We start from the raw sequence: 71,795 nt of genomic DNA, 5'->3' as shown, positions 1-71,795 counted from the left end.
TCTGCTTCAGACCATACCCAAGTATGGGCCTGTCAGAAGAGCATATATGAGGCCATACTGCTACTGTATCCACCTCTCCCTGATGTGACGGCGGGAGCTTCCATCGTGCAATCTCGGGTACGACCTTATCATCAGACGTGCCTTCTCTGACATCCCATATCTCGAGACAAGCGCATAGGCCGCTCGGCTACCTTTGTACCCTCGCCCTTATCTTGGCCGAGCGGACCACCTACTCGGCCCTTAGGTCCCAGCCGAGCGGACTCCTGCTCGGCCCTTAGGTCCCAGCCGATCGGACTCCTGCTCGGCCCTTAGATCCTCCTGCCTTGGCGTCAGAAACCCAAGCCCATGGATGGGTTATCTATAGCTCCGCTCGGACCATTATCCGCTGGGCCAGCCCTCCCTCCGTCCTTAGGCTGGGACCCTTCAGAGGGCGGGCCCCCCATTCTTACCGCTGGATCAGAAATAATGGAAGAGCAGAGGGGTCAGAGGAATGTCGTGCAGGCGGAATAGGACCACGACCCCACAAAACAGTTGAAAGGAGTTCAACACTAATTGATGGAGAGAAATGTAAACATATTTACAAACAACAGAAAAAAGGGGTGGATTGGGAACCACAGACCGGCGGTGAACTGGTTCTTAAAGAAACATAGAGAACCCGGCAGTGGTTCATGCGACCGGTCGAAAGCGGAAGGAAGAACGATTTGGTAATTAGGGAGAAACTCATAAGCGGATTGCAAGCTCTCAGTGTCACCCGCGTCAAACTTGGACTCGATTGTAGTGTACCAGAGCCCAGGGACAGAGGCAGGAGGTTGTGAGGAGCTTGCCATCAAAAATGAGGGGTACGATGAAGAACAACGAAAAGATTCGAGCGAAAAGATGAAGAGGCCTATAGAAAGGATCGCTGGAGAAGAAGCAGCTGCGAAGTGTCGTCAGGAAGCTTGAAGACGAAGGCACACGAAGTGAAGAAGATGGTGATGCACGCGGGTTTATAAACCTCGTGGCCGATCTTACTAAGCCTTCCGATACAGGGTTGTGAAAAACTAGGAGAAGATTCGATCGTTGAATTCGAAAAGGCGCCTGTCACGTCACCAGCGGGTATCCACCTGTTACGTCAAACATGCGGTGGCAGAAAGTGGAACACGTGGTGCTCAGTCACCAGACGACATTAATGAGGTTTAATTAAAAGGTATAACTGTGCGCTTTAATGGCAGAGATTTGCATGGTCTTCAAGAAATTTGGATGACATTAGGGCGTTCGGCCGAGGAGCACAAGGAAAAGATTTTTCGCCAAGTGTTGTCGCCCATTGTTTGGGCGGCACTAATATGCGATTATTATACAGCCGAATGATCGAGGCACGGTTGGCTTTGAGAGGCTTGGGCTGAACGACATTTACATGACCAGTCGGGTGATGCGAAGCTGAACAGCGAAGGCGTGGGAGCCACCGAAGACTCTACTGGTCCAGTCAGTCGGACTTGCAGCCTCTTTCGACTAGACTTGAGGGGGAGGCTTGTGATGCAGCTATGGAGGGAGGCCTACTTGGCACTGGGTGAACTGCCAAGGTGGAGGTTAAAGTCAAGGTGGTCAACGCCAGAGTGTCAAAGGGCCGAACGGAGGATCATTGCAATGGTCGGTCAGACGGTTAAGCCCCGACCGACAGGAGAGGGGTCCGAGCAGACCCCCAGTCCGGATCTGGATGATACGCAAGACAGCCGATGCTCAATACAGAGTAGCAAGAGGGCGAGGGAGACTGCATAGCTGGTCTGAACGGGGAAGAAATGTTAATACACGGTCACCGCATAGAAGAACCACGAAGTCTGATAGAGTGGAGGAGTCCCGGCCGAGCGGCTACCCCGCTCGACCAAGCAACAGGACTTGGCCATAGATGGAGCGGAGTCCCAGTCGAGCGGCTACCCTGCTCGACCAAGCAGCGGGACTACTATAGTATCGCTTGACATCCTTTTGGAAGATAATGCCGCTGACACGAGGCATGATCTACAGGTGGATTGTACGACAGAAGCTTCTACTGTCGCGTCAGGGATATGCATGCCCTGTTAAGGTATGGTGTTAGAGGTACTTTCCTGACAAAGCTCTTTTATGGGGCACATGGGAGAGTGTGTCCATACCTCAAGAAGCGCGTATGCTATCCGCCAGGACTCTATATAAAGGGGAGTCCTTCACTGGTGAAGGTACGCATTATTCTTGAGTTCTACTATTGCTACTGTTGCTCCGCTTTTCTCCACATTCTGGTGACTTACTTGAGCGTCGGAGGGCCAATGTCGGGGACCCCTTCCCTGGCCCGGCACTGACGTCGTTTGTTTTGCAGAGCAGAGTGAAGTTCATGTCCGGTCAGCGAAGCCGCCACCTCCCAGCTTTCCAACTTCACATTTTCGGACAGGATCACTAAGTAAAAATTATTTTCAAAGCTAAACATTTAGCTAAGTTTTTTAAAGAAGAAAAGCTAAGTTTTTTTTTATTAAGTGATATTTTTCAAGAGGAGCTTAAAGTTAAATTTTTGGAAAAAGATTACAAGTTAGTTTTTCAAAATTAAGTATTGTGTTTACAAGTTAACAACTTTTTTCTATACTTAGTATTCTTTTTTATATGTGTCAAATGAGAAGAGAAAGGTTACAAGTTAAGTCAAATATAACTTAATAAATAAGTTTTTTTTCAAAAGATTGAGGGGAAGAATATTAAATTAAGGGAGAGTATCTTTACTTTGGTAAATTATCAAATTGTTTTAATTTCTTACTTATGTTATATTATTTTTTGTTATACTTTACTTAACTTTGAATTATGTTGTCATAATCAAAAAGAGAGAGATTGTTGGTGCATGAAACACCAGATGATCGAATCTTGATTATGGAAAAGGGTTCAAAGTTAAAGTTTCTTGTTGTTCGAACAAGTTAAACTGAGTATACAAGAAAGCCCTAAGTGATCTTAAGCAAAGTGAAAGTCCTAGTGAACACTAGGCAGGTGAAAAGTCCTAACTGTGGTTAGACAATGAAGTTCTGATCCGGGGGACTGGGTAAAGTCTTAGCATGTCAAGGACGTCAGGCAAAATTCTAGGGCCGAGGATGCTAGGTGAAAATCCTACGGGTTGTGTACACCAAGTGGAAGACTAGACGGGTCAGAGTTCGGACGTCCAGCGGAAAGTCCTGAAGTCTCGAATGTTGAGCAAAAGTCCAAATAGTCTGGAGGACCGGTTTGGAAAAAGATAATTTCTCTTAAGATGAGTAGGTGAGGACACACTCCCCGTTGAGGGAACAGTAGGCGTCGATTCAACCTAGGGTTTCCGAGAAATCTGAAAGTCAGAATCGGACAGTCCGAAAAATGTCAAATATTTTATTTCCATACTATTTTATTATACTAACTTTGTTTTGTAAAGTATGTTTGGTATTTTGGATTAACTTGTCTTGCAGGAAGTGAAATGAACAAAAGAGCCTTGAGTGAACAGTGCTCGAGGCCCCTTCCATCATTTTGAAGGCTCCTCAAACACCCTGGTTGAAGGTGCCTTAGAGTGCCTTGAAGGTGCCTTCGAGTGGATGAACTTCGCAGAATATGAAAGTTATCGAGTTCGAGAGTTTGGGGATAAATTCTACAGTAGGAGGTGCCTTTTATAGTGTTGAAGGCATAGTCAACAGTCTATAAAAGACTGGTTCGAGCAGCTTTGAAGACAACAACTCAATTTTATGATTCTTCACTTGTGCGCTGCTTTAAAGACGATCCTGCGACTCCGCGACGTGACTCCGATGACCGAAAGTGCTATTCTCTGAATTCTAAGTTGTCGGTATAATCTTTCTTAATAGAGCACTTAAATTATAATTCTCTTGTAATTGTCTTGTGTACTTGTAATTTGCGAATGATTAGTAGATTGCCCAAATTAAACACTCAACGAGTGTGGGCCTTAGAGTAGGAGTCATCACTAACTTTGAACCAAGTAAAAACAAACATTGTTAGCGATTATTTTTCTTTATTTCTTTCCACTGCATTTTACTTTGACTATTTTATGAAAAAGTAAAAAAAAATAATACGAGCTCTATTTACCCTCCCCCTCTAGCACAACGATCCTATATAGTCTATCGAGTGACTAGCAAGTCCAAGCAGGTCAAGGTGACCTAATGCTTAGCAAGAGGAAAACCCTAGGGGAGGTAAACCTAGGTCTTAGAGGAGTAAACTTCATGTAAAAGCCGCAGTCAGTGAAACTAGGTGGTGCAAGGTCGATTGGACCAATGGATTATGGTAAACCTAAGTATAGTTTTACCAATATTATTTTGCATTACTATTATTGTTGTTGTGCTGATTTAGTATTACAGGAAAAGTCTTAATGGATTAGGTGATCAAACACTGAGCATAGAAAGTCCAAATAGGTATGGAGGATTAGATGTTTGGTAGGTAAGTTGAGGTAAGCTACTGGAGGGAGTGAAGTGGGGTCGTGTCCCATTTGGGACAAACCTTAGGTACTGATCAAACTGAAAAAAAAAACCACGGAGGTTTCTAAGTTGAGACCAAGACAATACTTACTATCTTCATATTGCATACTATATTTGTTCTAACTTTATTTTACAGAAAAAATATTGTACTATTGTCTAACATTGTTTTGTAAAATGTATTGTTTCGTTAATGGAACACAGGTGTTCAATCGACGGATCGAAGAAAGATCAGAACAGTGAGATTCGATCAGAATGCAAAAGGGAATATTCAGTTCTGTCGACGGATCAACTTATTTCCAGATTTAATGGAGATTTGAATCAAAGTAGAGAAGGTAAAAAGTTTTGCAGTCAACGGAACAGAGTTGATCAGTCGACGAAACGACAAGATTTTTGGGATCGAACAAATCAGATCTCAGCAAACAAGGAAGGAGTTATGGTATCATCAACGGATAGAAGGTTCAGTCGACGGATAGGTTCAGTCGATGAAAAGATCTTTTAGTTGACGGAATGAAAGCTATAAAAGAAGCCCTCAAGCTCCGAGCCAAGAACAACTTTATGTCATTCAATTTTCTACTGCTCTTCTACTATGCTAGTGCAACCTACACCTATTCTTATACTCTTTCATTATCAGTACATTTATTTACTTGCACTTTATATTAAATTTGTAATATCATTTTTTTGGGGAAGAAATTTGTAATATCATTTGTTCATATACATAGTGGATTTCCCAACGAAAGTGGTCGACGATCTCGGGCCTTGGAGTAAGAGTCAACGAAGTCTCTGAACTAAGTAAAAAATAGTTTTGTCTTTATCTTTTTTATTCCATTGCGTAGTCAAGTTTTAACAAAAGAAAAGAAAGTTTTAAAAGGATGAGATTCACCCTCTCACCCTCAACGATCCTTCAATTGGTATCAGAGAAAAGACTCTTGATATTGGTACAGCCATCAATCAAGAATTTCTTTTCTTTGCATTCATTTATTAGGGTATTATTTCTATTTCTATTACATTACTTACCCCAAGACAAAAGTCTTGTAATTTCTGTTAATTTTTTCTCTACAAGTACAATGGCTTAGTCCAAAGGATATTCAACCGTACATTCTCCACTCTTCGGCGGGAATGACTCATGTAAAAGGAGGATGGAAGTCTTCCTCAAAACGGACATTGAACAATGGTTCTTCATCATCCAAGGTTACAAAATTCCAGTCGAATCCGGAGAAGTCCTCCCACTAGAAAAATGGAATGATGAAATAAAGAGGAAGACCCAAGTTGACTCAAAGACGCTCAACAACCTCTAGTGTGAATTGACAAAGGAAGAGCTCAACTGAGTTGATCCATACAAAAACACCAAAGATCTGTGGGACCGATTAGTTGAGCTATATGAGGGCACTCACAAAACTAAGGTAACTAAATGAGACCTTGTGTTGAATCAATTACTTAATATTAAAATGAAGCAAGGCGAGACCGTAACTCAACTCCATATGAGAATCAAGTACATCCTCAATGATCTACATCTCATCGGACACCAAATCGACAACTGTGACTTAATACGGTATGTACTAAACTCATTCCCTCAAAACCCTTTATGGGCATCCATGGTGGATGCTTATAAAGTTTCAAGAGATCTTCCCAAAATTTGTTTAGATAAACTTTTTTATGAACTTGAACTACGCAAGTAGTCTAACTCAAGTCAAATCGAGAAAGATATTGCTCTTATCGCAAGACTAAGCAAGGAGTCAAAAATTTGATTCAAGCATGAGTCCGAAGACTAATCTGACTCCGACTCAATCGAAGAACAAATAGTAAAAATGGTAAGAAAAACATTTACTAAAAAGAAGAAAATATTTTCAAAGAACGATATCAAAAAGGTAGTATAATCCACACCAACCAAGTGGCTATCCGAGGTGACATACTATGGATACAACAAAAAGGGGCACTATAAGTCCAATTGCCCAAATAACAAAGAAGGAAGCTCCAAATCAAGAAGAAGGAAGACACTAACGATAGCCTGGGATGAATCATCATAAGAGGAATCAGACACAGACGAACCAAGACAAGAATTTCTTGGCTCTAATGGCAAGAAAGCAACCCAACGAATCCGACTCAAAATATGAGTCAGAGTCAAGTCAAGAAAATGAGTTTGATGAAGAATCAAGCCACTAATATGTATCTGTTTCCGAAGTTTCCCAAAAAGTAACTTCTAACTTAGAAATCAAATTATTTAAAATTATCGCATGCTTAAATAGGAAACTATCTAAATCTGAAAAATAAGTAGAATTACTTCTTAAGGAAGTTAATAGTCTTAAGGAGTAAATTAACCCTAAACTCTCAACTAACCAAGTTCAAAATGGAATCCCAAATCAGGATGCAAGAGTTGAAGAGGAAAATTTCATATTGAAAGGCGAAGTTGAGAGACTCAAGGGAATGCTTGAATGATTCATTTTTGATACTCGGGTCATAAAAGGTCGTGTACAATAAGTCCGGTCTCAGATATCAATTAAATCAATAAACAAATTATTTCTATCACTTATCAGCCAAAATAAGACTTATGTTAAAGAATGGGTTACAAAAGTTTCTCTAATAAAGCAAGTAGGACCAAACCAATATTATGTATCAAAAATTAATATTCATTACTTAAATATAAAATATAAAATATAAAATATATGATAACTAGTTGTCACCTCAACTTAACCTACCCATCTGAGTATTTAGGACCAGTAATAGTAGGGAAATTTTTAACTTTTTTCAAGAAAAGACAGGGATGATAGTAAGTCAAGGAAGTTAAGTCAAAAGTATATCTAGGAGAATCATATGTGCTCAACCTGGTACAATCAACTTAGTAAAACTAACTGAAGCTATCCCTATCTAGTGTGAATTAGTTGGACCAAGACTTAGTATTAAGTTATTTGGGCAAGACTATTTCAAAAAGTATTCAGAAAGTGTTCTACAGTTGATACCCAAGAAAGTCATATGTCTCGCCACTGATTGAAAACTTGCTCTTAAAAAGCTTGTTTGATGGACCCAAAGTTAAGTATGAAGCCAACATCAATTAAAATTATCCCTTGAAAATTAATTAAAACTAAATTAAAATCTTAAATTAATTTAAAAACTTAAATTAAATTAAGTCAAAATTAAACCTAAATTTAAATTAAACAAACCTAACCTTAATTTGATTAATCTTAAATTAGATAACCTTAATCTAAACTTAAACAATCTATAATTCTAAAATAAATCTTAAATTACCTAATTAAATTAATTAATCATTATTTAAAAATTATTAATTTAATACACATGATTAATCTTTAATGAATTTTAACTTGATAATTTGAAGTTAAAAATCTTAACTTTAATTAACTAATAAATTATTTTAATTACATTAATCCTTAATTAATTAACTTTAATAATAAAACTTAATAATTAAAATTAATCATCCAATAATTAATTCTTAATTTAATTAATTTTAAACCTAATTAATAATAAATTTTCAATTTAATACTTAATTAACGTCAACCTAATTAATTTAATTTTTAATCAATTTGAAATTAATTCAAAATTTATTTAACTTAATTTGAAATTAACTTAATTAATATGAAATTAAATTAATTATTTTATTAATCTAAAATTAACAATTAATCAATCTCAGTTCAATCCTAAATTAAACAAACAATAATTCATAATTAATAATCATCAACTTAATCCAAAATTAAATAGAAGTAAATCTTAAATTAACTAATTAAATTAGTTGATTAATAACTTAATCCACTTAATTAATAATTAACTTAATCTCCATAATTAATTAATACAATTTAACTTAATTAAAATTTTACTTAATTGATTAAATTCAAAACTAATTTAAAATTTTTAATTAAATAAATCATCTTACATAACTGATTACCATGTTTGAAAATCTAGAATGGATCAGATTCCAGGAAAAGTAAATTAAAAATATTTTATTAATCAACACCTAAGTTTTTAGATCCTTAAGTTAATCATGAACTCCTAATCCCTTAGACACATATATATGTCTTCCTTGTGGATAATAAGGATATTCTAAGCAGTGTCAGGTTAAAGAGGAGATCCTCTTGAAAGACATATTTTGCAAAAAAAAAAAAAAAAGTTCAAAATAAAATATTTTTGAAATATATTTTCACAAATAATTTGTAAAATGTTATCTTCAAATATTCTCTTCGAAAACATAGCTTCAACATAACTTCTTTATTCTCAAAATTCTTTTCAAAATATTCTTCAAAATAATGCTTTAGAAAACATATTTCAAAAATTACTTTTGAAAATATTTTTTAAAATTATTTTGCAAAATCTGTTAACTTAAAATAATTTTGCAATTATGCTTGAAATGTACATCTTGAAAATTAAAAATTTGTAATTATAAATTGTCTTTCAAGAGGATAATGGAGATATTATTATTGGTATAAAATCTAAAAATTACCTTAGAAATTAAAACATTTATGTAAGTTTCTTTTTGATGAATGACAAAAGGGGAGAAGAAGAGTTTAAATTAAAAACCTAATTCTTTAACTTAATAAGTTGGATTAAGTAATTAGTTTAACTTAAACATATTTGTCAAACATTAAAAAGGGGGAGATTGTTGGTGCAATCTGTTGATCCAGGTTGCACTAATAATCTAGATTTTTTGACGATTGTTATTCATCCCCTTCTAGTTTCTTTCCGATCCTACACAATCAATCTCCAAGCTTTTAATGTTTGATAAATATATTTAATGGAGTTTGGTCAAGGTTGACCCAGTTAATGTTGGATCGAGAAGCGCTAGAGGAGGGGGGGGGGGTGAATAGCGCTCGTGGCTTTCACTATTTTCGAATTCGTAAATCGTACGAGTTTAAGCAGTGGAATAAAGAAAAGGGAACAAAAACAATACACAAGGACATGAGGAGTTACTTGGTTCAGAGCTTGTGGCGACTCCTACTCCAAGGCCCGCGATCGTTGATCGCTTCCGGTGGGCAACAACTATAAGCTCGAAACAATAGTACAGATTAAGATTTACAATGAGTGCGAGAATGTAAATTATACCGAACGACAGATTCTAAAACAGCGGAGCTCTGGGTCGTCGGAAGGTTTCTGCAGTACTTCGGGATGAACTTGTTAGCAGTTGAACATAGAAGGATCGCTTGTGAATGCTTGAATTTAGTGATACTCGAACCCTCCTTATAAACAATGATGGAGGCGCCTCCAAGCCTGTCCGAGGCGCCTCCAGGCCGCTGAGTCGCACGTGTGGATCAGCTATGATCTGGTCGCACCTTATCCCATTGAAGGCGCCTCCAAGCTGCTCCAAGGCGCCTCCAACGCCTTGTCCAAGGCGCCTCCAGCTTCCTCCGAGGTGCCTCCAGCTTCTCTGGACAGCTGGCTTCGGCTAGCACCCGAGGCGCCTCCAAGCCCCATGGAGTCGCCTCGGACACTGTTCATCCGAGGCTAAGTGTGCTTCTTTGTTCCTGCAAAATGTATTAGTCCCAAACACAAACTCTGCAAAACAAAGTTACCACAGAAACAATATGATAGATATAATTGACAGTCATCGGACTGTCCGGGTCTGACTTTGGATTTCCAACCGAAAATCCTAGGTCGACCCGACGCCTACTGTTCCCTCTACGGGGAATTCGTCCTCACCTACTCCACTCAGGAGATTTACCTGTTGCCAGTGCGATCCTCCAGATCGACTGGACTTTTGCTTAGCGTTCGAAGCTTCTGGACTTTCTGCTGGACTCCCGCTTCCTGACCCGTCCAGTCTTTCACCTGGTTCGCGACACCAGGACTTTCCACCTAGGGTTACCACCCCCTAGGACTTTTGCCTGAAGCACTCGACCCACCAAGACTTTCCGCATAGGGTTACCACCCCCTATGACCTAGGGTTACCACTCCCTAGGGTTTTCCACTTGCCTAACCGTAGCTAGGACTTTCCTGAAACACTCAATTAAGTACCTTAGATCACAAAACAACTTAACTTTGAATTCCTTTATCATTATCAAAATAACGGTCGATCGTCGGATGCTTCCCGCACCAACAATCTCCCCCTTTTTGATTATGGCAACTGAAATTCAAAGTTAAGTAAAATAGATGCATAAAGTTTAAGTAAGCAAGCTTAATAAATTTTGAATGCAAGCAAAGCTAAAACATAAACTTTGTCAGGCTTCCACTTAATAAAGGCTTTTTTTATAAAACTTTCTTTTGAATTTCCCTACTCTCCCCCTTTGCCATTTATCAAAAAATAAACACGTTTGAAAAAAATCTTAAACTTTTTATGAAGATTTTAGGAAAAAGGTAAGAGGAAAAAGACTAAGTAAGGATTCTTTAAGTTACTTTGTTTTAAAAGCCACATTTCTTGTAAATCAAATTCGCTAAGTAAGATAGTTTGAGCTCGAAGTTGGTTTTCTAAAACTTTATCAATTAATTTAGCTTAGAGAAAGATTTTTCTTTGCAATATAGTAAAAACTATAGTTTCAAACATTTAAAAAAAAAATCGTTAGGACACTTAGCTTTTTATAATTCATTATAAAAGTCTTAGCTAAGTGAAATCAAAGTCGAAAGAGCAATTTTTCTTTCAACTGAGTTTAAAAGGCTAATAAATTCTTTGAAAAACATGTTTTAGAGCTAAATTTTCAACAGTTATTAAGGGAGAGATTTGAAAGACTTAGCTAAATTCGAAAAAAGCTTTGTTGACAATTATTAATTTCAAAAAGACTTTTAAGAACGGCTAAGGCTAAAAAGAACAAAATGATTTTTGAAAGGAAATTTTTGAAAGCAATAAGCTAAATTTTGCAAAAACTTAGCTAAATTTGAAGGGATTTTTCGTTTAGACGAATAGTCAATTTAAAACTTTTGAAGGCAAAAGAGGAGCTTAAAGCCTTAATGTCCAAGCATGAGTTGAGTTAGATTGATTGTAAATTAGCTAATTTCTTTACGTAAGGTATCAGAGCCCTAATGTTCAAGGCTGAGTGAACTAAAAAAATTTAACAGTCAAGCACTTAGGTTCGCGGCCACATGGCTACTTGCTGATTACCTAGAGGGCAACAACTTTCACTTGATTAGTCAAGTTAAGTCAATAGATCCAGTTAGATTTAACTAGGGCTGGATGACTTGACTTGATTACTGTTAATTAGGTGTTTAACGCCCAGACTCATATTGATGCACAAACATAAGCATTCTTGAGTCTAGGCTGTGCCCTATGCATCTCACACCATTCTATGTTTTTCAAGCACAATCAAGGTACACCTAGGTGTTTGTGAGATGCTCTGGCTGAATTCTAGAGGAACATGATTTCTAGGGTAGAGCCTAGGCTAAGTCCAAATTTGAAGATCTAGAAAAATTGGAATTTTGAAAACAAAATTTTCCTAGAATTTTAAAACATAAGATGATTTTGAAAACAAGTAAAAATGTAGGAAACTGATTTGAAAATCAAAAACTATTCTACTCAACACATTCCTATTTGCCTTCTAAGAGTAGGATTTAACCAAAAAGAAACTAATAAGCATAAATAAGTAGAGTTCAACTAAGCACCAGTACAGTCAAACTAGACAATATAGGTCTCTATCCAAGATACATAAAATAATAGTGTCATAAAGCAGGATCATCGAAAGCAGGATCATCAGTTGGAGGGTCGTCAGCTGGAGGTGGTGCAGGGGGCTACTCGGGTGCAGGCTGAGGCTGTCCCTGGCGACGTATCTCGCCTCGGAGAGAGGCGAACCCTGCAGCTATCCGGATTGTAGAGATCGGAGAAAGTGATGGCTCTCTCGAACAGCACGTCGAGTCTCAATGGACTGAACCTCAAGACAGGCGAGTCTGTCCTCGACGGAGAGTGATGCCAAAGTTGAAGGCTCGGCTGATGTGGAGGGCCCGGCAGAGATGGAAGGATCTGCAAAAAACTCCTCTGCTAAGAAGTCGGGCCACTCCTCTCCCTTGCCTGGTGCATCCTCGGCCTCTGGAGCAGCGACTGGCGGCGGCTGGCCCTTCCAGGCCAGAATCCCCTCGGCAGTGACCTCTATACCGGCTAATCGAAGACTCCGCTGCCCTAACTCATCGTATATGGTAAGTGGGATGAGTGTCCCTATGGTCGTGTCTATCCTAGAGGTGGAAAAAATCTGGTTCAGGATATGACAGTAGGGCATATGGATCACTCCAGAAGTGACTGTACTAGATGCATGAATGATGTTATGAAACATATGCAGTGCAATGTCTATATCTAGACGCTGACTAAGAGCGTACAAAAAGAATGAATGGGATGATCGCATCTTTGAGACGTCTCGAGATGTGATGGGCAAAATGCATGTTGTCAGGACTCTGTACATAACATGTCATGAACCCTAAGAAGGGTCGACCTGAACTCAGTCAATCCAAGAGGTCTCTCCTCCCCCAAAAAATGCATATAGATGTCATCTAAGGTGATATAGGAATAGGGATCACCGAATGGTAGATCCCTACTCAGGTAACATAGGAATGCACACGTAGACTCCCTAAGCTCTAAGCTGGTGCGAATCAGGGAGGGAGTAAACTGAATGTCAGTTCCACCAACTCTGGTGGAATAGGTACTATCATCAACCTTTTCAAGGTTGTGATAGAACTGGGCACACAAATCTTGATTTACTATGGTGTTGCAGCCAACCAGTTTTCCTAGGTGATAGTTTATCATCTGGACTGCGAGGAGACAAAACTGGGCAAAAAAATGCCCTACCTACATACCTAAGTTTAATGGACTCAAATATAAACCTAGAAAAATCTATCCTATGCTGCTCCGAGGGGAATCTAGGGTCCGTAGAAGGGGCCCTAGTCGGTGTAGGATCAATAATGCGACGTTTCCTATTTTTGACAATATATATAAAAAGATGCAGAATAATTATAAATAAGGACAATAGGGAGGTTTAAGATATACCTAGGAGGCATTGTAGGGGAGCGAAGGATATTGGATGGTTTGAAGGCGCCTTAGGGGAAGAAATCACACATTTTTGGAAGGGGAATCGTGGAGTGAAACGAGTTGAGAACGAACAGAGAAAGGCTCTGTTCATTTCTGATATCTCGGGTTGGAGGCGCCTTATTCGGTTCTTGAGGCACCTTAAAGGAGCAGTTGGAGATGCCTCGGAGACCATCCGAGGCGCCTTAGGTTAAGGCAGCGGGAGTTTTCCCGCCACTGTTTAGGGCGCCTCCTTGGTTTGGGAGGCGCCTCTGAAAAGGCCCCACGTGTATTACTTTTTTGTTTTTGGTTAATTTGTTTTAAAGGTTGGGTTTAAGTTTTGAGGAGTATTAGGTTGATTTAACTCATTTTAATTTTAAGTTGATTTAATTTTGAAAAATGTTTAAGTTAAAAAAATGTTTAAGTTAATTTATTTTTTTTGAAAAATATTTAATTTAATTTTGAAAAATGTTTAAGTTAATTTAATTTTGAAAATTGTTTAAGTTAATTTTAATTTTGAAAAATATTTAAGTTAATTTAATTTTGACAAATATTTAAGTTAATTTAATTTTTAAAAATATTTAAGTTAATTTAAATTTTTGAAAAATGTTTAAGTTAATTTAATTTTGAAAAATATTTAAGTTAATTTAATTTTTAAAAATATTTAAGTTAATTTAAATTTTTGAAAAATATTTAAGTTAATTTAATTTTGAAAAATATTTAAGTATATTTAAATTTTTGAAAAATATTTAAGTTAATTTAATTTTGAAAAATATTTAAGTTAATTTATTTTTTTTTTGAAAAATATTTAAGTTAATTTTGAAAAATGTTTAAGTTAATTTAATTTTGAAAAATGTTTAAGTTAATTTAATTTTAACAAATATTTAAGTTAATTTAATTTTGACAAATATTTAAGTTAATTTAATTTTTAAAAATATTTAAGTTAATTTAAATTTTTGAAAAATGTTTAAGTTAATTTAATTTTTGAAAAAATATTTAAGTTAATTAAATTGAGAAATAATTAAGTTAATTAAATTAAGTTAATTAATCTGAAAAATATTTAAGTTAATTTGAGAAATAATTAAGTTAATTAAATTAAGTTAATTAATCTGAAAAATATTTAAGTTAATTAAATTTTTAATTCGAATTTCGAATTTGAATTATATTTTGAATTTCAAATGAATTTAATTTCTGTTCCTTAGTCATCTCACCTGATCTCAATTTTCAATCAGGGAGTCCTATAGTTTTTGTGAGATGATTTATGGTTTAATTATAAGGTTTGGTTTTAACCTTGTGTTAGATTCAAGTTTAGCTTTGAGTTCAACAAATAGACATTCTTTGGATAAACTTCTGGGCTATGGTGAGTCACAAGGACATCATTAAAGTAACCATGCCTTCGAGATTTTCCAAATAGTCCTACCCATTGAACTTAGTATTAAACCTTGGTCTAACTGGTTAGGATCCATAAAGGGTAGCTTCGGTCAGTTCCACTTAGCCAAATGCACAAGGTCAAAGCCGTATCTTCCTAGACATGCGATGACTAAGCTTCCCCAACGTACTATCATCCAATATTTCACCAGTACCATGAGTCAAGTTAAACCTAGCCCAGTTTAGTCTAACCTTAATTACTCTTGGTTACCCTTGTCGGGTGGATTAGGTTTGGAGGTGCTAGCTATTCTGGAGCCTTCCCTTGGATTTTTAAGATTTTGTTTGAATTTGATTTTAATTTGAATTTGAATTTAATTTAATTTAATTTAATTTGGATTTTAATTTGATTTAATTTCAATTTCAATTTAAGTTTATTTAATTTAGTTTTATTTTTATTATTTTTCTTTTAGCTCCCCTGGATCATAGCCTCGATATGGTCTATCGAGGTAATGTATTTGATCCTTTGGGACCCAATATTGACCAAGTCCAACTTGATTAACCAGGTTGGACTTGGGTACCCATGCTTGGACTGATTTATTATTTTGTCTATTTACTAAAGACAGGTAGGATCTATATTTTCTTTTAGTTTTATAACCTAGCCCAGTTTTGTTGTAAACGACTCTTTGTGTCCCAAGAATTAGGTCAAGCTTCTTGGAGCCCAAAGAGAACCGTTCTAATGTGTTTTTCAAATCCTTGACCTGAATTTTCAGACTAGAATTTTCTTCCTCAAGTTTTTGAACTCCAGTTGAACTTCCAGTCTGAACTGGGTCAGGTAAGGTCTTGGGGTTAGTCACTTCTTTAAGCACTGCTACTTCCTTTAGAAGTGACTTGATCTTTAGGTTTGACTTAGCTAATTTGCGTAGTAAGTAATTAACTAAATTGTTAAGTCGAGGAACACTTACAGCGGGGTCAGGCCCTTCAGAAACGGATATAGATCCGTGGCTTCACTCGGACTCGGCTTCTGACTCACTCTCGCTCTCGGACAGTTCAATATGGTCCCGGGTCATCAGCGCAAGTAGACTCATCTGATCGAGTTCATCCTCGGTGTCTTCTTCTGAGGATTCTTCCCAAGTCGCTTTCAACACCTTCCTTTTCCTGTGCTTCTTTGCATCCTTCTGATTTGGGCAGTTGGCCTTGATGTGCCCTTTCTAGTTGCATCCGTAGCAGATCACCTCGAACTTGACTCTTGAGATGGGTCGACCCTCCTTGGATTGTACTGTTTTCTTTAGGTCTCTCTTGTTGAAGCTCTTCTTCTTCTTGTAGACTTTCTTTACAAGATTTACTAGTTCAGTTGTCAATTCATCATCTTCATCGTCTGAGTCGGGTTCGACTTCCGATTCCAGTTCAGTTTTTTGTCGTGATTTCGGTTCGCGTGTTCGACTGGTACCTGCAACCAAAGCAACCCCCTTCTCGGTTGCCTGTGTATTAGTCTGTTCATGCAATTCAAACTCACAAAATAACTTATCTAATTTTATAGAAGATAGATCCTTGGAGACTTTGTAGGCATCTACCATTGATGCCCACAATGTACTCCTTGGAAACGAGTTTAGTGCGTACCTTATGATGTCTCGATTCTCGACTTTTTGCCCGATTGAATGGAGGGAGTTGAGAACGTCTTGTATGCGCGCGTGGAGTTGACTTGCCGTCTCTCCTTCCTGCATTTTTAGATTATATAGTTTATTGAATAGAAGATCTCTTTTACTAACCTTGGTGTCGGAGGTGCCCTCGTGGAGTTCGATTAGCTTCTCCCAAAGCTCTTTTGCGCCGAAAAACGATCCAACTCTGTTGAGATCCTCCTTGGTCAGTCCGCACTGGAGGGTGCAGGTCGCTCTGGCATCAGCTTCCACCTTCTTGATTAGGGTCGGTTCCCATTTTTCGCAGGGTGTCGGCTTGCCGTCTTCGTCGGTTGGCAGTTGTATTCCAGTCTTGATAATCATCCAGGTATCAAACTGGATCTTCAGGTAGGTTTCCATTTGTCCCTTCCAGTACCCAAAGTCTTCTCTGGAGAAGAGCAAGGGACGAACGATGTTGAAACCCTCTTGTTGGACCATTTGTTAAATATACAAAACAAAAAATAGCAGAAATGTCCCAAGACTATGTCTTGGATTAGCAGTGCCGGAAATAAAGTTAAGAGATAACGAACTCGAGTGGTGTTGCACCAGCCTCGTGCAAAAACCGATTCGAAAAAAAATAATTAGAATATAGCTATTAAGCTAATTCTAATTGACTCCATAAAACTGAAAATACCACGAAAAATTACGTGATTGGTGGTTGCACCAGATCAACGCGACCCCGCTCTGATACCAATTATTGGATCGAGAAGCGCTAGAGGGGGGGTGTGAATAGCGCTCGTGGCTTTCACTATTTTCGAATTCGTAAATCGTACGAGTTTAAGTAGCGGAATAAAGAAAAGCGAACAAAAACAATACACAAGGACACGAGGAGTTACTTGGTTCGGAGCCTGTGGCGACTCCTACTTCAAGGCTCGCGATTGTTGATCGCTTCCGATGGGCAACAACTATAAGCTCGAAATAATAGTACAGATTAAGATTTACAATGAGTGCGAGAATGTAAATTATACCGAACGGCAGATTCTAATGAGTGCGAGATTTACCGAACGACAGATTATCGCTCCGGGTCGTTGGAAGGTTGTTGCAGTACTTCGGGATGAACTTGTTAGCAGTTGAACGCAGAAGGATCGCTTGTGAATGCTTGAATTTAGTGCTGCTCGAACCCTCCTTATAAACAGTGATGGAGGCGCCTCCAAGCCTGTCCGAGGCGCCTCCAGGCCACCGAGTCGCACGCGTGGATTAGCTCTGATCTGGTCGCACCTTATCCCATTGAAGGCGCCTCCAAGCTGCTCCAAGGCGCCTCCAATGCCTGGTCCAAGGCGCCTCCAACGCCTAGTCCAAGGCGCCTCCAGCTTCCTCCGAGACGCCTCCAGCTTCTCTGGACAGCTGGCTTCGGCTAGCACCCGAGGCGCCTCCAAGCCCCATGGAGGTGCCTCAGACACTGTTCATCCGAGGCTAAGTGTGCTTCTTTGTTCCTGCAAAATGTGTTAGTCCCAAACACAAACTCTGCAAAACAAAGTTACCACAGAAACAATATGATAGATATAATTGACTGTCATCGGACTGTCCGGGTCTGACTTCGGATTTCCAATCGGAAACCCTAGGTCGACCCGACGCCTACTGTTCCCTTTACGGGGAACACGTCCTCACCTACTCCACTCAGGAGATTTACCTGTTGCTAGTGCGATCCTCCAGATTGACTGGACTTTTGCTCAGCGTTTGAAGCTTCCGAACTTTCTGCTGGACTCCCGCTCCCCGACCCGTCCATTCTTTCACCTGGTTCGCGACATCAGGACTTTCCACCTAGGGTTACCACCCCCTGGGACTTTTGCCTGAAGCACTCGACCCGCCAAGACTTTCCACATAGGGTTACCACCCCCTATGACCTAGGGTTACCACTCCCTATGATTTTCCACTTGCCTAACCGCAGCTAGGACTTTCCTGAAACACTCAATTAAGTACCTTAGATCACAAAACAACTTAACTTTGAATTCCTTTGCCATTAACAAAACAACGATCGATCGTCGGATGCTTCCCGCACCAACAATTAAGTGAGAAGTCTAGTCAAGTCAAGGTTTACCAAATGATTGACAAGGGGTGAATAGTCTACCGAATAACTAGCAAGTCTAAACAGGTCAAGGTGACCAGATGCTTGGTAAGAGGAAAACCCTATGGGAGGTAAACCTAGGCCTTGGAGGAGTGAACTCCAAGTAAAAGCCCTAATGAGTGAAGTTAAGACATAGTGAGTGAAATTAGGTGGTGAAAGTCCTAGTGAGTGAAGTTAGGTTCTAATAAGTGAAGTTATGTCGTGAAAGTCCTGGTGAGTGAAGTCAGGCAATAGAAAATCCTAGGGGGGAGATAACTCTAGGTAGTGAGAAGCCTTAGAGGAGTGAACTCCAAGTATGTGTGACTGAATGGTTTTCTATCAACTGCGCAGTCGACCGAACCAACAGATTTTGGTAAACCTAAGTTTAATTTTACCAACACTATTTTGAATTACTATTATTGTTGTCTTAATTTAGTATTGCAGGAAAAGTCTTAATAGATCAGGTGATCAGACACTGAGCAAAGAAAGTCTAAATAGGTCTGGAGGATTAGATATTTGGTAGGTAAGTTGAGGTAAACTATTGGAGGTAGAGAAGTGAGGCCATGTCGCATTTGGAACAAACCTTAGGTACTGATCAAACTGAAGAAACCAACAGAGGTTTCTAAGTTGAGATCAAGACAGTCCTTACTGTCTTCATATTGCATATTATATTTGTTCTAACTCTATTTTACAGAAAAAGGATTGTACTATTGTCTAACACTATTTTGCATAATTTGTTGTTCCATTGACGGAATATAGGTGTTCAATCGACGGATCGAAGAAAGATCAGAATAGTGAGATTCGATCAAAATGCAAAAGGGAACATTTGGTTCTATCGACGAACCAAGGGGATCAGTCGACAGATCAGCTTATTTCCAGATTTAATGGAGATTCGAATCAAAGCAGAGAAGGTAAAACGTTTTTCAGTTGATGGAACAGAGTTGATCAGTCGACGAATCGATGAGATTTCCATGATCGAACGGATCAGATTTCAGCAAACAAGAAAGGGTTGTGGTACCGTTGATGAATAGAAGGTTCAGTTGACAGATAGGTTCAACCGACGGAATGATTTTTCAACCGACAGAATGAAAGCTATAAAAGAAGCCCTCGAGCTTCGAGCCAAGAATAACTTTTTGTCATCCGATTTTCTACTGCTCTTTATTGTGCTAGTGCAAGCTGCGACTACTACGACGTTGTTGAAGCCTCTGATAACATACACCTATGCTTATACTCTTTTGTCGTCAATGCATTTATTTACTTGTACTTTGTATTAAATCTATAATATCATTTGATTATATAATAATTGTCCAACGAAAGTAGTCGACGATCACAGGTCTTGGAATAGGAATTGATGAAAACTTTGAACCAAGTAAAAAATTTTTTATCTTTTGTCTTTATCTTTTTTATTCTGCAACCCCCCCTAGGGATGGCAATGGGTCGGGTTCGGGTCGGATTCTATATCCTCCGTCCCCATACCCATCGGGTATAGGATCTCCGATGGGTATACCCATACCCATTAAATGATCGGATATCTTCTATAGTTATAATTTTTCTTCTTTCTATCCAACTTTTATCATTCAACAAAAATATATTAAAATTAACAACCTATATATATATATATAAAATTTAAAAAATAGATTAAACATCTATATAGTCTCCTCCTAATATAAAAAAAAATAGTAAGTTGATTTTGAAAAAATAAAATTTTCTTTAATATGTGTATATATATATTATTTAATCGGGTTTTCGGATCGGGTATCGGGTATTGATAGTCCCTTCATACCCTCCTCCATTCGGGTCGGATGTCGGATCCTCCATCGAATTCGGGTGAAATTGACATCCCCCCCTCGCCCTCGCCCTCGCCCTCAACGAGCCTTCAAGTTTAACAAGATTACATTAGACTTTGTGAATTTAACTTGTGTTTATGTGTACAGAAACTTAAAAACTTAAGAAGAAAATGATTAGTTCTAAACCATTTAAGAATGAAGAACAACTTTGGTTTTAGAAGGTATTGTTGAAAATCTAAACTAAATTGCAATTCCTAGAAGATTAAACCAAATTACATTTATAACTCAAAATCAAATTATTTTGGTCAATTTGATTGAATTATATAGTGGCTCATTAAATTATAGTGATAAATTAAATTGTCAAATATATACATTTGTTTAGAAAAATATAACAATATGTTTAATGTAAAAGAACTAAATTGCTTTCAAACTTTCTCTATCACGACTATTAAGTCAAAATGTAAGACGAAAAAAAAATAAAAGAAAAAGATTAAAAAAATAATTATATTCTTCCTCTAAGTTATTATACTCCTCCGTCCCTTTCATCTCATATATTATATCTTCGTCTTCTTCAATTTAATTATTTGTTTAACCCAATAAATTCGCCCAACCTTAAATTTGTTTAACCCAATAAATTCGCCCAACCTTGTTGATGCAATTTGATTATTAACTAAATAAAAACTATAAATTACAGAGTAAAATGAAAACAAAACCTAAAATTTATCAAAATAAAATATTGCAATCCTCAATCAACTATGACACATGAATTAGATATACCAATCACATCTGGAGTTCGAACTAAATTACATCCTATTATAAGGAATTTTTCTCTCAGTAAATAAGGGATTCGAGAACACTGATAATCAGAATGAGTTTCCATATACGTTTTACTAGGACTCTAAACAAGTCGGGTCGAGTTAAATTTTGAGGTATTCAAACTTATTTAATAAGATAGTCGAGCCGAGTCGAACCGAACTTAAAATGAATCAAGTTTTTAAAATGAGTATTCAAGCTTGACTTGTTTATTTTTTATGAGCTTGAGCTTGTTTGAAACTTGGCTTGAGTTTGGTTCGTTTAGATGTTATGAAACTCTCAATTCAAGCTTGGTTTGAGCTTGGTTCGAGCTTGATTTGTTTAGATATTATCAAACTCTCAATTCAAACTTTTTTGATTGTTTGAAATTTTTAATTATTTAATTGGTTATTGAGCTTGATAATTTAAATTTATTTATTTTATTTTATTATTATTTAGTATATTGAAAAAAGTTTTATTAATGAACATTGTTCGTGAATATTATTCATGAAAATTGTTCACAAATATTGTTCACGAACGTTAACGAACTGTTCAAGTTTGTTTGTTTAATTAATCTTATATATATTGAACAAATATAAACAAACTCTTATCAAGTCGAACACCAAACTTATTCACTAACGCTTAATTCATTTACAACCTTACGTTTTACTAATCATTTTCAAAATTTATCCGTAAGAAGCATATATACATAGGTATATCCTATGAAATAGGCCAACAATTAGTACTTTTAGATTATGTTTGGTTGGGTGTAATGTAATCGAGCTTGTAATGTAATAAAATTTATAATGTAATGTAATGTAATTTTGATTACATTACTACGTTTGGTAATATAATATATGTAATATTTGATTACAAAGATGATTACATTCTTTTATTGAGGGCGGATCCTCTGGTCCGCGAAGGCTGGATCAATTCATGGTCCAGCCTTTGCATTGGGGGGGGGATCCTCTGGTCCGCGAAGGCTGGATCAATTTATGGTCCAGCCTTTGCATTGGGGGGGGGGGGGGCAATGGGTCTCCACCTGTTAATAGGTGGGGGTCATTGCTTCCCACCAATCCCCTTGTCCCGGTCCAGGAGCGGACCAGGACAAGGGGACCAGAGGATCCGATCCCTCTTTTGTTTGATATTCATTAATTTTTATAAGAAATGTAATTCATATTATTATAAAATGATAAAAATATTTTGCGACTTCTACCGACGCCCGTCGCACCTCTATCGAAGCTTATGACCGATGACGGCCGATCGGTGATCGGCGGCCGATGACCGATGATGACGACGACGGCGGTCGATGACGACAACGACGACGGTGGTTGATGACCGACGACGACGACGGCGGTCGGCGACCCACGGCACCGGCGGCGGCTGCCGGCAACCAACGGCGACAGTCGACCGGTCGCGGCGACGGCGACCGGTCACGGCGACGACGACCGACAACCGACCACGGCGGCAACGACCGATGGGCGGGCAGAGGCCGACGGACGATCGGCTGACTAGGGGTATATTCGACATTCAAATTTTATAGTATTTGTTTTGTAATTCAGATTACAAAATTTCATTATCTTTTGTAATCAAGATTACATTACATTACATGTTTAAAGTTAAAACAAATAAAATAATCAACTTTGTAATATAAACCTGATTACATCAAACGTAACCATCTCTAGACTGAATTGTTTGATCGAACATGTGGTGCGCGCTGATCTGACTGAGCACTATCCATCTCGACCATCTGACGCCGCCAGGGAGGCCTTTTAGGCTTAAAGATAACGGGATCAGGGTTCTTTCCACCACAGTGAGTGGCGATCGATAAAAAGGGTACAAATTAGAGTTTGCAAAAAGGAAAGCTTTTTGCCTTTCTCGGTGGTGCCCGGCTTTGTCTTGTTTACCTGCGTTTGATAGCGAGGGCAGCAAGAGAGAATAACGGACGGGAGGGACGCGACAGGATTCCTGGTACTGGATAGTTGTTCGTTCAAAGAAGGAAGGTAAAGGCGGATTTGGGGTTTGCTTCTCTCCCTCCCTCTCTTTCTCTCTTTTCCACCTCTCTCTCTCTCTCTCTCTCTCTCTCTCTCTCTCTCTCTATCTCTCTCCGGCTCCGTGAGATCGGAGACGAGAGAGATGGGCGACGAGACTCGGAGCAAGTTCAAGCGGATTTGTGTCTTCTGCGGAAGCAACTCCGGCAACCGGACTGTCTTCAGCGATGCAGCTTTCGATCTGGGCCGCGAAATGGTACGCCCTTCTCGATCCTTCCTCTTCCTCAAAGTTTCGATTTTTATGCAGCGACGTCAAATATCAAAATTTTGAGGATTCATCAATTTTTACTAGTCGAATTGCTTTCATACTTGTTGAATTCTTGAAGTGATCTCAAACCAAAATGATAAATCAATTTCTTCTTTTTATTCTCTTGTGTGTGTGTTGCAGGTGAATAGAAGAATCAGTTTAATTTACGGTGGTGGGAGTGTGGGATTAATGGGTATGATATCGCAGGCAGTTTATGATGGAGGATGCCATGTTCTTGGGTAATAAACTTCATGTTTCACGTAGCTTTCTTCTCTTTTATAGACTCTCATACAAGTTCTCTGCTCATGTTATTGTTTGAGACATTCAGGGTAATTCCTAAAGCTCTTGTTCCCATTGAGGTATGGACTATATTCTTTTTCCGAGCTTTGTCATTTGTTTTTAATGCTCTATGTTTCACTTTTTGCTTTGTTGTTTGTTTGCTAAAGGAGGATATGGGACTACCTTTTTTTTTTCCAAGCTTTGTTGTTTCAGTTCAATTCTCACCTTTGGCTTTCGTCTCAGTAGGTGTATTATTTTACATTTTCCAACTCCCTGCCTGGCTATTGTTTGTTTCGGTATACAGTATACACAACTAAGGAATCTTCCTTTGAATTAGCTTCTCCTTGTTTGCTCTATCTATCATCTTAAAAACGAGATACAGAAACGTTCATTATCCATACCTCTGCAGATCCGCTCAATGCTGCAGAGGAGACTAGCCAAGAAGTTCCATAGTAATGATGTGATTGAGAGTGCTTTCAGATTCAATCACAACAAGTAGCAAGTAAGAGTTAGGAGCGGCTGGAGTCTCTTTATTCGAATGGTGACAACTATAGATATATATTTTGTCTCTAAACACCATTCCATCCCTTTAAGAGGTGCTTTCAGATTTCAAGATGTTGATCTCTGTACGAGTAGAAAATGTTTCTTCTAATAAGTTTTTGAAGAAAGTTTTCCTATTTTGGATCATAAGCTTAATCAAAAGGCTTCTCAGCAGTAGTTGTATTCTCTTTAGTCATGTAGTTCCTTTGGTTTGAGTATATGTGCCTCTGCGTGTACTTCTACTTAGATTACTAATCAGACGTATACTGAGAAATGCTTCAGTATAAGTTTTTATCATCAATTTTCTGGCACCTCATGGTATTTGCGGCAAGGAAAGTTAACACCGAGCAAGATAGCGATTATCCTGCGGTTTGACGAGAAAGGGGGAATTGAAGAGAATGCAAGAAGGGATTGTGAAGAAAATGAGAAAAACCCGCTGTTTACTAAAAAAGAAACTTTATTATTAATTGAGGGATGAACCCTAATACAACTAGACATGTGTTTATAAAGACTCTAGACACTAAGACAAAGAAATTTCAATATATGGACCTCAATTCCAAGAGATCTTTATAGAAAAGGAAATCTCTTGATAGAAATTAAAATTAATAAAATAAGACGCTGCTTTAAACTAATTATGACACATAATTAGACTAATTGTGACCCATAATTACCAGGAATACCAAATATCCCTAAATACCATAAAAATTAAAAATTACTAAAAATAGTAATAAAATCTTTGGAGGCTTGGATGAGGGCCTAAACGGTGGAATTTGGGCTGAAAATTGGCCTTTACCAGTACCTTGTAAAATATAGATTTTTAAATGTTGCACAAGTGGCCATTGACAAAGCCTGATTTCGAGTTTCAAGTCAAAAATTATGACCATTTGAAGTTCAAGGGGTCATGTTGGGTTGAAAAGAACTCACCCTCGAGTTCATAGTAGCCTCGTCAACATCCACCGAATAAGGAGTCAAGTGCTTCACATTGAAGACATCAGACGTCTTTAGATGACTAGGAAGACACAACCTGTAGGTATTATCGTTGATCTTTTGCAATATCTCATACGGTTCAATTTTTTGATCCTTCAGCTTATTTACTTACTAGCAACGAAACGATCATGAGTTTCACTATTTCAGCTTAGTTCCTATTAGACACCTCAGAAAATTGCCCAAATTTCGATTCACCATCTCAGTCTGGCCATCTGTCTAGGGGTGATAGGCACTGCTAAAGTTCAATTGTGTCCCTAGTTTTTCCCATAAGTTTTACTAAAAATTACTGATAAACTTGGTATCATGGTTTGAAGTCGTGGATTGAGGTATGCCATATAAGGGCACGATCTCCTTGAAGTAAAGATGAGCAATCCTGACAGCTACAAAATGTGTCATCTTTGAAAACCTGTCAACAACAACACGAACAAAATCCGAGGTTCGTTGGGTATCCATCATGAAATAGATAACCATTATGCAAAATAAAATTATGTCGGTGTCCATCATGTACCTCCTGGAATATCCTTCCAAATGAAGGATCAGCTACGTACATATATGGAAAAATCTCAAAGCCCGCAATACTAGTACTCATGGTAGTGAGTAATGAATAACGACAACTCAAGGCATCTACGACATGATTCATACTTTCAGCTTGGTGTCTGAGTGTGAAGGTGAACTCCTGTAAATAAACCACTCACTTGGCATGTCGCCTGCTCAGCTTGTGTTGACCATTGATGTACTTCATTGCTTCATGATCAGTAAATAAGATGAATTCTTTCTGTACTAGGTAGTGACACCAATGCTTTAAGGACTGAACAATGGCACAACACTCCAAGCCATAGGTAGAATAATTCTTCTTTGACTGGGACAACTTCTCACTAAAGAAAGTAACTAGACTAACTCAGAACACCTCCTATATCGATGTCAGATGCATAACAGTTGACCTCAAATACTTAGTCAAAATCAGAAAGTGCCAGAACTGTTACTTCTAGTAACAGTCATTTTCTGCTTGACCAATTGGAAACTAGCCTCTACCTCTTCAGACTACTTGAAATCTCGTCCCTTGAGATACTCGGTGATGGTAGCAATTAGAGTACTAAAATTTTTATGAACCGGCGGTGGAAAGAAGCCAAGTCATGAAAACTTCTGAAGTCATGCAAGGTCCTCGGCTGAGGCCACTCCAAGACTGCGTCTATCTTTGGTTGATCTACGTGCACACCATCAATAGGCACAATAAAGCCAAGAAAGGTGACCGATGTAATAAAGAAAGAACACTTCTTCTTGTTGATAAATAAGCACTCTCTTTATTTTTCAAAAACAACACGGAGGTGATCCAAGTGTGATGCCCATGTCAGACTATAGATCAGAATGTCATCAAAGTAAAATACTACAAACTTTTCTATAAAAGGCCGCAGGATCTAATGCATAAACCTCATGAATGTGCTAGGGGCGTTAGACAATCCAAAAGACAAATGATCATCTACTCATAAAGCCCATGTTGGGTTTTGAATGTTGTCTTTCATTCATCTCCCGGCCTTATTATGATCTGGTGGTATTTGCTTTTAAGGTCAATTTTCTAGAACCAGATAGTTGATCCAACATGTCGTCCAAGTAGGAAATTGGAAACCTTGATGGCTCGGCTGCACATACGCCATGAGTCATCCTTCTTCGGCACTAGTAGGGCAGGAAGAACACAGGGGCTCACGCTCTCACGGATGTATCCCTTTTCCCACTGGTGCTGTAATTCCTTAGTTTCCTTAAGACTGAGGTGATATCTTGGTCGATTAGGCAAACTCGATCCTAGAACAAGATCATTCTGATGTTGGATATCTCACATAGGTGGTAACCCAAAAGAAAGGTCCTCTAGCATCAATTCATCAAAATCTGTTAGTAGTTGTTGCACTTCGGCTGGTAGCTCTCTGTCTGTGGCTTGGACATCGTTCTGGCATGGAAGCAAAGCCTAGACAACGTCGAGATGCTCCATCTCATCTAAAACCTTAGACATAGAAAGCAAATTAGTAGTTTTGGCTACCGGAAGTGGAATGGTTTCTTCTCGGCATGGCGCCAACACAATCTTCTGTCCCTTGATGTCAAGAGTATAGGCATTCTTTCGTCCATCGTGGATGACACTGCGATCATACTACCAAGATTGCCCCAACAGTACACGACATGCGTCCATGACCACCACATCACATCAAGCACTATCAAATATTTGCTACCAATTGAAAAAGATACAAGACATTGTTAGTCTACTACTGTTACCTCGCTGTCTCTATTCAGCCAAGACAACTTATATGACTTAGGTTGATGTCCATCTTCAGTTATAATTTTCGGACAACCTCCTCGGATGCTATATTCTCACAACAGTCATTGTATCATCTTGTAGACTTTATCCACTACGATGCAGGTAGTGTGAAAAATATTGGTTCTCGATCATTTATCCCCTGATTCACCTTTGGGAGTCGGCAGACTCTTGCGCATGACCAAAGTCTCATGATCATCACCATATAGCATGTCATCAGCTTCATACATTGGCTTGCCAATGACTGTTGAATCTTCTATCACGCCTTTCTCGATTAATAAATTTTTACCCTTTCGATCAGTAGGAGCAGATTTCTTGTATTGGTTCGCTCTATGTCCCTGTTCATCACATTGATAACATCTCATAAGGGCCTTAGAGTAAACATGTGGTGATTGTTGCCATGGTTGTTGCTGTGGCTACTGCTGTGAAGGACGAGAATCCCGAGGGCAAACTGGTCGATTGTTGTTTTGGTCGCTTCCCCCCACTGGTATCTGATTTTGCTGCTTTTCGGTCGCTAGTGCATGCTAGTAGACCTCTGAAATCGTCAAGAACGAATGAAGGCTGAGAGCATCTTGTAAGGCCAAGCGCAATCCCCCTAAGTACCTTGCCACCTTCTGCTCCTCCGTCTAGGACAAGTCATTTTAGGCAACCAACGAGAAGAAATCTTCTGTATATTCGTCAACCGATCTCGTTGTCTCAACGAGTGGAGTCGTTGGAATAGAGTTTGGGTGTAGCCAAAAGGAAGGAAATGTTCTCTCATCTTCTTCATCTTCTCCAGTTAGTAATTTGGTATTTTCCCGATCTGTCTCGTGAGTCTGTCTCGTGAGCGCCGCATTTGTTCCCACCACGTCGATGCTTGCCCTTTGAGTTTGATGGCAATTATCTTCACCTTCATCCGATCTTGAACTTTCTTATAGTCGAAGATCCGTTCCACTTCGTTGATCTAATCGACGAAGCCCTCTACTTGCAACGTACCAGAATATTCGAGTAGTTCAACCTGAAAACCGAGGTCTCCATAGGGCTCCTCTCGACGACGACACTCCTGTATGTAGCTTATTGGTGATAAGGGTTCTCGAAAGAAGACTCAAATCCACGATCTGAGAGCCCATGAGCCTTAATAATTCGCGTCGCCTCGGCTAGACGCTGGATTAAGTCTGCGACTTGCGCTGTAAATCCTCCATCGTCATTATGTCATGAACACTACGACCACGATATGAAGCTTCCTCAGCCAGAACCTGCCTACTGCGACCACGAGCACGACGACCTTCCATTGGATTTGCACCTTGCTTTGATATCAACTGACGCCTGGCAAGATAACGATTATCTTGCGGGTTGACGAGTATGGGGGAATTGAGGAGAGGACAAGAAGAGAATGTGAAGAAAAATCTACTATTTACTAAAAAGGAAAATTTATTATTAATTGAGGGATGAATCCTCATACAATTAGATAGGTGTTTATAAAGACTCTAGATCCTAAGATAAAGAAAGGAAAGAAATTCTAATATATAGACCTTAATTCTAATCTGGTAGAAAAAGAAAAGAGATCTTTTCATAAATGGAAATATCTTGATAGAAATTAAAATTAATAAAATAGGATGATATTTTAGACTAGTTAGGACCCATAATTACCAGGAATATCAAAATATCCCTAAATACCATAAAAACGAAAATTACTAAAAATAGTAATAAAATCTTTGGAGGCTCGGATAAGGGCCTAAACGGTGGAATTTAAGCTCAAAAATTGGTGATTACGAGTACCCTTGTAAAATGTAGATTTTTAAATTTTGCATGTGTAGCCACCGACAAAGTCTGATTCCGAATCCCGAGTCAAAAGTTATAACCGTTTGAAGTTCAAGGGGTCATGCTGAATTGATCCTACATCAAAAGTTATGCTAAATCGACACCTACTCGCATCTCATCAAAGACATGAAAATTCATGAAATTTTATTTTCTGTTTTTTTTTTCATTTTAGATTTCTGGAGAAACTGTGGGTGAAGTAAAGGTCGTTTCTGATATGCATGAGAGGAAAGCTGTAATGGCTGGACAAGCTGATGCATTCATAGCACTTCCTGGTAAGTGTTAATAATGATTTATCTACTCGCATTTGCTCATGCAAAGCTTTCCTGTTCCCTAGTGATGGTCAAAACTTTGCCCACTTCTTTTGCAGGAGGATTTGGAACGATGGAAGAGGTCATGGAGATGATAACATGGTCACAACTTGGAATACATGATAAACCAGTGAGCCCGTCGTTTGCAATAAAATCCTACAAATTGTCTGCTAATGTGACAAATTAAGCCTTTTCTTTTCTTGCACAGATTGGTTTATTAAATGTTGATGGATACTATAATTCCTTACTTGAACTATTCGACAAAGGTGTGTATGAAGGTTTTATTAAGCCGGCCTGCAGGAACATTGTTATTTCTGCTACAAATGCAACTGAGTTGCTTGCAAAAATGGAGGTCAGCTGTCTGTATACTCAAAATCCTTATTTTCTTGTACGTTTCAGTTAAGGAACCTGAAATTTCTTATTTGCTTTGAGTTGCAGCTGTACGCTCCTTTGCACAAACAAGTCGCTCCGAGACAAAGCTGGGATATTGCTGAGGTTGTGTAGAAGTTCTAGTTTCACATGATTTTTGGTCCTCTCATCTGCAATAGTTGGTCACCTAAGAACATGCTATTTCGATCAAATTAACATTAAGGAAAGATGAAAAGAAAACATTTTTGTCCGCTCCATGAGGATCTTATGGAAGATACAATAAATTGTGGTGGTTTTAGAACAATAGGACTTTGTAATAATTCATCAGTGCACTTTGCAGCGTCTCTCTCCCTTATTCATCCACTGTTCAACATCTTCATTCATCATGTATCCCAAATCGTAAGAGCCGTGGAATGTTGCAAACAAACCGTGATTGTGGCCAAACAACTTCTCTCGGAGCAGAGTGGCGCAGCGAGCAGATGAAGTGCCCTCACGTCGATTTCTATGTAGGCCGATGCCGCTGTTCTTCAACAGGTGCATTTACGCAATGAATTACTTGTTCCAAATCTAATATTTGACTGACTTACAAAATAAAAAGAGTGGGGCTATCCACACCCCATGGATCACAAAATGCACCTCAATTTTTCTTTCTCAAAAATATCCTTAGGTAAAAAGTTTAAAATGTCCTTTTTATAAAATTTATATCTCCCTCCCCTCTTTCTCCTTCCTCCGCCTCTCTCTTTTGCTCTTTTTTTTTCTCTTTATCTAAACCTTAACAATCTAATATCTCCCAAAATTTTATTTTTATAACAAATCAAACACGATGGACCATGAAGATCCAATTCCCAAGAACAATATAAGTTCTTTTTTTTTTCTTGCAATATAATTGTATGTTTGTATCAGTGCGATTTGAACTGTCATACACTGAAAGTTATTCAAATGCGCAATGTTCGGTCATACCAAACCAAAAACTTTGAGCAATGTTCGGCTTTTAGAAATTGAACATAACGAAATATGTTCGGTTAATTGTTTCCGAACATAGCTGAATACGTACAGTATCTTAGTTCCGAACATGTGAGTCATGTTCGTCCATTTGTAGCCGAACGCTGGGTGAACAATATTAATGCGTATTTTTATATTTTGTAAAGTTATATTTGTAATGTTATAATATTTTCTAATTTTTATTAAGAATCAAATACGTGTTCTACGGAGGATAGTGTTGGTTCTATGATTAATGAGATAGTGATGGATTATACAATGGTGTTCACTACGAATGAATGTTTTGAATCTCATAATGCACTAGTTGCTTGGGCACATAAGGTGGCAAAGACGAATAGGATGGTTGTGGTAGTGAAAAGGTCAGACAGTGGAGATAGTGGGAGACTAGTTCGGTTGTTTTTGGCATGTGAACGAAGTGGCCAATATCGTCATCCCAAAGAGAAATTGTCTGAAGAAAGATGTGAGAATGTGAAAGATGAAAATAATGTAATCCGAAAAGTGAGTAAGGAGAGACTTACTGGAACAAAGAAGTGTGGTTGTTCATTTTTAATTAAAGCTATGTCAATATCCATTGACGGACCATGGGTTTTGAATGTTGTTTGCGGCGTGCATAATCATCCTTGCGCGTTGTATTTGGAAGGTCACTCATTTGCTGGACACTTATCACGTGCTGAGGAGGAGTTGGTGGTTGACTTGTCAAAGAGCCATAGTCAACCAAAAGACATATTGAGCGTGTTAAAAGAGAAATTTTCTGAAAATAAGTCGACAATGAAGACTATTTACAATGCATGACAAAATCATAAAACAATCGAGCATAGAGATTGGTCACAAATGCAATACCTTATGGCTATGTTGAAGGAGTATAACTATTTCTACCATCACAGGCGAAGCGAGAAAACTGACACGGTGAAGGATATTTTCTTTGCTCACCCGAAGAGTATTGACCTGTTGCGTTCTTTTCCAAGTGTATTGTTGATGGAGTATACATACAAGACAAATCGATATAGGTTATCATTATTTAAAATAGTTAGTGTGGTGTCAATGGATTTGACATTTTTCATTGCTTGCGTGTATTTGGAGTCTGAGCGTGAAGATAATTACTTATGGTCATTGCATATCTTGAGGTCGTTGATGGACGACTCATCTTTACCCAATGTAATTATAACCGATCGAGAGATTGCATTGATGAACACGATCGAAAGTACTTTTCCAACTTCAAAGCATTTATTGTGCCAGTGGCATATTAATAGGAATATATTAGCAAATTGTAAAAAGGGGTTTCACACCAAGGAGACATGGGATTCTTTTATATCTTCGTGAAATGTATTGATGTTAGCTGAAAATCATTTTATGAGTTGCTTAAGAGATTCCAACAAGATTATTCAGACCATTCAGATGTTGTTCAGTATATAACAAATCAGTGGATTCATCCTTTCAAAGAAAGATTTGTGTCTTGTTAGACAAATAATGTCATGCATTTTGTCAACACAACAACAAATAGGCCCGAGAGTGCACATGCAAAATTGAAAAGGCAACTTCGATCGAGCCAAGGTAACTTTGAGACGTGTTGGACTAAAATTTACTCTTTACTTGAGATATCTCACACCACAGTCAAAAATTCATTTGAAAAGAGTATTAATGTAGTCCAACATCGATACAAACCATCCGTGTTCAAGTTTTTGTGAGGTGTAGTTTCAATTATAGCTTTAGATAAGATTTTTAATGAAATGAAGGGTATAAGTGCGACTGGCATAGATCCTTTGTTGTGTGGTTGTGTATTGCGGAAGACATGCCAATCCCATTAGATAGTGTTGACAAGTTTGGGAGAAAGTTATATATGGAGGCGAGTAAGGGGATTGATGTTAGAGATGACATTGGTAGTCGATGGTCTGAGGCGGTTGGTGATGTCAACATGCTTTTTTCAATGACAAATGATTCACAGAGATTGTTAATGTTAAGGAGATTGAGAGAGTGTGTCAATCCAACAACAACCTCACTGCAAGTGCCAGAGGTAAACACTCACACTCGTGGTCGACCCAAAATTTTGAAAGCTAAATAAATAAAATCAACCAAGCATGAACCGAGTGCTTTTGAGTATGTCGAGTCTATCAAAGATAGTTGTTTGTTAGTGGAAAATATTTTAATTATTAGTGGGCCGACATTTCCACTTCATGTAGGATTGTCTACAACGAGGAGGCAGAAGCTAAAGGTAACGACATCTATTTTTTTAATACATTTAAATAATTATTAAAATTTTCAGATGCGATTGACTTCTTTATCACTTTTGAATAGATTGTTCGTCATCGTACACGTTCAACTTCCACTATTGGTTATATTGATCAACTACCATCTTATCTCCACAAGTATGTTGTTGGCACTAAAAATAGGTAGATCCGCAACCTTAGCGGCCCCCCTAGTGCTGACCCCACGGATATGGAGGGAGGTTCATGCAGGTACACAGGCCATAGGCGCATGGCGGGGTAAACCCCAGGTCGTCAGTTCCTGAGAATCGACCCCTGGCCATTACGCTAGAGATACCATGCGCCCATCGTCTGCGCTACGCCCTGGGGGCAATGTTGTTGGCACTAAAGATGTGGCAAGTGATGGTCACTGTGGTTTTCGTTCCATTGTTGGCCTACTTGATTTTGGTGAGGATGCATGGTCGAGGGTGCAATGGGATCTTGTTGAGGAGATCACACATTTTGAAATATTATATGAAGAAATATTCAATGAAAATGGTCATGTTGGAGAAGTAAAACACATCTTGGATTGTTTTGATGAAGCAGCGTCACTCTCACATTGGATGACTTTGTCGGAAATGGGTTATCTTGTTGCATCGAGATATAATGTTGCCCTGGTTAGTTTATCTGCTCAATTATATTATACATTTCTCCCTCTACGGACTCCCGTGGTTGAGCCTTCAAAATATATTTGTATTGCACATGTGAATGGAACTTATTTTATTCAGGTATATTTATTTGCAATTCAACAATATATATTTATTAATTTATAATTTGTTGCATTAATAATTATTCATTTTTCGTATATAGGTTTTTTTACGCGAGGGTCATCCATTATCTCCCGTTGTTGACAAGTGGTATCGATGTCATTTTCCATGCATAACAGGATGGGATATTGTGTATATTCATCAACTTGCCAACCTTTCCGTTGGACTTATCCTTGCCTAACCTCAAGTTAGAACTTTCCCAATCAAGTATCCGATCAACCTTGAGCTACTTGACTCTTTTTCTTGTTAACCAGGTCAAACATTGACCAAAGGAGAATATTTTAACAATCTCCCCAAATGGATGATTGCACATGCAATCTCCATATATTGTTAAACATCAAAATCCAAACATCAAGACTCAAACTTGAGTCAACTCAAGCTTAGTCAACCTGGTCAACTTTGACCCAAGGGATATTACACCAACACTAGGAATGCTAAAAATAACAATGGAGAGCATATTTAGATTTCTTGCAATTTTAGAAATCCACAGGATCTGAAATAGTTGCACTATGAGATCTCTAAGTCAATTAGTGGGACCGAAACTCATTGATCAACCTAGAGACCTCATATTGCAACTATTTCAGATCCTGTAGATTTTAAAAATTACAAGAAGTCTAAATATGCTCTCCATTATTATTTTTGGCATCCTACTAGTTGTTCAAAGGTTTTGAAAAAAAAAATTCTCTTTTTTTCTTCTCTTTTTTTTTTAAATTTTTTTCTCTATCAGGCTCAATGTGTGTCTAATATGGGGAGATAGCAGGTCCAACAATAGAAAAAAAAAAGAAAAAAGGGGGGAAAAGAGATTTTTTTCAAGACCTTTGAACAACTACTAGGAATGCTGAAAATAATAATGGAGAGTATATTTAGACTTCTTACAATTTTAGAAACTCACATACTTGAAATGGTTGCAATATGAGATCTCTAGGTCGATCAGTGGGTTTCGACCGAAACCTACTTATCCACCTAGAGACCTCAGATAGCAATCATTTCAAATCCTGTGGATTTCTAAAATTGTAAGAAGTCTAAATATACTCTCCATTATTATTTTAGGTATTCCTACTTGTTGTTCAAAGGTTTTGACAAAAAATAAATTCTCTTTTTTTTTTCTTCTTTTTTTATTTTTTCTCAACCCTGTTATAGGAGATCATACCCACGTTGGGTTTGATATCTCTTCATATTAGGTCCAATGTGGATCTGATATCTATCCATATCAGGCCCCATGTAGGCTTGATACGGAGAAATATCAGGCCCAACAACATAACAAAAAAGGAAAAAGGAAAAAAAAGAGGGATGTTTTTTCAAAACCTTTGAACAACCACTAGGAATGCCGAAAATAACAATGGAGAGCATATTTAGAATTCTTACAATTTTAGAAATCTACAGGACCTGAAATTGTTACAATATGAAGTCTCTAGGTCAATCAGTGGATTTCGACCGAATTCACTGATCGCCCTAGAGACCTCCGATTGCAACCATTTCAGATCCTATGAATTTCTAAAATTATAAGAAATCTAAATATATTCTATATTGTTATTTTCAGAATTCCTATCGGTTGTTCAAAGGTTTTTATTTTTATTTTTATTTTTTTCTCAACCCTGTTATAGGAGATCAAGCCAACGTTGGGCCTGATATCTCTTCATATCAGGTCCAACAACAGAAAACAAGAAGAAAAAAGAACGAGAGATTTTTTTTTTAACCTTTGAACAACCACTAGGGATGCTGAAAATAAGAATGGAGAGTATATTTAGACTTCTTATAAATTTAGAAATCCACAGACCTGAAATGGTTGCAATCTGAGGTCTCTAGGTTGATTAGTGAGTTTCGATTGAAATCCACTTATCCACCTAGAGACCTCAAATAGCAACCTGTGAATTTCTAAAATTGTAAAAAGTCTAAATATGCTCTCCATTGTTATTTCAGCATTCAACTGATTGTTCAAAGGTTTTGGAAAAAAATAAATTCTCTTTTTTTATTTTTTTTCTCAACCCTATTATAGAAGATCAAGCCAACGTTGGGTTTGATATCTCTTCATATCATGTCCAATGTAGGCCTGATATCTATCCATATCAGGCCCAATGTAGGCCTTATACGGAGAGATATCAAGCCCAATAATGGGAAAAAAAAAAAAGAGATTTATTTTTTTCATAACCTTTGAACAACTAATAGGAATGTCAAAAATAACAACCATTTCAGGTTGAAACTCACTGATCGACCTAAAGATCTCATATTGTAAGCATTTCAGGTCTTATGGATTTCTAAAATGACAAGAAGTCTAAATATGTTCTCCATTGTTATTTTTGGCATTCCTAGTGGTTGTTCAAAAGTTTTGAAAAAAAATAAATTCTCTTTTTTTTTTTCTTTTTTTTTTCTTTTTTTCCCAACCCTGTTATAGGAGATTAGGCACACGTTGGGCTTGATATATGTTCATATCAAGCCCAATGTGGGCCTGCTATGAGGAGATATCAAGCACAACAACAAAAAAAAGAAAAAAAAGGAAAAAGGAAAGAAAGAAAGAGAGCGCTCTATTCGCGCCGAGTATGCTTCTCAATCGATCGACTGGTCGATTGGGAATCCAATCGATCGGCTGGTCGATTGGGAATCCAATCGATCAATTCAAGAGCGCTCTGTTCGTACGAGTATGCTTCTTAATCGATCGGCTGATTGATTCGAGAGCACTCTGTTCGTGCGAGTCTGCTTTTCAATCGATTGAAGGTTTTTCAATTGATTAGTCAATCGATTGATATATTCTTTTACTCATGGGTCTTAGCTTTTAGCTCACCAATCGTTGACAAATTTACCAATCAATCTCGCCCGACAAACATATTCATATTTACAAACTCTAAATAATAATTCTTTCCAACAAACATACTTCATATCAAACTACTCCAAAAATATATGCAAAATAGTTATACATGTAAAATCACATCAATATATACCCAAGATAGTTATACATGCAAAAGCATATCAAAATGTATCCAATATAGTTATACATGAAAAATAACACAAAATATTCATCCTGAGCTAATATTAAATAATATCAAAAAGTATCCAAGATAGTTATGCATGCAATACATAAAAATCTTCTCTCTTACACCCGACGCCTCGATGAAGTAGGTTGTCCAGTCAACCCTTGTAATGCAGCATATGCTTGTTGCACCGTTGGCATCACCTGATCCAGCGTTAGACTCTCGCCATCGGAGTCCTATCACTGCACCATCGGCTCAAGCAAATTGCGTGCAGTCATGACTCGCTCTCAAGGTTGAATAACATCTGCACTTACCGTCTTGTGAACATAGGTCGGTGTTCAGCTGCTAGAGGCCGAACGTTTAGTGTTTCATTCGTCGTTCATTGATCGAACATATTGTGTTGCATTCGGGAGACCATTAGGGATGGTAATTTCACCCAAATCCAATGGGTAATCCGACATTCGATCCGAATGGAGGAGGATATGGAGAGAATTTTTATACCCAATTATAGTAAATGGGTATGGAGGCGAATGTGGTAAAATTCTACCCATACCATACCCAATACCCTATATATATATATATATATATATATATATATATATATATATAAGCCTAACTTTTTATTGGGAAAGAAAAAATTTTAGCCTACTTTCCGTCTTAAAAAAAAAAACTTAGTTTGTCTCTTTATCCGATCATCAAAACGTATCTCATCTTCTTTTCCACGAGAAATGTTCACCCGATCGAAAGAGCGCGACACGAGGAAGAGCTGACAAGTTCATTGAAATAATATTTTTTTAAAAACAAAATGAGAATGGTAGGGAGTAATGGGATGGTGGGTAGGATATGAATACTCGAAACTCCGACGGATATGAGAATGTGTATGAAAGTTAAAAACATGATAGGTATGGAGATGAATATAGATATAATAAATGGGGATGAGTACGAATGATATGAAATCCTATCCAAATCCTACTCATTATCATGCCTACAGACCATGACCGAACAGATCTTGGTGCGTTCAGCAAATTGTAGATGAACACGTGGCAAACCAGAGAAGAACGACGCACGACTGAAATTCGAGAGATTTTCATGAACACTGAAAACCTAAACACAAAATCTAACAAAAACAATATAATAATTTGAACAAGTACTAACATTATTTGATTCGGCTGGAAATCGAGTTGCCCAAGTGGAGAGATGAGAGAGGAAGACAGCGAAAATGGCGAAGGCGACGACAAAAATGGCATAGGTTGGAACGACGACAAAAATCGCAAGTAGGAAGATGATGCTAAGATTTTATCTGATTTTTAGGATTTTTAAAAAGGGTAATATAGAAATTTTATAGGGTGTATTTAGAAAGAATTATAATAAAATATTTTTTTTTTGATGAATGTATTTAGAAAATGTGATGTTTAATTAGTAATCCATGTAATGTGGATAGCCGCTCCCAAATAAAAAAACGAGGGATTAATTAAGGCTACTGGGTAGATCTGAAGAACACTTAAAGAACAAAATGTGCAAATTAATGTATTTTCCATTGCAATAATTTCAGCTCTGAAGCGTTCTAGGATTTGGCCATGCATTCTGGTATTGTTACCTCTTTTCTCATGCACTTGTGGGTATGTAAAATCTGTATGGAAATAGTGGCTGGATATAATGTATGGATACAGGCACAAAATTGTAGATAAATGACTAAATCGCCGTATCTACTTTCTTTTGCATCTAGAATGAGAATCAAATATAGTAAGAGTTTATCTATCCAAATTGATTTGTGAATCAAATTCTAGTGATCTATGATTTAAGTTTAGGCAAATTGAAAAGACATTGAAGGACATTATCTGATGATCACCAACTATTAATGATAAATAGCCAAAGTACATTTTTCCCCTTTATTTCCATCTTTTAGGGAACATTTTCTCTCCCATAGAGACTGTAGTCACTTTTGATTAAAAAAAATACAGGTAAATAAAAAGATACATAAATTAGCAACTAGCTGGGTAACAAAATCTGAAATTGTAGAACGTTCTGCATTTTTAAGGTCCTCAAATGAGCATGGATGGTGATGTTCGCGGAAACCAACAAAGCTAGCTGACTTGCTATTTTGTATCGGCATAACCACCAAGACTAGTGTTAACAGAATGAAATGGAATGTATCGCAAAATGAAAGATCCAAACTTTCAATTGGTGAACAAAGTTCTACAAAATTTCTCGAACCCATAGCCCAGTTCACTCTGAACAAAATGCAGAATAAAGGCTCTATCAGTATAAAAATTGGTGACAAACGTGTGATTTTTTTTTTTTTATCTCGTCTGAGTGAAATGGCAAAAGCTTATCACACTTTGTCAGTATCCTTTAAGAAACTACTCAAGGTCATCATCATACCTGGAAGATTTGAACGAACCAGAAGATGGTTGCAGTGGCACCATGTGGTTAATCAGGTTGTTCAACACAGCAAAATGTAGCCCTCACCCATCTCCTGCAATCAAGCCATGAAACCACAACAATAGTAGACAAACTAAAAGGACAACTTCAATTTGTGGCCTAAAGGGGAGAAAAAAATAAATCAACATTGATCCTTTTAACTTGTGTCATGAAACTTGCGGCAATGAACTTGTTTGAGAGAGTAACAAATAACTGGGCAAATGCATTATTGGTGAAAATAGAACTATATCAACAAAGGTAAGAAATCACACAAACATTTTTATCCTCAAACTAATATGGAATTATCACTGAACTTAAAGCACAAAGGTTCAGCTTTTCATATACGAGAAGAAATCCAATTCATTTCCTCATTTCAATATGCACCGGCTTAATTTCCCGCTTTGTGCCAAAAAATACCTTGCAAAGTCCATGGGTGCTTTTCAAATGATCTATCACTTGACATGTTTGCCTATACACTTAATGAACCTAATTACTAATTTCAATAAACTAGACTTCAATAAATCCATCTGCCTATTTGACAATGCATAAAAATGACTAGTTAATAAATTATTCACTCAACCTGTGGGATACAATCAAAATTCCACATTAGAAAGATATAGAAAAGATCATGGGTTTAAAAGGATATAAGATATCTTCATTGGCAAGGTATTTTGGGTAGAGCCTTAAAAACAAACCCAAGTGGACAGTATCATGTCATTATGGAGATATGTGAATTCCTTTTAGGCATAACAAATGGTATCTAAATGGTATCTGAGCCATAGTCCAGACTAGATGCCATATGGGGGTGGTCTTGAAAGAAGTTACAGGAGGCCCAAAGCAAGTCAAGATGACCGGATGCTTACGGGGAAACTCGGAGCATATCAGGGTGATCAGATACTCGTGAGGAGACCTGGAGCATGCCAAAAGCGACTGGATGAGGATGCTTGCAGGGAGGCCTGGAGCAGACCAGATGCTTACAAAGAGGCCTGGAGCAAATCAGATGCTTACGGAGAGGCCTGAAACAGACTAGACCGAATGCTCGCAGGAAGGCCCGAAGCAAGTTAAGAGTAACCAGATGCTCGCGAGGAAGACCTGAAGCATGTCAGGGTGACGGGATGCTCACGGAAAAGGTCTGGAGCAAGTCAGGTGACTGAATGCTTGTGGGAAAGGCCCGGAGTAGGTCAGGGTGACCAGATGCTTGCTGGGAGGCCCAAAGCAAGTCAAGAGTGACCGGATGCTTGCGGGGAAGACCCAAAGCAGGACAGGATGATCGGACACTCGCGAGGAGGTCCGGAGCAGGTTAAGAGTGACCGATGCAGGAAAGGTTCGGAGCAGGTCAGGGTGATCAGATACTCACGTGGAGACCTGGAGTAGGTCAAGAGTGATCGGATACTCGCGGAGAGGCCCAGAACAGGTCAAGAGTGACCGAATGCTCCTGGAGAGGGAGGATTGTTGGGGTACTACATTGGAAAGATATTGAAAAGATCATGAGTTTAAAAGGATGTAAGATATTTCTATTGGCATAAGACATTTTAAGTAGAATCCAAAAACAAAGTCATGAGGACTTAGGCCCAAAGTGTTATCATGTTATTGTTGAGAATGTAAATTCCTTTTGGATGCAGCACAACCTTTGGTAGTATAACAAGAACAAAGTGTGGCAGTTATGTCAAGGTACATAGACTGCACATCGTTGTTTTTCAATTTGGGATTAAATTTGGAAAGCCTTAGAAGTGAATGGACATATTTTACCATACCGGTCCATGACAACATTTTGAGAGCGGTTTACAATCTCCTTGCAGTACACATTCATGTCTAGATTTCTGAAACCATTGCTTTCAAATAAGTCTGAAAGTTTGTCCTCAGAGAAGTAGAAAGCGCACTGAAAACATGACATCATATCTTCGTGAAAATTTATGACTGAAAAATGAATACAAATAGTCAAATCCATTGAATGAGATGGAAATAAAACCCATACAGTGCCATCACCTCTGACGAAGAAATTCTCGCTAATCATCTGGCCTTTATTTGCAAGTTTGACCTGCATGTTGTGATGTCAGTAAGAGCCGTAAAGATGCTCCTCCTAGAATCAAAATTAGAAATATTCAAAAATATCAAAGTAGATAAATTAACTACTTAAAGAAACTGAAAATAGCAAATTGGGCTGCGGGTCACATAGGATGATCATGCAAGGTTAAGGTTATTGGAATGGAACACCACATTTTGTTGGCCTAGTTATCGTGTCAAATGATGAATACTTGTGCTCTCAAAGCATTCAAAGATGGAGTACCCAAGGAGTCCAGTGATCAAGTATGTGAAAAAAAGAATGCACAAAAGTATTAACATGCTGTATTAAAACTTAAGACTCACTTACCTAGAGGATCCTTCCCCCTAATTTATTCTTTTATGATCAGAGAAGGTGAGTGCTGCCGGATAATCTGGGTCATGAAACAACAGTTCACCATTTTTTTGACAATTGATTACTGCCATGGCTATAAAAATTGACGCATTATAGGGGCATATAGTGTATTATAAAGATTTGAAACAGCAAGGGAGAAATTGCTAACTCTCACTTCTTCAAGTGTACATGGGGAGACAAACACATAGGAAGTTCAGCTGCCAACCAACCCAAATGATAAGGATCGTTTGGAAACTGAGTAAGACTCTCTTGAAACTCCACAAGAAACTCTCTGTGCTCTTAGTCGACACCATTTCTTATGTGCCCTCTATTTTATCTTTCTCTTGTTAGATGGGTTGGAGAAGTTGAACATTGCGGGATAGCCCAAATCATGTGTCTGAACCCCACTATGTTCACATAATCCTTGACATAATGTCAGTGGTTGTCATATTTTGCATTAATTTAATGATCATCTGGGAAAATATACTCTTGTATAGGTTTTGGAGCCACATAGGTTACACCAAGGCAAGGCTTCACACTTGATCTATCCATTGGCAGGAAGAGGGTACAATTGTTGTTGTTGCACTCTGGGAAGCATAGAAATCAAATGACAAAGGAGACAACAATAAAGAAATAGAATTTTTAATTATATAGAGTTAATAGCAAATGTATGCATACACACAGTACTGTACATTGATATAGTCTTTTTTTCTTGTATTTAAGATCTCTTGAAAGAGTTCCAACAAAGGCTGAATATACAAGAATTTGAAAATCAGCCTATTTTATGAATATAATTGACACTCATCGTTGTGGACAGATTTTTCAAAGTTTTTAGGATGAAATCTCACATAGTTAATGTTAGTCCTACTTAATCATGGATGATAGTGAAATTCTAATCTTGAACAAATTCGTAAATAGCTGCATGGTAGAAAAGGAAAGTAAATTAACTCCCCAAAAAGTGTTTCCTTCTTAGAATAGATTTGTTTGTCAAATACCATGAAGTAACAAAATACTATTTCCCAAAAATTATTGATAGTTTTTAAGAGGTAGAGGTGGGATGCCCAATGATATCTCATCAGAATTCATAGATAAGGATATAATTTAAAAACTAAATAAACTAGTAACTCATTTAGCAAAGCTGATTTAAGGGACTAACCTGTGCAAAATCTCCAACGGCATAGTCCCGAAAAAGCACATAGCCATTTGGCTGGAAGATAGTAGAAGGCATGATGTTAAGAAAAGTGAAGAAAGCAAGCCATATGACCATTTTGATGAATACTCACCTTGATGATGGTTCTAACATTTTGTAATACTGCAGGCATATTCATGGGAGAAACAGCAGACAGCATAAAGATCTGCCAAGATATCAAGTAGTCACCAATGGAATCAACAAAGGAATAAATCATCTGGATTATAAAGTAGACAATTTGGTAATCAAGTTCAGACTTTAGAAGAGCACAGAAAGACAGATGAATGTTAGCTAAGGTAATCAAAGTTCTTCATGAATAATACCATATTTCACATGCACATAATACTGGTTCCTGAAATTACAATATAAACAAAAAGAAAAAACTGTGGCATTGCAATAATAAGCTTCCCTTACCTAAAAATTTAAAGAAGTAATTTTAGGTAATGGATTACCATGGTAACAATATCTACTGATGATGGAAGAATTGTCTTAGACAGTTCATCCTTTGTCACATCGCAAACAAAAGTGTTTAGTCGATCAGATGCAAAAGCTCCATTTTCCTGTTGATTTTAAAAATTGGCACATTTTAGTAAGTATATGACTACAACCACAAGGATGACAACATGATTTATAGGTTAGCAAAATTTAGTTATTAACACATAGATTGTTATACCTTTACTAGTGCAACAGCATGAGGAGAAAAATCACAGGCATGTACAAAAACATTTGGAAATGAAACTAGAAGTGGGAAAAGAGTGTTTCCAACTCCACAACCAACCTATCAGAAACCACTGAAGCTGATTAGAAGTAGAAAAATATCAAGTTGTATTTTTTATGTAAAATAAACAGAAAAACAGTACTAAAATCCTACAAATAAAGACACCCAATTAGGGGTTGGAGATAAGTAACTCAAACTACTGAACAATAAGATACAGGAAATACAAGAATTGTAAACAAAACAAAAAAAAAAGACTGAAATGAATTTATTTTCCATGTGGGATGAGATTATTTTCCTAGAATATCAGTATCATTCCCACGCTGGAGCACAGAAGAGCTAAAAATATCATTTTCTGTTGAGATAAATCACATAATTTTCCTCACATCCAAATGTAAAACAAAATGGCAGTAATAATATACTAATCCATACAAAAATCACTACTTTTTCCTCTTAAACACGGTACACATGAATAAAATGACCAATTGGATATGGATTAATCAAAAGACAGATTCCAGGACTAAGATTCAGTAAACCTCCAAATTGTAATAAATGTGACCAGAATGCCACAAATTTCTCCCAACAATGATTTACCTCTAGGACCATCTTCGGTTCTACAGATTTGTGCTCGCTATCACTTGACGGCTGTGAAAAGATAAGTGTCAAGCTACAAATTTAGTTTTATTAAAACATATAAATAACTGAATGAATTAGATGCACATACGCAGAAAAATCGTCCCCAATCCTTCTCCAGGTAGTGCCGATCTTTAAAGAACTAGTAACACGACAAATTTGTTGGAACAGTACGATGACTAATGAAAGAGAAGATTGGACAAGAGAACAACGGCTGGAGAGAGGCTAACCTTGTCATGGTGCCGCTTATAGAAGTCCTCCCAGTATTTGGTAGGGTTTCTCTCGTACTTACGATAATTCGTGCGAGGAACCGGATTGCTCGAGCAGAAGCAGCGGAGGAAGAAAATTCCACGGTTGCCGGCGCTGCTAGCTAGGCGGAGGGTCGAAGGCGATCGTAGGCGGCAACCAAGACCGTGGTAGATTATCGAACTGGTGGGCATCGCCGGTTTCGCAAGTGGCGAAGGGAGAGGCGAAAGGAAAACAGGTTAACAAAAATAAAACAAATAAATCAGTTTTAATTTTTTTTAATCCTTGAGAGATTGAAAAGAGAGATTGGAAAAAAAATAATAAAAATTAAAAAAAAAATTGAATTATTTTTTTTGTTTGGATTAAATATTCAGGCGCTATTATTTTTTTTTAAGGAGGCTGGAAGACTATAAAATACACTTCAAGCAAAGGTTGGCAGTAAGACGCTTGGAATTAAAGATTACAATGCAAATCAATATGAAAGAGAGTTTGTTAACAACGGTGAGTTTGAACGAAGTAAACAGGCAAATTAAGCTTAATCAAAGTACACCAATTGCTCCCCATCTGTACTTCCATCTTGCCAAACAAGGTTTTGTACCTCGTCCTTCTCTTATACAGAAAACAAAGATTAAAATTATGCTGTTCTATGTTCCTAGATCTTAAAAATCTCAAGATCATACTGTTTTACAAAATCACTATAGGAAACGAAGTTGCACACAGAATCATTCCATTGTAACCAGTCAAGGACGTAAACTTATCTATGAATGTCCACTGTCACCAAAAATCGAGCAGTAGATTGGCACATAGTTAAGCACACCAACAAATCTCTCCTGGATTTTAATAAAAGTTATTTACAGTATCTAGAAAACATAATAAAGATTTATGCTTGGAATGAAGTTGGCAAAAGGAATAGATGGTCATGGTACTGGGCAACAATCAACAGCCAGTTTGGCAAGTTGGTGATATCTGGGAGACAACCACAGTATATCTAACAACTCCTGCATTTGTTGAACAGCAATAGCCTAGTGTGCAATTTGGGTGAAACATCACAGCTTGAATAAGGCTTGACGCTGCAAATCATCTTCATAGCTGCATAAGAATGATAAAACAGAAGTAGATAAATGAATTAGCAACGGTTGACAATGCATGGTTCAGCAAAGCATATCCAGCTATTTCAAGCATCTCCTATAATGCATATTTAACAGAAATTAATGCCTTTCAGGGAATGTGAATCTATATTACTTATGAAAGATTTGGTTAATGTGAACTTCTGGAACATGAAAGAAAAGAAAAAATTTGTTTGTTTAATCCACAACCATAGTAAGTCAAACCCAAAACGTATCCAAAATCAATCAAACAAATTATTGGTTAAGTTTGAGATAAGAATGCTATATCATGCTGCAGAGGCTGTGGTAATATATTCAGGGCTCAATGTGGATTGTTTTGATTGGGACAAGCAAGAAGTTGCTCTGGCCACAGTCATCTCTCTGGACCAGCATCTGTTTCTTTTTACAAGACATTACATAATAAAGATATTACATCATTTACATATCAAACATCCTCTCATCTTACATGAATTTCCAAAACAAAACCAAACACTATCTTAAAAAAAATGTTTGATGAGCACTAACAAGTGCTTGAAGCATTACTTTCATGGCAAACTTAAATGGGAGACGAGGAATAGAATGGCAGCCAAGGAAAGAACATAGGTCAGACTTGGAAAAGTGGGGATACTGAGGTTTAAACATATTCATAGAACACATGAAGTGGTGAATAATTAATTGGTTGTACACATGAAACAACTGCAGAAAAACATACAAAAACAGGCGTGCATAAGGTTCATCTATTAAGGGCAATATAAAAGCTTTGACAAAGGGCTAAAATTGGAGTTTGTTATGATGTAAAAGATATGAACAGTACACAAGAAGAGCAATATTTGGACATGAATGTTTTGCATTTTATCAAATATTATTGAAGGGAAAAGTGTAGCATAAAAAGTAATTGGTTAATTATTTGAGCACAGAAATTACAAGTTAACTTGAGTACCACCAAACAAGTGAACAACAATACGTACTCAACATGAAGGATGATTGAAATCTGAAAAGTCAGGTGCCATAATGGTAGACCTGATCATGTAAATAATTAGGTGAGAGATTTGCCAGCCCACTCCCGCTCCCGTCGCTTGAGCTTCGCCTGCATTCTATTAAATTTCTCTTTGCCCTTCTCCAGAAGAGGATCATGCACAACATATTCATTTGGATCATCTTTTCTAGTCATGCTATCCTGTAAAGAAAGGCAAACTAGCTATCAGATTCAGGACAGTTGCAAGTAGAACTGTAGAAGTGAAATGAAAAACAATACCTTATCAGAGGACTCAGAAAGGAACTTTAGCTGTGTTGCCATCCATCCAGAATCATCATCCTCGGTAGCCTCCTTACCATTGCTACTCGGCGCAGAAACCTTGGTAGCTGTAGATATAGACTTTTTGAATCTATCCAGCTTGGCTAGAGTCTGGTATCAACAAAACCCAAAACACAATAATCAAATTTGATATTACTTTATTTTAGTTCTCCATAAATGATAGTACCAAGGTAGATAGATATGTAGTATGCAAATATATTTAGATATCCCAACTCAGCAGCATCTAAAATAAATGAAGTTAAAATAATAAATCAAGGCCAACATTAACTGATACTTGGCCTTCTATTCAAGGTTTCTTAACATCAAGAAATTGCAAACCTCTAAGAATGATAAGCAGCAATAAGCGGAATTAATAACTATTATATTAAATCCAAGCATGAAAGCATCATAAATTGCAGAAAAGACAACATCATATAGAAATTGCCTTTTAACAATCCATAACAGCAAATAAACAGCATCATAAAAGGTTTCGTGCATGAAACTACATATACGTACATCTCCTTCACGTCCCTGATTTCGACGCCTCTTCTGCTTCAGCAATTGCCTCTCTTGTTCAGCATGATTCAGTAACTCCATGTCTGCATCTGCCTTGTCCATAAGATCAGCTCTGGCTTCTGATCCAATGCCCATTTTCTTCATTGACAATTTCTCAACCTTGGAATTTTTAACTTCAGCAACTGGCCTATTAATATACAAGAAGATAGATGGGAACTTAGCTCCAGAAATATGGGTGTAGTGGGTTTAACTAATCTTATACAACATAAATAGTTGCTAAATTTTAAATTTTCTTTATAAATGTAGTGTATATGAAGATTATGCCCCAACACATCTGATGTTAATCATAGACTCTTATACAAAAATTTCAAGTCCTTGACTAACAAGCTCAAATCAGCAGACTGATTTCATTTTAACATACAATATATAGGAGCTAGGCAGCAATGTCAAAATGTTGACGAAAGAGGAAATCAATGTACTATGTTGGACAAGATCCAATACCTGGAAGGTGATGCCTCCCGGTGTTTCCGCTTAGGTTTATCTGTGATAGAATGGAAAATCTATCAGTTGTATGCCTAACAAATATTAAGTTCAGCATAGACAGATATAATAAAATAAGATGGAACAATGTGGCAAATCACTTAACCACACAACAACTATCATGCGAAGTCAATTTTAAGCATCACAACAAATTGAAAAACCTAATGCTGAAATATGAATCTGCTTTATTCTTCCTCTGTTTATCACATAATCATTCCACTATTACCACATTACTAGGTGTATATTCACACACTGATACCTCATGGGAGACTTTTTCACAACCTACTTTATTTGAATTTACTAAATGACAACTTCTCATCTTATAGCACGTCTTAATAATAGATGAAGTTTCATTCTTTAGTCTATAGTTGAAAAGGATTAAAATAAGTGGGAGAAAAATTATCGGAAAAAAAATATAAAGTAAATAAACACAATACCAGCAGGTATCTTGTCATGATTGGTAACATCATCCATCTCCTTGCGTTTTCTCAAGATTTGCATTCGCATTCTTGCATCAAAGTTGGATTCGTCGTCATTATCACTATGATCATCAGCACTGAAATCATCCATCCGAGGTTCTCTAATGTTGTTACCTTTGTTGGAAACTAGAGCATCTCTGACAGCTAAACGAGCTTCATTTTTCTTTTCCATTTCAGCTTTAGACTGGATGCAGCCACCAGAAACATCAGTACTTCGATATTCAGTACTTGTGCCAGAAACAAAAGTAAACCATGTAAACTTGGAGGCATAATAAACTTGTCAGGTTATATAGCATGTTGAAAATGTGAAATGGAAGATATACAAAAGAAGAAAAATATTTAACAGTATGAATTTTCAGGTTGAAGATGTGGAAGAACTTTGTTCAAATAGAGATGAGGATGGATATCAACATTTATTTCCTTCTTTTAAACAGCAACAAATTCCAAATGAAAGTCTTATAACAAAAAGAATAGTACGTACTGTTTACTTTTTCCTGCAATTTGATCAAAACAACATTATCAAATAGAAATACCTAGTGTGAGGTTGAAATTAGGCAAGCAAGACAACCAACAGGCCAAAACAACAAACCAATAGCAATAAGCATAACAATTAAATATCCAGTAGTTACAACCAAATTCATGAACAAATGCAGTGTCAGTTCAAGAACATGTAGTTTAACCTTCACTCAGTTGTCACTCACCAATGGTTCAGGTTTTGCTTCTTCTTTGAGGAAACGAGGATCATCTAACACATCATGGATACTCTTGATCTTATCCTTTATGTTTGCAGCTTCCAATTCATCTTCTTCAACTTCGTCACCAAAAGAGAGCATGTTAAGCTTCCTGCACAGTAGAAGTAATCAATCAAATGCAGTAAATCCTACCAACATCATTAGTGTGGAAACTGCAATGTCAATGGCTATATCGAGACTGTAGTACATACTAGACAAAAAAAATTGAAGCATGAAACTACATACTTGACTGCTTTCTTTTTTTGCTCCTGGTCTTCAGCTGCAACCTTGGCATGAGTTTGAGGTTTCTCCTTTAGTTGCCTTGGAACAATGTCATCAAATGGATTCCATAGCACCTTAAGGAAGAAAAAAAGGAATAAATTGCTCATTTCCTCATTATATGAAATTAGAGAAAACATAATACAACAAGAAATTATTCTTTGTGAAAGAAATACAATAAGATTAAATGTATGCATTCCTTAACAAAAGTACAATACCCATAGGTGGACCAACATCTAGACTGAAACAAAAAAGAAAAGCCTATGCTGCTAGCTATCAAGACTCTTTTTTTTAAACGTTTACAGTGGGAGTAAGCTCTCACAAAAGGAAAAAAAAAATGTCTCAGAAAGTCTTTAAGCTGAAATAGTCTATTTTTGTTCATCAGAGAAATGTACTAGTTACTATGAGAGATTTAGTAAATCAAGATATTCAGCTGAACTGAATTCACAGGAAAATTGGAAATTACCTCAACAGAAAGAATCTTTGGAGGGGGGTAAACCGGTCGATCATCTTCGTCAGTTTCAAATTCACCCAACCTTAGAAGGTTAAATATGGAATCTCCTGTAACCTGTCAATATCATATATGAGTTCCTTCCTATGTATTAAGTTTACACAAAGTAAAAAAATTCAAGAAATTGCCACAACATTACCTTTCCAAAAATTGTGTGTTTCCGATCTAGCCAGTCGCAACGATCTAATGTCATAAAGAATTGGCTTCCATTCGAATGAGGAGAGCCAGCATTTGCACATGCAACCAAGCCTCTGTGATTAAATCGAAGTCTAGAATGGAGCTCATCAGCAAACACTCCACCGTAAATACTTTCCCCACCTGCAAAAAGAAGCAGGTCAACCTAGAAAATGCAACCTTAGCTACTATGAGCAACAGTTTGTTTAATATATGTATGATACATGGAGTATCGAAAGCTGCCACAAATGCAAACGAGGATCAATCGGATGTTGAGATGGGTTAAAGTCAAGGAGGATCAACCGGACCACCTCTTTTTTGCTGAGCCGATCCACCAGAGCCGATTGGCCACTCACACGGTTACTCGCCAGAGCTGATTGGCCAATCTCCTTAGGCCGACCCGCTAGAGCCGACCGACCAGTCTTTCAAGGTCGACCCGCCAGTCTCCCAAGGCCGACCGCTAAAGCTGATCGGCTAGTCTCCCAAGGTCGACCGACTAGAGCCGACCAACCAGTCTCCCAAGGCGGACCGACCAGTCTTCCAAGGTCGGCCGACCAGTCTTCCAAGCCAATCATTTCGGCTGAGTAAGCACGTGGATTGTCAAAACACGTGGGTTGTCCGAACACATGGAGTAGTATGAGTGACATTATGTGATCCCCATAAGATCTCCACAATACAAGACATGGGCAACATAACCCTCTAACATATGTGACGTGACATATTCTTTATTATAAATGTGGCATCTAATTAATGTGGTGATTACAAAATGTTATAAAAGGTCCCTCCCCCGAAGGCGCAGGTGTTCCCTAGTTCGCAGTCTTCTTCCGATCAACATGCCATCCAGCTCACCGGCGCTCTAGCCCTCACCGATTTCAAACAGGAGTCTGCTTAGTCAGTCTAGTTGTGGGTAAAACTAATTAAAACAAGAAATAAACTGAAAGACGGAGGCTCGGAGGATTTACTTAGTAACAACCGGGAGGTTATTAATCCAGGGAAGTGAACGTGCACTAAAGATCTCCTTCAGACAGAGAAGCCTCGTTACAGCATTGAAGTACAGAAAATGAGAAGCTAAATGAAAACTAAAGCGTGCACAAGTGTTGATTCAAGAATGCTTGTTATTGTTTAACTTCTGGACGAAAGCTGTATTTATAGCCTTGGTCGGGGCGCCTAGAACCCTTCCAGGCGCCTAGAAGGGGATAAAACTTTATCTCCTTCGCAATGGTCAACATCCACGTCGACCGTGGGTAAAAAGAGGTTCCGAGCGCCCGGACCCTTAAAGTCAGCAAGGTTGACTTTTTCGGTCCAAGCTCTCTGTTCCGATGCTGCTCGCCTCGGTCCAGGTCTTCCGCTCCGGCTCCGCTTGCTTGGGTGATTTCGGCCAACCGAAATAAGGCTCACCCGAACCCAATTTCGGCCTTCTCCTCGAACAAGCTTCCGCTCCGGCTTCTCGTCCCTTGAACATCGCATACGTTCTTCTCGTCCACCGGTGTACTCTTCCGCAGCTCTTTAGTCCCTCGGATAAACCGAGCCCGTCAGCTCCCTTCCCGTGCCATCCTTCTCGCTAGCCACGTCTTCCGCTCGACTTCCTGTACTCCTAAGCTCCTGCACACTTAGATACAGAGGTCAAAAACCAAAGGACCTAACTTAACTTATTTGATCACATCAAAACAACCTTGGGGTTCTAACAATCTCCCCTTTTTTTATGTGAGCAACCCAAGTTAAGCTAGAGTAAACATACATAAAGTTAAAACAATAAATTCTGCAATAAAGTGCAAAAATATATTAAAAAAACTATTAATTTGAAAATCTACCTCCCCCTAGACTTAATCTTTTCCTTCTCCCCCTTTGATCACACAAAAATAGGGAACCAAGAAACATCTAAGGGTAATAATTTTCTAAGTAAGAAAATTTTACAAAAAAATTCTAAGTTTAAAAATGAGAAATTTTCAAGTAAAAAGGAATTTCTAAGTAAACCCTGATTTTGGAAATATTGCAATAATTTTAGAAACATTTTCTAAGAAAAAAAATGAAAAATTTTCTTAGTTAAACAAATTTTCAAGAATTAATTTTTGTAGAAATTTTGGTAAAGTAAATCTGATTTTTTAAAAAAAAACTTTAAGTAAAAAAATTCTAAGTAAAAAAAATTACTAAGTTTTTTTTTAATTTAAATTTGTGCAACATGTAAAATACATTTTGGTAAAGCACAAGTAAAAAAAACTTAAGTTAAACAGATTAGAATTTTTTAAAAAAAATGAATAACTATTCAAAGCATTATTTAATTTCAATTTTTAATACTTTATCAGTTAGTCAATTAACATTTTATTTCAATATTTGACTTCCCGGTTGTGGCGAGGTACTAGGCCTTCTTGGTTATTAGATCATCAACCACTACTAGAAAAAGCCGCATAAGAAAATTAAACGTTTAATTTTCTCGCTGAAAGCTTTAAGTCTAAACAAAGTCTAGGTTAGACAAGACTTGGGAACCCAATATAGGTTCCTTCCAACTGGGTTACTTAGAAATTTCTTTGGTATGTATTTCTTGAAAATTTTTCTAATTTGTCCTTTGTGGTAATAAAAATATCAATTTAGACTATTAAATTTCCTACAACTTGTATTATATGAGCATACATGATTTTTCAAATTCATTATTTTTTTTTTGCAAAATCTCATTTTCTAGCTTTATTCAAATTTCTCTGATGGAAAGATTTTGCTAAAATTAATTTTTAATTTTTAATTTCTTTTTCAAGTTTGCAACAATCTTTGGTTAATAATTTTACAAACTTAAATAACTTGTCAAGTGGGAGAGATCGTACCTGACTTACCGATCTCATTGTCCGTGGCTCCTCCTGAACTGCTACTCTCGATGCTCATTTCGGAAGAGCTTTCTTCGTATTTGTCTTGATGACTTGCCATCAACGCAAGACCGGAGAATGCCTCAACTTCTGATTCGGACGACGTTTCCTTCCACGTCGCCTTTAAAGTCTTGTACTTGTTCGTTTGGACAGGCTTCTTTCCTTCGTCCTGATCCTTGTTCCTTAGCTTAGAGTAGTTGTCCTTAACATGTTCTTCTTCGTTGCAGTGGTAGTATCTGATCGTTCTTTTCTTTCTACCCTGCGAATGGTTAGTTTTTCTATATTTAATTAATTTCTTAAATCGCCTTACCATCATTGTTGTTTCTTCGTCCTCAAGGGAGGATTCCAAGTCTTGTTCGTCCAACCTTGCCTTAAAAGCAATATTGTGCGTTGGCTCCTTCTTCGAATCTGCACATCTCGACTCATGGACTTCAAAAGTCGAAAATAATTCTTCTAAGGTAACAATTTCTAGATCCTTAGAGATATAGAAAGCATCTACTAGTGATGCCCATTTTGTATTCCTAGGGAATGCATTAAGAGTGTACCTTAGCAAATCTCGGCTACTTACCGTTTCTCCGAGATTCGAGAGACCGGTGATGAGCTCCTTAATCCTTGAGTGAAGGTGTGCAATCGTTTTGCCTTCTTCAAATCGGAGGTTGTTGATCTGGTTACGAAGTAAGTCCCGTCTCGCAAGTTTTGCCTCTGAGGTTCCTTCGTGAAGTTCCAGGAATTTTTCCCAGAGCTCCTTGGCGGACCCATAAGCTCCGATCCGGTTGACTTCTTGTGGCGGGAGGATGCTTAGCAGATGAAATTCTGCTTTGTCGTTTGCCACGAAGTCAGCTTGTTCCTTCTTCGTCCATTGATATTTTTGCTTGCCTTCGGATGCTTCAAAACCGAATTCCATTATTAATAATAGATCGAAGTCTGTTTTAAAAAATACCTCCATTCTCTTCTTCCAGCTGGCGAATTCCCCCTCGAACTTTGGTGGGAAGATGCTTGGTCCGGCCATTTCGTGTGCTTCGTTTGGCGGTTAGTCCTCCTGAAGCGTCCTGGCTCGAATACCACTTGTTAGTCCCTTGGAGGTCGGCAAGAGGGGAAGGATGAATTGCCCTGCAAAAATTCAAAACAAACCCTTCTCGGACTTTAAAAGAACACTTGCATAAAACTAATTAAAACAAAAAGTAAACTGAAAGACAAAGGCTCAGACGATTTACTTGGTTACAACCGGGGAGGTTGTTAATCCAAGGAAGTAAACGCGCACTAAAGATCTCCTTCAGACGGAGAAGCCTTGTTACAACAATGAAGTACAGAAAATGAGAAGCTAAATGAAAACTAAAGCGTGTACAAGTGTTGATTCAAGATTGCTTGTTATCGTTTAGCTTTTGGACCAAGGCTGTATTTATAGCCTTGGTTGGGGCGCCTGAAACCCTTCCAGGCGCCTGAAAGGGGATAAAACTTTATCTCCTTCGCAATGGTCAACATCCACGTCGGTCGTGGATAAAAAGAGGTTCCGAGCGCCCGGAATGGTCCGGGCGCCCGGAATGGGTCCAGGCGCCGGATCCTTAAAGTCAACAAGGTTAACTTTTTCAGTCCGGGCTCTCTGCTCCGGTGCTGCTCGCCTTGGTCCGGGTTTTCCGCTTCGGCTCCACTTGCTTAGGTGATTTCAACCAACCGAAATAAGGCTTACCCGAACCCAATTTCGGCCTTCTCCTCGAGCAAGCTTCCGCTCTAGTTTCTCATCCCTCGAATGTCACGTACGTTCTTCTCGTCCACCGGTGTACTCTTCCGCAGCTCTTCCGTCCCTCGGATGCACCGAGCCCATCGACTCCCTTCCCGTGTCATTCTTCTCGCTAGCCGCGTCTTCCGCTCGACTTCTTGTGCTCCTAAGCTCCTGCACACTTAGACACAGGGATCAAAAACCAACAGGACCTAACTTAACTTGTTTAATCACATCAAAACAACCTTGGGATTCCAACATAAACATTCTCTAATGTCAATGGTAAATGTGTAAAGGGCATTCATTTTCTCTTGAGAAGAAAAATAATTTGATACAGGGAGTATCAAATGCAACCACGAATGCTGAGCTGGGTTAAAGTCAAGAAGGGTCAACGGAACCACCTCTTTTTAGCTGAGTCGACCCGTCAGCGCCGACTGGCCGGTCTCCCATGACCAACCCACCAGAGCTGATCGACCAGACTCCCATGGCCGACCCGCCAGAGCTAACCTACCAGTCTCCCAAGGCCGACAGACCAGTCTTCCAAGGCCGACCCGCCAGAGCCAACCGACCAGTCTTCCAAGTTAGTCATTCTGGCCTACTAAGCAACACATGTGCCCCATATGATTGTCAGCATGCATGGGTTGTCAAAACACGTGGGTTGTCAAGACATATGGGTTGTCCAAACATGTGGAGTAGTATGAGTGACATAACATGATCCCCACAAAATCTCCACAGTACTAGACATGGGGAATTAATCCTCTGATGTGACATATATTTTTATTACAGATGTGACATCTAATTAATACGGAGATTGCAAAATGTAAAAGGTCCCTCTTCCGCAGGCACATGTAAGTTTTTCTCTACGCACAAACTCAACACTCCTCCATCGCTCATCTACCATTGTTCTCCTCTACTACACTGACTTGAGCGTCAAAGTGGCCGTGCCAGGAACTGGCCTACTTATTGACGCTCTTCTTCCTCCCTTCTTCGTGTACTCGCATGGCATTCCCTGATTTGAGGTCTTCTTCCGGTTAACATTCCAGCCAGCTCACCGGTGTTCCAGCCCTCAGCGATGTCCGACAGGATCAATGTATATACAAAAAATAAGGACACAGTTCGATAAAAGACGAAAATCTGGGTAACATGTTTCAAAGTCTTTACCAAGTTGTTGGTAACTTGGTGCCTTAATTAGGAGCAATGTTTAACAGCAGAAACAAAACTATAATTATATTTTTCGAGGCAAGATAAATCCACGTATAGAAGAAAGGAGCAGGAACCCTAATCTAGTGGCTAGAAGAAGATAGGAGAGGAGAAAGAAGAATAAGCGCGTACCGGTTCCGCTGCCAGTAGGATCACCGCCCTGGACGAGGAAACCCTTGATGATGCGGTGGAAGATGGTATCGTCGAAGTAGCCCTCAAGGCAGAGCTGGACGAAGTTGCGGACGGCCTTGGGCACCTCCTTCGGCCACAGCTCGATGTCGATCGGCCCAACTGTAGTCTGCACCACCACCTTCCCCTTCGTCGGCGGCTCGAGCACGTACACGTTCGACATCGTCGCGTCTCTCTCTCTCCCCGACGCGACCAGAAACTCGGGATTTCGAGAAGGGAAATACCCCAAATTTGCCCTAGTAGTTACGTAATAGATGACTTTTTCCTGATTTGCTAATTGAATAAATTTGCCGCAGGTGCGTTCCTAATTTTCTAGAAGTCAAAAGTCTCAGTATATCTGATTTAACTGATGAATTTTGTTAATAGACGATTGACTTAAACATTAAACTGATGGGTTCATTTAAATGCTTTCCAATTTATTCTAGTAGGTGCACAACTACTGAAATCGACTCGGTCACCCAAGATTATCCTATTCAAAATAATCTTATAATGCAGCAAAAAAATCAAGGTAAAAATCACAAGAACGTCCATTATTTACATTTTCATCAAATAGACATTCTATTTCCCATTAAAGTCCAATGAACACTATATTTAATATTTAACGATAAATTAGAGAAAAATTCTTAATCATAATCATAATCATAATCATAAGTTTGCATGCAGTCCCCAATCATAAAAAACTTTATTTCCACTCTCTGCATGCAAAGTATTACTTGTTTCAACTCCCTCGTGCAAATATTATTACCTAAATTACCTCTCAGATTTTTTAAGTATAAAAGTCTAAAAACGAGTATATTTTCGATTAAATTTAGCACTTTACATTAGAATCCAGTATTTTATGCTAGAATCGAATATATTTTCTATCAAAATTAATTCTCATATTTTTTTCGGTACAAATAATCTAAAAATGAGTATAATTCCTATTAAATTCAACACATTAAACTAGAATTGAGTATATTTTTTATTAAATTGAGCACAACTTTTTTCCTGCTTAATATAATTCCTTATAAATTCAGCATTATTTACTATTTAAAGAAAATGTAGTATATTTTTCATCCAATTAAGTGTCATTTAAAGAAAATTTAGTATATTTTTCATCCAATTGAGGTGAAAAAAGAATCGTACGTAGAAAATATACTATATTCTAATTTAATGTACTGAATTTAAGATGAATTATACTGATTTTTAGACTTTTTATACCTAAAAGTATCATGAGCAATTAGGTAAATATGTTTGACTAGGGATGAAAATCTAGTATATTTTTTATCCAATTGAGTATTATTTAAAAAAAAATCTAATATATTTTCCATCCAATTGAGGTAAAAAAAGAATCATACTCAATTTGATAGAAAATATACTAGATTATAATTTAATGTACTGAATTTAAGAGGTATTATATTGATTTTTGGACTTTTTATACCTAAAAGTATCATGGGCAATTAGGTAAATATGTTTGACTAGGGAGTGGAAATAAAAAATTTTATGAATGGGGACTGCATGCAAAGATTTGTTTGTCAATAGGGATTGCATGCAAATTTTTCCTTAATTTAAACCGCCTAAAATACTTTTAGAACATTAGATTGTCTAAAAATTAGCACGTAGATTTTATTGATATAGCTTCCGATAATAATCTAATTTAGATTTTAATATATGACAATGGATTAAAGTTAGACTTGTGATTTAACCTCTTTAGCTAACTGTGCATGCTAACAAATTTAATAGATCTAGAGGATCAAACATCAAACTGATATCCAGTAAGATCCGAAAGGACCAGACGACTAACAGGATGTCTAGTAGGGTCAAAGAGGATTAGACAGCTAACAGGAAGTCTAGTTAGGTTAGGGAAGACCAGATGACTGGCTAAAGTTCAGATAGTGCATCTAGTTACTAGTAGGAAGACTCAGTGGATCAGGAAATCGGAGTCCAGTAAATTTGTAAATGGTAAATAGATGTAAGCACTAGAGGAGAGAGATCCATTGAGGATGAGTCCTAGTGGAATTATAGGCACTAGTCTAAGTTGAGATCAAGACTAGATCCTAGAGGATCTAACTCATAGAGATATATAAACTATTCATGAATATATTTTTCTAACCCTGTGTTATAGAGACATATGTAGATCTTCGAATCATGCACGTGTGGTCACCAACAAAGCCTGATTCCAAGTCTGGAGTTAAAAATTATAGCTTTCAAAAGATTAATGTGTCGAACTAGTGGATTGGAGGTGCCTCAAATGGATTGGATGTGCCTCGGATGGATTGGAGGCGCCTCAAATCATATATTTTTTCTCTTCTATATCGGATAAGACCTATTAGAGGTGCCCTAGATCATTAAAGGTGCCTCCAATGACCTATATAAAGCAGTCTCGATTAGCACTTCAGATACAACCCATACATGAGCTTCTTGGATCATTCTATTGTGTTGTCCTCCTGCAATCGCTCTGTTATGACCTTGCTACACCCAACTACTATAATCAGAATGACACCGACCTCAACCTATGAATTACAATCCACTAAAGTGTTTGTAACAATTTAAAGTTAATTTTTTCTTATTGCATCAAAAAGTGTAGTTTGTTACACTTGCTATATCTATATCAGTTTTATGATTATTAGTGGATTGCTCAATTGATACGGTATGAGGGATCGTGGGTCTTAGTGTAGAAGTCGTCAAAAGTTTTGAACCAAGCAAAACCAAAAGTGTATTATTCTCTTCTTTGCTTTTTCTTACTTGTTCTATTTTCTTTTGCTGCGTACTTAAACTTTCTACGAGGATTTTAAAATCAAAAACAAAGATTTTTAAAACGTGATTCACACCCCCCACCTTCACATTCTATACGATCCTATAACTTTACAAGTGTAAAAGCTAGCACGGTGTAGAAGTTAGCATGTTAACTTCTACTATGTGTATAAGCTAGTTGTTAGCTTTTACAACATTATTTATATAATTTTGATTTTCACTACAAAAATATCTCAGATTAGTGATGAAATTACCAATGAAAATCATATTTTATCGGTGTGTACCGACAGAATATGATTTTTATCAGGAAGGCAAGCCATAATTCAAAAACCCTAGGCTTACCGACAAGATCACCGACAAAATTGATATTCCATCGATGGTTACCGATGGAACCCAACTTCTATCAATAACTACTGATGGAACACAAATTCTGTCGATAATATTAAAGATTATTGACCGAATTGTTTCTGTCGATAAGTCCGCCTAAAAACCTAGGGCATGGCCCAGATTTTCCTTAAGCATGAGTGTTCTTCCCTAATCTCAAGCTACTCTGGTACTTCTCCGATGAGTTCTCTCCCCCCCCCCCCCCCCCCCCCTCTCTCCCTCTTCCTAAGCGGTAGTGATTTGCGGCCAACATAGCACATGTCCAGCGTTGTGCTGACCGCCAGCACACGATTGGTCGTGTTGGCGATTGTGTTAGTTGTCAGCAAGCAGATGGTAGTTGTACTAGCCGCCAGCATGCGGTTGGGGATTGTGTCAGCCATTAGCAAGCGGCTAGCCGTGCTGATGGTTGTGCAAGCTGCCAACTCAAATGAATTTGTCCTAACTTGTCATTGTTTATGATCAATTTTATCTAATTTTTTTTTCTGTAGTAGCATTTGTTGTTCTTCTTTGATTGGACTATACATTTTTAGGTATAATTCATTAACAATACTTATATGCAATTTTACATGGAGGAATTTAGATATATGTTAAGTTAGAAATTTGATCTATATCATAATATAGTCATTTTGTTATTTTAGTTTTAGTATATTTACATCTAAGATAATTTTTAATTTTCAATTTAATAATTTTAGCAATCCATACTGGCGCAACGGAGTCGGCAAGAGGAGGTGAATTGCCTATAAAATGAAATGTCTTTCTTGTTCTTTAAACTCAGATTAGTAGCAACAATATAATTATAACAAGTAAATTAAACAACTACAAAATGAAAGAAGAGGCACAAGATTTACTTGGTTACAACTTAGATGGTTGTTAATCCAAGACAGATGAAAAGCTATAAAAGCCTCCTTCGATGAAGGCGGAGAAACCTCTCACACTCGTTGAATGCTCAGACAGTTGTTATGAAATGAATACAAGAGTTAATTATTAATGTTGGTGCAATATTCCCCAGGTCAAGGTTGACCTGGTTGACTGAGCTTGAATTGGTTCAAGTTCGAGTCTTGATATTTGAGTTTCGATATTTGACAATACAGATAATACATGGAGATTGCAGGTGCAATTGTTCATGTGGGGAGATTGTGAAGGAGAGTCAAGTAGGTCAAGGTTGACTGGATACTTGACTGGAAAATCTTAGTGAGTGAAACCAGGTGAGAAGTCCTAGTGAGTGAAGCTAGGTAGAAGGAAAGTCCTGGTGAGTGAAGTCAGGCAGAGGAGAAGTCCTAGTGAGTGAAGCTACGTAGAAGGGAAGTCCTGGTGAGTGAAGTCAGGCAGAGGAGAAGTCCTAGTGAGTGAAGCTAGGCAGAAGGGAAGTCCTGGTGAGTGAAGCCAGGCACAGGAAATCCAGATGGATCAAGGTTAATCGGACATCTGGTGTTGGAAATACCAAGTAGGTCAAAGGGATTGACTGGATACTTGGCACGAGGAAATCCAGATGGGTCAAGGTTGACCAGACAACTGGTGGAAGTCCAAGTGGGTCAAAGGGATTGACCGGACACTTGGTAAGGGAGTCCTAGCAGGTCAAGGGTGACCAGATGCTAGGCATGATGTACCGACAGGTCATGGAGGACCGTATGTTGGTTTAATGGATGTTTGGACTTGATTTGGCAAGTCTCACATAGGTTGGATCGATCAACCGATCGATTGGCTCATGCTCAATCGATCGGTTGATCGATTGGGTGAGTCCCGCGGAAGGAGAACCTCCCAATCGATCAGTGGATCGATTGGGGAGAATTCCCGATCGCACAGAAAGCCTCCCAATCGATCGGCTGATCGATCGATTGGGAGCTACGATTTCGCAGAATAAGCCCTGGATCAATCGGACGATCAATCCAGGCATTTCCTGAGAGCACAGAGGCACTCTGGATCGATCAACCGATCGATCCAAAGCCTCCCCAATCGATTGGGAGTAATCCAATCGATTGGGATTCGACCGTTAGCGTGGTTTTTAACCGTTGGCGAGCAGTTCTCTCGGTAGCGCTTCCACGGCTTCGATTCTTTCTCTACAGTGACTTCACAGCCACTTCTCCATAGCTCTCACCGCTAGTTCTTGAAGATTCTTGGAGGCTTATGTTGGTGCACGCCGAAGTCAAGAGGCAAGGAAGAAGTTAGGGTTTCTTGTGCAAACTTATAAGATCTCATTGTATTTTGTTTCCCTTTCCTTTCTTCTTGTACTGAGAGCTTGTAAGGCTTCTCCGCCTTTGGTAGTTACCGTAAATGAGTGTTTTTCATAGTGGAGGGTGCGTGAGTGTGTGGATCCTTGGATTAGTCACCTCTTGTTGAGGTGGATACCAAGTAAATCCTCTTGTTAGCGTTGCTTTTGTTTCTTGTATCTTTTCCGCTGCTATCATCTTGAAGAAACAAGTAACGAAGAGCACGACGATCGCAAAGAGCTATTCACCCCTACATTTCAGTCCCAACAAGTGGTATCAGAGCTAGGTTGCTTTTCACCAGAATCATCGCCAGAAGGGGCACAAAACTAGAGGGTGAAAAAGTTGAAGCAAATTCATCAAAGTCAAAGAATTAAAAAAAGGCTCAACTTCAAGATGGAATTCCAAGACGGACTTGGATTCGATACAAGGGTGCCTCCACCATTCACAATGATGAATTTTGATCTTTGGAGATCAAGGATCGAGAATTTCTTGATGGTGGAGATAGAGCAATGGTTTGCTCTAATGGAAGGCTTCGAAGCTCCAAAGAATTCAAAAGGCAAGATCTTAAAGAAGAGCAAATGGAGCCAAGAGCAAACTCAAAGGTGCAAGGCAAATGACAAAGTGATCAAGCTATTGGTCAATTTATTGTCAAGCAATATTTTGACTCAAGTTGGAGAATTCAAAGATGTCAAGGAGCTTTGGAGCAAATTGGCAACGATTCATGAGATCCCCTCCACTGTACCAATTCAAGAAGAATCCAAAGAGGGCGACTCCGTGAGTCAAGATCAAGAGGAAGAGGACTCCGAAGTTGAGAGATGCTCAACTTCCGAAGAAGAAGTTCAAGAAGCCTCATCTTCAAAGGAATGCAATGGAAAGAGCAAAGAGGGAGCATACTCTTTGTTCCATGTACAAGATGAAGATAATGAAGGCCCCACCTCTAGGATTGAGGGGGAGTGATTTTTGCTGACACCGGATCAAAAAGAAAAAGAAGTCTCCACATCCGGGTCAAGAAAAGAAGAGGATGAAGAAGCTTCCACCTTCACAAGTCGAGTCAAATCTATTGGAGGAGCATCACTGTCAGAAAAAGAAGAAGTTTCTACCTCCGGATCCAAAGGAGACGATGTCATCCCTACACATGAAGGTATAAATATTTCATTTAAAAATAAAAATCACATTATATGCTTTGAGTGTAGGGAACATAGGCACTACAAGAGCAATTGCCCTAAATTGGCCAAGAAGAAGGGCCAAGTGGCACCAAAGGACAAAGAGAAGCCCAAAGAGACCACTCTCGGAACAAAGAAGAGCAAGGAGCACATTGTGTGCTTCTCTTGCAATCAAAAGGGACACTATCGGAGTCAATGTCCCAAGGGGAAGAAAGCGATCAAGGCTCAAGGAGGAAACACAACTCAAGGGGGAGCCTCCAAGGTAAAACGAAAGGTATCATTTATTGAGTCTACCCCTTTAAATAATGGTAAAAATCATGCTAATTCAAATTTTTATCATTTTAATGTTATTTACCATAAAAATAGGAAACATGATAGCATTAAAGAAAAACATATGGCTCTCCATGCTAGGACTATCACACCTAGGGTTAGAAAGGTAGGTAAAAGTTTAGACAATAACACTAAGGACCATAGTTATAAGCCTAGAAATAAAAATGGTCAAGGATTAAGAGAAAAATCAAAATCTAGGGATTTATGGGAAGAAAATCAAGTCTTGAGGTCGAGGCTTGATAAAATAGAAAATACCTTAAAGATGATGGAAAGTATCCTAAAAGGGCAAAGTGAGCAAAACCTGGGTTTAGCACAACAAGGGTCACCCAAGGGTCATAGGGGTTTGGGACACAAACCTAAAACCAAAAAGGATGTGCCTTCTTACCATAGAGTTCCATATAGTTATGGAACCAACCCTAGGCCTAGTGATCAAGTCAAAAATACTAGGGAAGTTATCCCTAGAAGTATTTTTGTAACACCAAATGTGACCAAAACTCCTAAGAAGTCTAAGAAAGTCACTAAGAATGTCACAAGGGAAGCAATCCCTATGGTTGACCAAGAAAATGTGACCAAGGCCCCTAAGAAGCCTGACAAGGTCACTAGGAAGGTATCTAGGGAAGCTATTCCTAGTGAGTACCTAGAGCATCCAAGGAGCACCAATAGGTTTTGGGTTCCTAGAAGTATTTTCTCTACTCCTTAGATGGGATAAAGAGTGTCAACTCTGATTAGAAGGGTAGTTAACCCAACTTTGATGAAGTTGACACTCGGAGAGCATTTTTAAGGTCATTATTAACCTTTGAAAGTGAAAAGGATAAACGGTTACTCTTGGAGAGAGTAAAATGTGTCATATTTTAAGAAATTGGATGTAATTTTAAGTGACGCAAATTGAGAAAATCATAAGAACTACCAAGTTGGGATTTTGGTATGTTCTTAGGGAATTAAAGGCAATCTAGGTCTTAACTCAAATTGTTATTCTTTTAGAAGAGTAAATTGTGCCAAAATTTAAGGAATATGCTTAATTTAAATTGACACAAAATTTATAAAAGTGTAAAGAAACGCCAAGGTGGGATTTTGGCATTCTTCTTGGGAAATATTGGGCAACTTAGGTTTAAAATTTGAGTTAGCTAAGGTTTAAGGATACTTAGATAGCTATTCTAGGTATTTTATTTATGCTAATTTATCATGCATTGTTTGCCCATCATATTCCATGACATCATATTTTGCATTCATGTTTTATTATGAAAAACATAAAAATATCATGTCATGTCATGCCATACATACATCATGTAGTCATAGGAAATTTTCTGTTGAAAATTATTTATCTTTGATGTATGTCATAACACATCATGCATTGTTTTTAATTCCTTGCAAACTAAGGACAAATGACATTTATTAACAAGTAACATCCTTGATGGATGTTCATAACCTCAAAATGCCTAGATAGATATGCATGACCCTTAGATTAGGGCAAAACCAAAGTTTACATCTCACTAAGAACTATAAGGTGACTTGTATGTAGTTTCGTACACATTAAATACAAGTGAGATGTTAAGATGATGAACAAAACTCAAGATGTTGATTTAGTGCATTCTTTTGAGTTTTAAATTCATCAAAACACATAGTTATGTGTTTTCCAATCATTAGGAAAGCTAATGTACAAGTCATGTGTAGGTCCCTTTGGAGGCCGGCAAGAGGGGAGGGGTGAATTGCCCTACAAATTAAAACACGAACCTTTCTCGGATTTCAACTATATAATTAACACTTGTAATAAATAAATAAAAGAGACTAAGTAAAGAAAAACAGACACCAGAGTTTTACTTAGTTTGCAATCAGGGGATTGCTAATCCAAGGAATGTAGGCGCACTATCTGATTCTCCTCTGGGCGGAGTAGCCTCTTACAGCGTTGAACGTACAAGAAGAAAAGTAAAGCACACAGAAGTTGATTACAAGTTCGTCGTTCTGATTAATTGATTTGCTTCTGGACCAAGGCTATATTTATAGCCTTGGTCGGGGCGCCTGGAAGGGTTCCGGGCGCCCTGGGGGGATAAAACTTTATCCCCCAACGTTCAGATCGAGTTTGACTCGATCTGGTCAAAAACATCATTCCGGGCGCCCCGGATGGTTCCGGGCGCCCCGGAGGGGTCCGGGCGCCCCGGATGGTTCCGGGTGCCCCGGACCCCAAAAGTCAACTCTGGTTGACTTTTTCCGTCTGGTCGCTCCGCTTCGGTTCAGCTCGTCTCGGTCCGGGTCTTCTGTTCCGGCTCCACTAGCTTGGGTGATCTCGGCCATCCGGAATAGGGCTCACCCGAACCCATGTTCCGGCCTTCTCCTCGAGCAGCCTTCCTTCCCGGTTTCTCGTCCCTCGAACGCCGCGCACGTTCTTCTCGTCCACCGGTGTACTCTTCCGCGGACACCTCGTCCCTCGGACGCACCGAGCCCGTCGGCTCTCTCCCGTGCCGTCCTTCTCGCTAGCCGCGTCTTCCGCTCGACTTCCTGTGTTCCTAAGTTCCTGCACACTTAGACACAAGGGTTAAACAACGCAGGACCTAACTTAACTTGTTTGATCACATCAAAACACCTCGGGGTTCCAACAATCTCCCCCTTTTTGATATGAGCAACCCAAGTTAAGCTAGGGAAAACCAGATGCAAGAAAAACAATTTATTTGCAATTAAGTCCAAAGATATTTCATAAAAAAGTTTATATACCTCCCCCTAGACTTAACATTCTTCTCCCCCTTTGATCACATTAAAAATAGGGGTTCTTTAAACAAGTCTAATGTAAAAAAAATTTAAGTGAATTTTCATAAAACTTTCTAAGGCAATTAATATTAATTTCTAAGGCAATGTTTCAAAAGAGAATATTTAGAAAAAAAATTCTAAGTCCATATTCAGAAAATTTTAACGTGAATTTTTATAAAAGATTTCTAAGGCAATTTTCAAAGGAAAATGTCTAAGACAGTATTCATAGAAAAATTCCTAAGTTAAAAAAAATATCTAAGTTAATTTAAGTCAATTTCCAAAAAGAATTTCTAAGTCAATTTTCAGAAAATTTCTAAGTCAATAATTTTCAGAAATTTTCTAAGTCAATTAAAAAAAATTTAATTTCAAAAAAAATTATTATAAATTATATAAATTGGATAACTCTTTTAAAGCATTAGGTAAATTAAATTAATGCTTTTTCAGTTAGTCAATTAAACTTTTCATTTCGATACTTAGCTTCCAGGTCGTGGCGAGGCACTAGGCCTTCTTGGTTATTGGAGCAACAACCACTTCCTTAGACAAAGCTTCATAATGAAATTAGTCGTTTAATTTCCTTGCTGAAAATGCTAAGTTAAATTAAACAGGTTTTTGGAACCCAGTAGAGGTTCCTACCTACAGGGTTAACCAAGTATTTCCTAGGTACATAGATTTTTGATATATTTCTAATTTGACTTTGATGAAATCTATAATACCAATTTAAACCTCTATAATTTCTAAAAGTAGAAATATTTGAACTTTTATATTTTTTCAATCTTTCTATTTCTTCTTTTAGTTTTTCATTGTGAATTTTCAATTTATCAAAATCCTCTATTAGACATGATTTTGCTAAAATTCCTTTTGTTTCCAAAATTTCATTTTTTAATTTGGCATTTTCTTTTTCTAATTTATACATGGATTTAGTCATTGCCTTAATGCCAGAGTAAAGTTGATCAGGGGGTAAGAGGCATACCTCACTTACCATGTCAGACTTAAAGCCTGAATCTCCCCCTGCTTCGCTGCCTTCATCCGAGGTCGCTCCCTCTTCATCGTTGCTCGATTCTGATATACTTTGTCCATCGTAGCTTGCCATCAGTGCTATCCCGGCGTATTCTTGAGCTTCCGATTCAGATGAAGAAGTGTCATCCCAAGTTGCTTTTAGGTTGTGTTTCTTGGGAGACTTCCTTTTGTCCTTTTTGAGTTCTGGGCAGTCTTCTCTTATGTGTCCCTCCTTCTGACACTGGTAGCATCGCACCTTTCTTCCTCCTTTTTGATTCTTTTTATTCAGCATTTTAAATTTAGTAGACCTAAAGAAGTTTTTAAAATTTCTTACCATGTGTGATTCGTGATCGTCTTGAGTCGACTCGAGTTCATCCTTCCGAGTTGTGTTCGGCTATAGTCCGGGTTGTATCCTTTGTCGCCCCGCACATCTAGTTTCGTAATTCAAGAGTAGAAAACATTCCTCTAATGTACTTACCTCCGGGTCCTTTGAGATGTAGTAGGCGTCGATGATTGACGTCCACTCTGGAGTTCCGGGAAGGCGTTGAGTGCGTAGCGTAAGGCGTCCCGATTTGTTACCTTTTCACCGAGGTTCTCGAGACCAGTAACTAGTTCTTTTACCTTTGCATGTAGACCAGCTACTTTCTCACCTTTCTCCAAGCGAATGTTCATTAGTTTGTTTCGGAGGATGTCCCTTCTAGCGAGCTTCGCATCGGATGTGCCTTCGTGGAGTTCTAGAAACTTATTCCAAAGTTCTTTAGCTGATGAGTAGCTTCCGATGCGGTTTACTTCCTGAGGCGGTAATACGCTTAGCAGGTGATGTTCCGCACGGCTGTTTGCTATGAACTCATTCTGCTCTTTTTTTGTCCAATTACTTTCTTCTTTTTCTTCACCGTTCTGATTTGTTGGAGCTACAAAACCGTATTTCATAATAAAATAAATTTCAATCTCGGTTTTTAGAAATACCTCCATACGACGCTTCCAGTCTGTGAAGTTCCCCTCGAATTTTGGTGGAACGATGCTTGGTCCGGCCATCTTTCTTGCTTCGATCGGCGGTTAGTCCTCCTGAAGCGTCCTCGCTCTGATACCACTTGTAGGTCCCTTTGGAGGCCGGCAAGAGGGGAGGGGTGAATTGCCCTACAAATTAAAACACGAACCTTTCTCGGATTTCAACTATATAATTAACACTTGTAATAAATAAATAAAAGAGACTAAGTAAAGAAAAAACAGACACCAGAGTTTTACTTGGTTTGCAATCGGGGGATTGCTAATCCAAGGAATGTAGGCGCACTATCTGATTCTCCTCTGGGCGGAGTAGCCTCTTACAGCGTTGAACGTACAAGAAGAAAAGTAAAGCACACAGAAGTTGATTACAAGTTCGTCGTTCTGATTAATTGATTTGCTTCTGGACCAAGGCTATATTTATAGCCTTGGTCGGGGCGCCTGGAAGGGTTCCGGGCGCCCTGGGGGGATAAAACTTTATCCCCCAACGTTCAGATCGAGTTTGACTCGATCTGGTCAAAAACATCATTCCGGGCGCCCCGGATGGTTCCGGGCGCCCCGGAGGGGTCCGGGCGCCCCGAACCCCAAAAGTCAACTCTGGTTGACTTTTTCCGTCTGGTCGCTCCGCTTCGGTTCAGCTCGTCTCGGTCCGGATCTTCTGTTCCGGCTCCACTAGCTTGGGTGATCTCGGCCATCCGGAATAGGGCTCACCCGAACCCATGTTCCGGCCTTCTCCTCGAGCAGCCTTCCTTCCCGGTTTCTCGTCCCTCGAACGTCGCGCACGTTCTTCTCGTCCACCGGTGTACTCTTCCGTGGACACCTCGTCCCTCGGACGCACCGAGCCCGTCGGCTCTCTCCCGTGACGTCCTTCTCGCTAGCCGCGTCTTCCGCTCGACTTCCTGTGTTCCTAAGTTCCTGCACACTTAGACACAAGGGTTAAACAACGCAGGACCTAACTTAACTTGTTTGATCACATCAAAACACCTCGGGGTTCCAACATCATGTGCATTGAGCCCAAAGAATATGGTTGGATATTGGTTTTGAAAATAATTTTAAATATGCTTTGGAAAATCTTGATGAAGGCTATCTTTTGATAGTAATCATCATTAAATAGTTGAGCACAAACTTGGAAGAAAACACTAAACGTTTTACAAGTTTCCAAGTCTGTGTCAATCTTTAAAAATAGAAAGTATTTTCATAGAAAACTATTTTTTCTTGATAGTATATGCTCTAAGAAATGTCTACATGAATTTTCATGATTTTTTTATTTTTGTAGAATTTTAGGGGAGTTTCTGAAATTCACTGAAATAAATTTTTAGTTTTTCAGAGCTCTAATCGATCACCCGATCGATTGGAGTGCCTCAATTGATCGGGTGATCGATTGAGAGGAGTTTCCCCGCGAGTAAAAGCTCGCTGGATCGATCAGCCGATCGATCCACGCAGTTTGAATCGATCAGTGGATTGATTCAACAGGGTTCAATCGATTGGGACCCAACTCCAATCGATTGGGAATGATGATTTTGGCTGGATAAGCCTGATTTCAGTATTTTGAACCATCTTTAGTCTAGGTAATCATTCCTAACCCCTCAAAACACATTTATATATATTTAGGGGGAGTTTTCATGATGAAAACAATGATGGATTGGTTAAGGAAGACTAAGTAGAGGTTTAGGTTGAGGTTTGGTTTCAATATTTAATTTTTGAACCTCAAAATTTCAAATTTGGGTTTCCTATAGGTTTAGGGATTCCAAGTCATTGTTGATGCAATGACAGAAGTTACGTGCATATCTTTAGGGGGAGTTACTCTTTAAGGACGTGAAAATCTATTTTTCATATACCTTGGAAGATGGTTAACTTTCTTTAGCGAAAATGCTCAAGGATGGACATTTGAATATAATGGAGAGTGGATATCTTCATTATTTAAGTGGTGTATGCTCACGGATGAGCATTTGATGACAATGAAGGGTATGAGACCTTCATTTGAATCGTGTGTGAATATACCAAGTGGTATATGCTCAAGGATGAGCGTTAAGAATAATGAAGGGTATGGGACCTTCGTTATTATGTTGTGAATGACAAGTGAAGTTGTAAACAACGTTGGGTAACTCTTCAGGGGGAGAGTTTTTGATGTGTGTCAATAGGAGGAGAATGTAGGATTTAAATTAGGCCTTCATTACCTAAGAGGGAGTTTGCCCTCTAGAAAAGGAGGAGAATGAAGGGAATCCTCATTCATATTGGCATGAAGGAGTTTGAGGCTATGGGATTAGCCTAACTTAAAGGAGGTATTGTCAAACATCAAAAAGGGAAGATTGTTGGTGCAATATTCTCCATGTCAAGATTGACTTGGTTGACTAAGCTTGAATTGGTTCAAGCTCGAGTCTTAATATTTGAGTTTCGATGTTTGACAATACAAATAATACATGGAGATTGCAGGTGCAATTGTTCATATGGGGAGATTGTGAAGGAGAGTCAAGTAGGTCAAGATTGACTGGATACTTGACTGGAAAATCCTGGTGAGAGAAGCCAGGTGAGAAGTCCTAGTGAGTGAAGCTAGGCAGAAGGGAAGTCCTGGTGAGTGAAGCCAGGCAGAGGAGAAGTCCTAGTGAGTGAAGCTACGCAGAAGGAAAGTCCTGGTGAGTGAAGCCAGGCAGAGGAGAAGTCCTAGTGAGTGAAGTTAGGCAGAAGGGAAGTCCTGGTGAGTGAAACTAGGCACAGGAAATCCAGATGTATCAAGGTTGATCGGACATCTGGTGTTGGAAAGACCAAGTAGGTCAAGGGATTGACCGGATACTTGGCACGAGGAAATCTAGATGGGTCAAGGTTGACCAGACAATTTGTGGAAGTTCAAGTGGGTCAAAGGAATTGACCGGACACTTGGTAAGGGAGTCCTAGCAGGTCAAGGGTGACCAGATGCTAGGCATGATGTACCGACAGGTCATGGAGGACCGTATGTTGGTTTGAAGGATGTTTGGACTTGATTTGGCAAGTCTCACATGGGCTGGATTGATCAACCGATCAATTGGCTCATGCCCAATCGATCGTTTGATCGATTGGATGAGTCCCGCGGAAGGAGAACCTCCCAATCGATCAGTGGATCGATTGGGGAGAATTCTCGATTGCACAGAAAGCCTCCCAATCGATCGACCGATCGATTGGGAGCCTCCAATCGATCGGCTGATCGATTGGGAGCTACGATTTCGCGGAATAAGCCCTGGATCGATCGGACGATCGATCCAGGTGTTTCCTGAGAGCACAGAGGCACTCTAGATCGATCGACCGATCGATCCAAAGCCTCCCCAATCGATTGGGAGTAATCCAATCAATTGGGATTCGACCGTTAGCATGGTTTTTAACCGTTGGCGAGCAGTTCTCTCAGCAGCGCTTCCATGGCTTCGATTCTTTCTATACAGCGACTTCACAACCACTTCTCTACAACTCTCACCGTCAGTTCTTGAAGATTATTGGAGGCTTGTGTTGGTGCACGCCGAAGTCAAGAGGCAAGGAAGAAGTTAGGGTTAGGGTTTCTTGTGCAAACTTGTAAGATCTCATTGTATTTTGTTTCCCTTTCCTTTCTTCTTGTACTGACAGCTTGTAAGGCTTCTCTGCCTTCGGTAGTTATCGTAAAGGAGTGTTTTTCATAGTGGAGGGTGTGTGAGTGTGTGGATCCTTGGATTAGTCACCTTTTGTTGAGGTGGATACCAAGTAAATCCTCTTGTTAGCGTTGCTTTTGTTTCTTGTATCTTTTCCGCTACTATCATCTTGAAAAAAACAAGCAACGAAGAGCACGACGATCGCGAAGAGCTATTCACGCCCCCCCCCCCCCTCTAGCTATATTTCGGTCCCAACAATTAATTCCTAGGTCTAGGGGTCTTTTTATAGCCCCTGAAAAATCCTATCTGGGGTTGGAAGGCGCCTCCAACAAGCTAGAAGGCGCCTCCAGCAAGGCAAGAAAGGATAAAACTTTATCCTTTGCCAACTAAAGTTTTTGCCCAGTCGAAGGTGTCTTCCGCCAGAAGAGTACGAGGGTGCCTTCAATCCATTGAAGGTGCCTTCCGTAGCCACTACTGAGCTCCAAGTCTTCTCCTTTGGCTCTTCCGCTGCTCCGTTCACTTGGGTGATTTCAGCCAACCGGAATAGGGCTCACCCGAACCTATTTTCCGGCCTTCTCCTTGAGCAGTCTTCCTCCCCGGCTTCTAG

At 38.5% G+C, this 71,795-nt stretch overlaps 3 protein-coding genes across 10 annotated transcripts; 1 reads left to right on the top strand and 2 right to left on the bottom strand.

Annotated features, from left to right (window-relative positions):
- Positions 1-22,843: 22,843 nt before the first annotated feature.
- On the top strand, positions 22,844-30,229 carry LOC121982076 (cytokinin riboside 5'-monophosphate phosphoribohydrolase LOG8-like). Its single transcript, XM_042534958.1, has 7 exons — positions 22,844-23,252; positions 23,445-23,542; positions 23,632-23,662; positions 29,381-29,480; positions 29,576-29,646; positions 29,725-29,868; positions 29,955-30,229. The coding sequence occupies exons 1-7, from the start codon at positions 23,142-23,144 to the stop codon at positions 30,018-30,020; spliced, it is 621 nt and encodes a 206-aa protein (XP_042390892.1). The 5' UTR covers positions 22,844-23,141; the 3' UTR covers positions 30,021-30,229.
- An 8,448-nt stretch (positions 30,230-38,677) lies between these two features.
- Positions 38,678-44,734, bottom strand: LOC121982075 (uncharacterized methyltransferase C3H7.11-like). Of its 4 annotated transcripts, none has more exons than XM_042534955.1 (11): positions 44,441-44,734; positions 44,302-44,352; positions 44,172-44,222; positions 43,536-43,640; positions 43,315-43,422; positions 42,957-43,028; positions 42,830-42,880; positions 41,265-41,316; positions 41,033-41,195; positions 39,240-39,333; positions 38,678-39,088 (listed from the first exon to the last, which is right to left on the bottom strand). In XM_042534955.1, exons 1-10 carry the CDS (start codon positions 44,648-44,650, stop codon positions 39,288-39,290), a joined length of 909 nt encoding a protein of 302 aa, XP_042390889.1. In that variant the 5' UTR covers positions 44,651-44,734; the 3' UTR covers positions 38,678-39,088; positions 39,240-39,287. The 4 variants fall into 4 exon arrangements, 3 of the variants coding, with proteins under 3 accessions (XP_042390889.1, XP_042390890.1, XP_042390891.1); XM_042534956.1 differs by having other exon boundaries at positions 41,033-41,157; positions 41,254-41,316; positions 44,441-44,733; XR_006111997.1 differs by lacking the exon at positions 38,678-39,088 and having other exon boundaries at positions 41,033-41,157; positions 44,441-44,733.
- A 422-nt stretch (positions 44,735-45,156) lies between these two features.
- On the bottom strand, positions 45,157-56,315 carry LOC121982074 (peptidyl-prolyl cis-trans isomerase CYP57-like). Of its 5 annotated transcripts, none has more exons than XR_006111996.1 (12): positions 55,988-56,315; positions 52,900-53,346; positions 50,052-50,230; positions 49,868-49,969; positions 49,369-49,478; positions 49,093-49,234; positions 48,350-48,618; positions 47,874-47,913; positions 47,373-47,559; positions 46,818-46,967; positions 46,531-46,739; positions 45,157-45,545 (listed from the first exon to the last, which is right to left on the bottom strand). XR_006111996.1 is itself a non-coding variant. In XM_042534953.1 (12 exons), exons 1-11 carry the CDS (start codon positions 56,205-56,207, stop codon positions 46,599-46,601), a joined length of 1,944 nt encoding a protein of 647 aa, XP_042390887.1. In that variant the 5' UTR covers positions 56,208-56,313; the 3' UTR covers positions 45,157-45,545; positions 46,583-46,598. The 5 variants fall into 5 exon arrangements, 2 of the variants coding, with proteins under 2 accessions (XP_042390887.1, XP_042390888.1); XR_006111995.1 differs by having other exon boundaries at positions 46,583-46,739; XM_042534953.1 differs by having other exon boundaries at positions 46,583-46,739; positions 48,350-48,575; positions 55,988-56,313.
- Positions 56,316-71,795: the final 15,480 nt, after the last annotated feature.

Source organism: Zingiber officinale, chromosome 5A (assembly GCF_018446385.1).
Source record: "Zingiber officinale cultivar Zhangliang chromosome 5A, Zo_v1.1, whole genome shotgun sequence".
NCBI lineage: Eukaryota > Viridiplantae > Streptophyta > Magnoliopsida > Zingiberales > Zingiberaceae > Zingiber > Zingiber officinale.
The sequence above is the reverse complement of the archived record's forward strand: the minus strand, read 5'-3'. Positions and strand labels throughout refer to the sequence as shown.

Coding starts and splice junctions, on each gene's coding strand:
- LOC121982076 (XM_042534958.1), top strand. CDS start 23,142: ATGGGCGACGAGACTCGGAGCAAGTTCAAGCGGATTTGTGTCTTCTGC. Junction 23,543..23,631: donor GGAGGATGCCATGTTCTTGG/GTAATAAACTTC, acceptor TGAGACATTCAG/GGTAATTCCTAAAGCTCTTG. Junction 29,647..29,724: donor TTGGAATACATGATAAACCA/GTGAGCCCGTCG, acceptor TTTCTTGCACAG/ATTGGTTTATTAAATGTTGA.
- LOC121982074 (XM_042534953.1), bottom strand. CDS start 56,207: ATGTCGAACGTGTACGTGCTCGAGCCGCCGACGAAGGGGAAGGTGGTG. Junction 53,347..55,987: donor TCCTACTGGCAGCGGAACCG/GTACGCGCTTAT, acceptor CGAGATGTGCAG/ATTCGAAGAAGGAGCCAACG. Junction 49,479..49,867: donor CAAAGATTCTTTCTGTTGAG/GTAATTTCCAAT, acceptor TTCTTCCTTAAG/GTGCTATGGAATCCATTTGA.
- LOC121982075 (XM_042534955.1), bottom strand. CDS start 44,650: ATGCCCACCAGTTCGATAATCTACCACGGTCTTGGTTGCCGCCTACGA. Junction 44,353..44,440: donor ATAAGCGGCACCATGACAAG/GTTAGCCTCTCT, acceptor TCGTGTTACTAG/TTCTTTAAAGATCGGCACTA. Junction 42,881..42,956: donor ATGTTAGAACCATCATCAAG/GTGAGTATTCAT, acceptor ACTATCTTCCAG/CCAAATGGCTATGTGCTTTT.